Genomic DNA, 56,285 nt, shown 5'->3' on the forward strand with positions numbered 1-56,285 from the left:
TTGCCAAAGTGGTTTATTAGGTCTAAGAGTTTGGGAGTGGAATTTATTGGGTCTTTTGGTATAGGATCATGTCATCTGTGAATAGACATAGTTTAATTTCTTCTTTCCCTACGTGGATTCCTTTGATATCCTTTTCTTGCCTTATTGCTCTGGATAAGGGTAAAACATTTATAATCTTAAAGCTCTCTGTCTAATCCTTATTTATGAAGGTATTTGTCCATATATACTGCTGTGGAGTAAAATAAAGTACTAAATGGACTTCCTCATGTGCAGAGGCCATTAATATCTCTTCTGTGTACCTAAAGCATCTACTATACAGAGGCACAGCTGTAAGACATAGATATCTAGTTTGTCTCCCTACTCTGGAACCATTAGAACTGCCTAATCTGTCCAGCTGTCAGCTTTGAAGGTGAAAACAGGTTTTTGTTTGTTTGATTAGTTAGGTTTTTTTAGTTGTAGTGTTGAGATTCTTGTTGAGTTTTGCCTTGGTATGTCCTTGGTGATATTTGGATATTCAAGTTTCCAAATTCTGTTGTGTTTGTTTGGCAGTTTTTTTCTTTCACCCTAAGGCAGTGTTTCTTTTTGTCCTATTGGAGATGTTTCTTGTAGTCAGCAGCTAGTTGGGGTCTTACCTTTTGATCCAATTTCTCATTCTGTGTTTTTTGAACATCAGTCCATTGCTATATCAATAGTTAGAATTGACAAGTATGTAGTAGTTATTGAAATTTTTCCACCACTGCTTTTGTATCTTCCTCTTTCCCTGATGTTTATATATTCATCTTTTGAGATACATTTTTCCACTTATTTATCTTTTGTATAGGGGATGATTTTATATATATTCTATAATTTATATATATATCCTATGATTCTTGTTTAGTGATAAGTTGCTTTTATTGATTAGCTAATATTTTTACTTGCCTCAAATTTATTTGTGAAAGCCTTGCTGTGTAGAGTATTCTGACTGTTCAGTTGTTTATTTTCGGGACTCAAAATTTATCATTCCAAGCTTTGCTTGCTTTTATGGTTTCTTCTTGCTTTTATATGCTTTTTTCTGGTGATCTTTTCTCTTTATAAGGTTATTTTCTTTGCTTTTAGCTATGTCATAGAGATGTTATTTTCTGGTCTAGTCAGATATTTTAAACTCTTCTTGAACAGAAATGGATTTCTCTTTTTAAGATTTGGGAAACTTTCTGTCATTACTGTCTTATATATTTCCTGTGACATTAGCTATCCTCTCTTTTCCTTCTACCACACCTAAAGGTTATAGATATGATTTTGAGTCTTGAAGTTCTTAAAAATACCTATCATATTTTTTTCTCTTTAAATTGTTCTTGTACTCTCTCTAGTATATCTATTCTGTCTTCTAGCCCAGCAATTTTATCTTCCATATCATCTACTCTAGAGAGGCTAGACAGGCTTCTCACCTTTTTTTTTGTCTCCCTGCCTTCAATATGATTGTTTTTCTCTTCATTGTACGTCATTTTTATGTTTTGCAATGACTTCCTTCCCTTATCAGTTTATCTGTGTATTAATTGATTTATTTGCTTAGTTATAGTGCCCCTGAACTCATTAAGCTCTTTTTCATTCCATTGGAGTTCATTTAGCTTTTTCTCTTTAAGTACTCTTATTTCTTTCTTTATATGCTCTATATTTTTGTAGTTGCCTCTGCAGGTCCTCTTTGACTTCATTGAACATTCTTATCTCCACTCCTTTGAGCTTAGTGTATAGGGTTTCTCTGCTTTGTTGTCACTCTTATCCTTTGTTTAATAGTTGTTTTGTGGAGGTATTATATTTTTCTGCTTTCTGATATTTCATTTATTTCTATGTTAGATGTTACTCATTTGAGGACCCTTTGTTTGGGCTTTTAGTTACAGGTGTGAGCCACCAGTATCTGACCTGTTTTCACTTGTTTAAAAATGTCAGCAGGTCCTATCTCCATACATTACTATAAAGTACTTCAATCACATTCACCCTCACTCTTATTTCATAGTTGTATATGTCATGCATTGTGCATATATTTCTTATCTTTCCCACCTCACCTATTATTTAGAATGGAGGAGGCTATGTGGGTTATGTGACATTCCCGTTTATATTGTCCTTGTCAGTTATAAGTGAGCACTCTCAATCTGAAAATGCTAACCTCAGAATGCTCCAAAATCTGAATTTTTTGAATGCCACACATGGAAATTTATATACATGAGGCTTTATTGTATGCAGATAACTATTTAAAATGCTATATAATCACAGCCAGGAACCCCATGGCTTACATCTGTAATCCTAGCTACTCAGGAGGCTGAGATTTGAGGATCATGGTTAAAGTCAGCCAGGGCAGGCCATGAGATTTTTATCTTCAATACACTACTCAGAAAGAGCTACAAGTGGCACTGGGCTCAAGTGGTAGACACCAGCGGTGAGCCAAAGAAGCTCAGGAATAGTGCCTAGGCCCAGAGTTCAGGCCCTAGGAACAACAATATATATTTTTTTAAAGTTACATAATCACAATGAAATCCCTTTGTACAATTAATTATTATTATACTTGAGAAATGTTCTGTAAGTTTCTCTTAACCTCTGTGGGATTATTGAAAATCTACATGAGTTTTATATTGTACTTAAATTATAGCCCCGAGACAACTCCTATGTATAAGCAGGTATTTTGGCATTCAGAAATATTTCCCTCTAAAAAGGCCATTTCAGTGTTTAGGCTCATGGCACTCACTTTCCAGGAGGACTGGAATTTAATGGAGCTCTGAGTAGATATGGGATGATGACAGTGGTTATATTGCTGCTTCTTCAGCACTGTGTCAAATTATTGTCTTGGTATCAGCAGGGACATGGGTGTGATTTTGTGGCCACAGACTACAGAATGGAATATGAGTAAACAGATCTCTGCTGTTGCCACACCATTGACATTGGGATTGAGTTGGTCACTCTGAAGGGGTGGGGAGAGAAAATGAAGTTGCTCTGGTTGACCTGAGAAGACTGTCTTGTATGAATGTTTTCTCAGCATTATTTTTGCAACAGTTTCATCAAGAAGACCATGTGTGATCCACCGAGACTCCTGGAGCTTGCTGAGCAGAGCCTGTTGAAGAATGAGGCATTAGCCATTGCTGCTCTGGATGAGCTGCCTGTGGAGCTCTTTCCACCTCTGTTCACAGCAGCCTATGCTGGGAGACACAGTGAGGTCCTGAAAGCAATCGTGCAGGCTTGGCCCTTTGCCTGCCTCCCTCTGGGGACCCTCATGAAAGAATGGCAGCCTCACCAGGAGACCTTCCAAGCTGTGCTCAGAGGGCTGGATGCACTCCTTGCTCAAGAGGTTCGCCCTAGGTGAGGAAGACTCAGCAGCCTAGGAATAAGAGAATGAGGCAGCTCTATCAGATATGGAGAGCAGGGCCTTTGGGTGCTGCTGATAAGGAAGCAATTACTGATGTCTCTAAGAATAAGCCACCAGTTACCTGCACAGGAGACTGAAGGAATATGTCTGCTCTCCCTCCCAGTGGCACATAAAGTTATGAGAGGCAGAGGCTGGGGATATAGTTCAGTGTGGTAGAACCCTTGCCTGGTACTTATGAGGTTGGTTGTTCCTCCCATAGATGGATAGACAGACACCAGGAAGATCTAAGGGCAAAGTGATCTTTTTAGAAGAAAGATTCAGGGGAAAAGGCAGAATCCAAGTAGAGAAGTGCACCTAATGACTAGGTTTTTGAGTTGAAGTTCAAGTTAGACATTTTCTCTTTGCCTTATTTCTGAGCCTTGTGCTTTAAAAAAATTAATCACCTGTTTTCCCCATAGGCAGTGGAAACTGCAAGTGCTTGATTTACGCCAGAAAACTCATCAGGACTTAGAGACTGTATGGACTGGAACCAGGGATGGTTTGTGCTTATTATCAGATGCTGCCCAACCAATGATGAAGAAGCAAAAAGTGGGTGATTCTGGGATGGGAGTAAAACAACACTTGGCTCCTGTGCAGGTGCTCATAGACCTGTACCTCAATAAAGGAAGCCATGATGAGCTGCTCACTTCCCTCATTGAGAAGGTCAAGCAAAGGAAGGGTTTACTCTATCTAAGTTGCAAGAAGCTGAGGATTTTTGAAGTTCCCTTGCAGAATATTAAGATGATCCTGAAAATGGTACAGTTAGAGTCTGTCCAAGATTTGGAAGTGACCTTTACCTGGAAGCCATCAACTTTGGGAAAATTTGCATCTCATCTGGGCCAGATGGGTAATCTGCGGAGACTCCTCCTGTCCCACATCCAGATATCTCCCTGTACTTCCTCAGAGGAGGAAGAACAATGTGTCAACCAATTAAGCACTCAGTTCCTCAGTCTGCATCACCTCCAGGAGCTGCATTTGGAATCTCTATTCTTCCTTCAAGGTCGCCTGTACTATGTGCTCAGGTGAGAGATAGCACAAATCTTATTTCAGGAATAATGAGTGTTCTATACTAGTTGTAATCCATATGTCTCTGAATGTCAACAAATTATCTTGTTTCTGTATATGATTTATGTCACCAAACTGCTCATAGAAAGGCTAGAGATTATCTTAGTCCCTTTCTTTTTCTGTTTGCTAATAATAGGAAAGGCTAGGTACATTATTTCTAAGTTGGTTTTTTTTCCCCTGTCAGTTGTGAGGGTTGAACTCAGAACCTGTGCACTGAGCTCTTTTGCTCAAGACTAGTGCTCTGCCACTTGAGCTTCAGAGCCATTTCCGCTTTCTGAGGGTTAATTGGAGATGAGTCTCATGGACTTCCCTGCATAGGCTGGCATCCAACTGTGATCCTCTGTTTTCAACCTCTTGAGTAGCTAGGATTGTAGGTGTGAATCACCAACTCCTGGCTCTGTTACTTTTGTTGTTGTTGGGCTTGAACTCTGGGCCTGGGCGCTGTCCCTGAGCTACTACCCTACCCCCTGAGCCACTGCACCACTTCCAGTTTTCTGGTGGTTAATTGGAGATAAGAGTCTCACAGACTTTAGTTCCTGGGCTGGCTTTGAACTTTGATCATCAGATCTCAGCCTCCTGAGTAGCTAGGATTACAGGCGTGAGCCACTGTGCCTGGCTAGCTCTGTTATTTTTGTAATGATTATTTTGTTTTCAGGTCTAGTTTAAGGCAAATGGACTATACCCATTGATAGTCTTTTATTTTTTCTGGAAGAATCTGAACTATAGAATGTCATGACTAAAGAGACTGTGTGTACTCAAGAGATATAACTATACTGGGTCTGATGCAAACTAAACCTGTAATTCCAGTTTTAGTGAGGCTTGGTAGAAGAGTGCTTTGAGGCCAGCTACATAGTAAGACTGTGACTAAGAAAGTAAAAAAGCAATAAAGAAAAGGGAGAGGCAGATAGAAAAGGATAGACATGGAGAGATAGTCATAGTTGTTTTTAACTAGAGAATTCACCCTTGAGATAGCTCATTGATCCATTAATTGAGTGTACTAATTCATTCCTGAAAGTACAGCGCTAATCATCTCTTTCAACATCCAATGAACTTCATCATTAGGATTCCATTTCAATATGAATTTTGGGGGAGGGATGGACCATCTTCAGTTTTAAACCAGGATAGATGCTATTGTTGGCAGTGACTGCCTGCTAGGAAACTGTTGGGGGTTTGGATTTGGGAGAGTTGGCTTTGGGAATTCTTTAATAAATGAGTCTAAGTTTAGATGATCATAACTAAGGTGGAGAGCACTGAAGAAAGTAAATTCCATCAAGCATTGAATTTTAGATGATATACTTCACTCAGCCAGCTTTGTCAGCACGAGCTTCCTCTTTCAAATCTGCCTCAGATTTCTTGTCTATAATGTTGTTTTGAACTTCATATAAGGGATTAGGTGGGAAACACATGATTGTGGAGGTGAAGGGGAGTGAGTAATTGTCAACAATGACAAGTGGTTTACCAATAACACAAGGACCTAAGGTTGATGCCCTTGGATGCCCTGGCAGGGCCCTTAGATGCTGGTGATATGTCCCAAGTTTGTCCTTTGTAAAAAATGCTTTGTGCAAAGACATATAGATAACTTGCTGACGCAGTGTCTGGAAGGAAGTTCGAGTTATGATGAGAAGATTTCCTTTTTTAAGGATCTCTAGGATATGGAAAGAAGGTATCTTGTGTGACTGTTGTTCTTAATGTACTACGTTATTTCTCATCTCTTTAGGTCTTCCCCACTACCACTAATTCCCAGCCCTTATCTATTTTGTCTCTCCTCAGGTGCCTGATGAGCCCCTTGAAGATTCTCTCAGTCACCAATTGCCTGCTTCTGGAATCAGACTTAATGAATCTGTCCCAGTGCTCCAACACCAAGCAGCTGAAGGAACTGAATCTAAATAGGGTTAGCCTGAGTAATGTAAGTTCTGAGACCTTTGAAACACTGCTGAAGAGTGTGTCTGCCACCCTCCAAAACCTGAGCTTAAATGAATGTGGCATCATAGACTCTCAGCTCACTGCCATGCTACCTGCCATGCGCCAATGCTCCCAGCTTACAATCTTCAGCTTTTCTGGGAATCCCGTCTCCATGTCCGTGCTAGAAAGCCTTCCATACCATACCATTGGACTCACCAAGCTAAGACGAGTGCGCTATCCTGCCCCAAGGGAGAGTTATGAGGATATTGATGGTATCAACCACCTGGGGATGCTTGCTCATCTACAAGCCAGGCTGATGCAGATGCTGCGTGAGTTAGGGCAGACCAACGTGGAGTGGCTCGGTGCCAATTCTTGTCCTCATTGTGACTGGCCTTTCTATGACCCATAGCCCAATCTGTGCCCTTGATACCTGATTGCTTAGCTGGGTGCATGCATCCACAGTTACATTTTTGGCACATGGAAACTGAAACTCTGAATATAAGTACATCTGAACAGAACACAGAAGCACAGTTTCAAACAATGACAAGAAAAGGAAAGATGATGAGTTGAAGGCAGGCATTAACTTGGGGAGTTGGGATCTTTGGGGAGATATATCCTATACAATTAGAAATGTGAATCTGGATTTGTAGAGTAAGATTTGGAGGAGGGAAGATATGTGGAAATGGTCCCTTCACGGATGGTTGTAAAGAAATGGCTATTTAATTAAAGACAAGAATCTTAATGTAAACTGTTTGGTATATTGTGTGATATATGAACCTGCTTTTGCTGATTAGGCCATGTGGATTTTCTGGAGTTGAGCATTCATAAAAGAATGTACCGAAACAAAAGATTAGGAGAAATAGGTTTATGAGGGCACTATTACAGGAAAGTGGAAGGCAGCTAGGCAGGGTATAGTGCTGCTGTTGTTGCTACTGTTGTCCCAGTGAGGAGGGAACAGGTTTCTATGGTTTTCTTAGAGGCCTGGCTTATTGGTCATTTTTTTTTCTTGGCTTCCATTGGAATCAATCTCAAAAGGAATCTCACCAACATTGGCTCTTACTTCTGCATTTCAGTTGGCCCATTTCATGAATTTGGCTTTCTTCAACATTTGATTTGACTGACATTTCTTAAGGGAAGCCTTTTCCCATTATTCTCACTGACAGTGGTGTGCATGTCTCCTCTGTAACTGCTTTAAGCTGGGTAGGGTCTTCGATGTCTTTGACCACCTGTTTATCGACTTGGAAGATCAGGGAGCAGCTCACAGAGCCATGGCAGAAGCTAACTGGATTTGTGGGAGTAGAATTTTATAGAAGTCTGGTCCACAGGACTAAGAGACACTGGAAGATCAGACAATTTTGAATACTGTAGCATAGTGTGTATCTTTATGAAGTAGAGACATGAAAAAAAATAGATCAGGTTAGAAGGTTAATAAAGTCAAAAAGGAGTAAAATAGATAACCCAAGAAGTGAAGTCAGGATAACCAAGACAAAGCATTTTCCTAGAAATATGTGGATCTCCTCAGTCTAGTTTACACAAGGGAAACTATTCTTGCTGTATGATGTTCCATTAATTAAATAAGAAACAAGGAGATTAGTCAAAGTCTTGTGAGCACATGGCTTCTGGGGATAAGTCACACTTCAATGAGGAAACTATGTACCCAAGTGTATGAAAACCAGTAGAGTATTTTCCCATGTATCCTGCCCAAAGAGGCTGCCCCATTTGCACGATGTCTCCCAGGACATGTAAAGGAAACATCTGCTTCCAAATTGGTATAGTGCTAACAAACCCAGGAATGTTTTATAAAAATCTAATTTAGTAATTTAACAGCATTTAATGAAGATACTAACTTTTAACAAACTCCAAGACCAATTCAGAATTGATGTATACCTAGATGTAGACTGCCACCCAGTGTTCAACTAGCAAGAACTGACTTACTACCCCCTAAAAGCACAGACAGATTGAGACTGGGAAAGTTGTATCTATGTACTCTATTCTACTAGCTTTATTCACCTGACCTCAACACCAACTGTCAGGTCATCAGAAGATTGGCGTCATTTTTCTGCTTTATGGAATATTCTCACATAGATCAGCTACATAGAGACTTTCTGTAAGGTTGAATTATTCTTTATTGTTGATGTTGTTGATTTAAGTTCAGGACATCAGTTTATGAATATAGCATATCTTGATCAATTTCATAATTCTTTCATAATTCTCAGTCTCTCAACCTCACCTATCCAGTGAGTTTTTCTGTTTACACACACACACACACACACACACACACACACACACACACACACACAGTATATAATGACTGTATTCTCCCACTCTTCCTCTCTTCGTTTGTCTAACCCCTCCTCTTACCTGCCTGAAGAACCAGGCTTCTTGGAATTCATGTTTTTTTCCAGTCATGGGACTTGAGCTCAGTGCCTGGGCACTGTCCTTGAGCTTTTGTGTTCAAGGTCAGTGCCCTACTACTTTGAGCCACAGCTCCACTTTGTATATTCTGGTGATTAATTGCAGATAAGAGTCTGACAGACTATTCTGCCCACGCTTGCTTCCAACCTTGATCCTTGGCTCTCAGCCTCCTGAGTAGCTAGGATTACAAGTACGAGCCACTAATGCCCAGTTTTGCTTTTCATTTTGTTAGACTATAAGTTATTCAAAGGAGGTGTACCACTGGATTTTTCCTCTTCATATACCATATTTTAGTTAATACATTTGTGTGTATATGCACATGACCTTATGTTTATATACATATTTATAAATTAGACTTTAAAAAACATGTAAGAGAAAACATATGTCATTTGTGTATCCCGTAATACTTATTTCATATGAGTTGACATACTACTACTTAACAATTTTCCTTAACATAATACTTAACATAATTTTCAGGTTTTATTTATTTGCAAATGATGTAATATCAGGAAGGATGGGTGAGGAATATTTCATTGTGTTTATTGTCTGTCTATCTTATCTATCTATGTCTGTCTATCTCATGCTTTCTTGATCCATTTGTCCATTGAGGGGTTCTGTTTCCTTCTTTGCCTATGATGAATACCGCAGCAACAGAACATAGTTGTACTTTACTATATCTTTTACTATATCCTCTTGCATCTTGTTGATAAATATTCAAGAGTGGTATCAGTAGATCATAGGGGAGTTGTATGTTTTTGAGGAGTCTACAAACTGTTCCCTACCGTGGTTCTCACTAAGATTCAGAAGACTAGGCACTTTGTCCTCTCAGGGCTAGATCAAGTAGCATACCTGCTGGGCTCATCCCCCCACATTGTACAAATCTCTTCAGAGTTCCCAACCATTTTCATCACACCCAGTGGAGAGGTTATGCCTTGTAACTAAATTCTCCATTGTACCATCTCTGTAGTCCTTAAATCCAGTCATCACTTTTCTGCTTCTATTGTTTTATATGTATTCTTGGTACTTCATTTAGCATTGTAGGTACATCCACATTATAGTGGCTGATGGCTGAATACCATCCATCATACATACAGTTTTCGTTTTGTTAAACACTTGGGTCCATGGTCCATTGCTGCTACATTATTACTACTATTTATTACTTTTACTGTTATAATGACCACTATACATGTCTCTGATCCTAGATAGTAAGAGAACTGAGATCTAGAGGATTGTGGCTAGAGGCCAGCCTGGGTTCACTGGACCCCTTCTCCAAATAAACCAGGAAAAAGCAGGGCTGGAGGTGAGATCAAAGGAGTCTTAAAGCAAACGTAGAGAAACCTCCTGTACCCTAAGGCCTACAGAAATGACTTTCTGTGGGTAGTTACAAAATACATATCCAAGGAGGGAGGGTATAGATTCTGAGGAAACTCCTACCATCTTCAACAACATCTCACATGTATGTGCACCGTTGGGTCAGACATCATTTGGTAATGGGAAACCTTCCAGCCTCCCAGGGGAATCATACCTGACCCACATAATGCACGTGACCAAAAGTTCTTACTTGGATTGAATTGCTAAATTAAAAAAAATCTATCAGAAAGTGAATAGCCTGGAACTCACTAGGAATACATTTTCCTGTCCCTCCATCAGGTCCTTGGGGGAGCTGGGAGGATACGGGAGCAGTGTGTGTTTCTCTAACCCACCTGTACAGGGGAATCACAAATGCACACCAAACTCCAAATTCATAGCAACTGGTGTCTATGTGGTGGAAGATATCTCAAGTTCCTGGGCAAAGAAGAGAAAACTCCCTCTGTAGACAGCAGGAGGCCCAGGAGGAGAGTCTGAGAAAGCGACTCCTGGCAATGAAGGACAGAAAAGCCATGAAAACAGATGTGTGGGCACCACCTACTACTTAGAGGGGTAGCACCAGAGGTGTTGACAGAGCAGGCTGCAAAACAGGGGCAACATGGCCCAGTGTTTCTATGTCTAGATTCTGAATCAGGAGGGAAAAACCTGATCTTTCTATACAGCTGGTGATTTAGGGAAGTGGACCGGCTGATGATCCAGGTGGATGAAATGCTGCAGCGGGACTCCACAGCTGGCCTCGCCTCTCTGTGAGCACCCAGGACCACCACTGCAGTCCCCAGGTTGAGGGCCCACTGCAGAGGACTGGACCAATTATCCTGCAGACACTGGGCACCCTGCCTCTGACCTAGGGCCTGGCAAGAGGAAGAGGTCACCAACAACATCTGAAAGGAAGAAGCTGTTTCTGTTCTAGGGCCACATATCAAGCAAAATTGTGGGAGAAAACATAAAGGCATGGAAAAATGCGCCAGTTAGGTGCTTGCATGCCACATGAGATTTCCCCAGCCACCCAGGACCCAGGACCTGCAATCATAAACTGGGAGAACTATGACAGCTACTTGGATCAAGTAGTTAGCCCTCCTACTTAGTGGCTGGCAGAGGTGGGCGACAGGGACTAGAGGGAGGTGAGGAGAATTTCAAAGGTGAGAGGACTTGTAATGGAATGTGGACTTGATCTAAATGACTTGACTTTGCTTCTGTGGGTTAAGGTCAGGTTTGGATGGAGTAAGGGGACCACAGGGCTCCTGGGGAGAGGTAACTTGCCAAAGACATTTCATTGTCTTTCTTCAAGAAAACCTTTGTTTTGCCATTGCTAGGATTCTTCCTTTTTCTGTGCTTCACTCTCCAGAACTTCTAATGCTGGGCTATTTTTGGCTACACCATCAGCTTTCTCAGAAATAGTCATGAACAACCTCCTGTCCTTAGGTCTAGTGTCTATGAAGGCCCTGGACTCCTTCCTGCTCCATGCTGGTCTCATGGACCCCAGCCTTTGTAGTTCACCTGCCAGCCATTCTTTGTGAGTGATACTGTTTTGAAAATGTGACTCTCCATCTGGTGCCAGTGGCTCATACCTGTAATCCTAGCTACTTAGGAGGCTGAGGTCTGAGGATCATGATTCAAAGACAGCCCAGGGAGGAAAGTCCATGAGGCTCTTTTCTCTAAGGCACCACTAGAAAACCAGAAGTGGTGCTATGGCTCAGTGTAGTAGAATGCTAGCTTTGAGCTGAAAAATTCAGACAGTGCTTTAGGCCCTGAGTTCAAGCCCCACAACTGATTGAAAAATAACTCTCCTAAACTTCTTGGCTTTACCTTTTCGAAACTTGATGGCACTTTAGTAAGGTTCTCCTCTTCCCCACCCAGTTTTAAGGTAGCTGAACTAGTTTTTTTTTTATTTTTAATAGTCTATGGCTTGTTCATCCTCCAGGTATATCTGTTGGCATACACTTCACCTTGGAGTGAAATTGTGGTGGCTCTTATTTAATTTCTTAATTAAAACATCTGCTGATTTAAGTATGGGTTTGGTTTTGGGGGAAAAATTAGGATATGGAAAAAAAGAGGTTTATCAGGGATAGGAGTTTGGCCTAATGGTAGAGTGCTTGCCTAGCATGTATGGAGACCTGGGTTTGATTCCTTGGTACTATATACATAGAAAAAAGCCAGAAGTGGTGCTGTGGCTCAAGTGGTAGAGCTCTAGCCTTGAGAAAGTCCAAGGACAGTGCTCAGGTCCTGAGCTCAAGCCCAGGACTGATAACAACAGAAAAGAGGTTTATCTCTGTGGTGGTTATTTTTAATGTACTATATGAAGTTATTTCTTTTTTCCCCTTCTTTTTTCTCTTATGGTTTAATCCCCTGTTGTTACTGTGTCTGACTTTGGTACCTGGTGTCTTGGATAAGACAAAGGACAAACTGAACCAATATAACAGGGATACTCACAAGACAATATGTTGGAAATGAACTCTACAACTTGGGAGGAGTTAGGGGAGGGAAAGTGGGAGAAAAACATGGGAAAGGTTAATAATGTTCAAGAAGAAATGTAAAAAATGAAATGTGCTTAAAAAACAAAAAAAGAAAACATCTGTGTTACTCAGCCTTAGATACTCTGTTACAGAAGCACAAACTGAGTTACCAAGGCCAGGAAGAAGATTCACAGTTCTCTTTGCAAATAATCTGGTTAACTGTGAATGCTGGCGTTCTCTGGTCATCCCAGCTAGTCAGAAGGTAGAGAGAGGAGGATGGGGGCTTCAGGCCAGGCTGAAGTGAGAGAAGCTGTCTGAAAAACAAAAAGCAAATAGCTAGGGGAATGGAGCAAGCAGCATAGCACTTGCTGAGTACTAAGGCCCTGCATTCAGTGCCTACTACTAGTAAAAAGCAAGTGGGAGAAATATCCAGACCATCATGAACATATTTTACAAAACAATTTATTAAAAATGGTGACCAAAACATATGTAATGACATCATTCATATTACACAATATTAAAGTAACACTTCCTTAGCATAATGGAAAAAATCATCAGATTTTTCTGGTTTATAAATGTACATTTGTCATTTAGGATAGGAAAATGAATGGTTTCATAGCTACAATTTACTTGATATACTGTAAGTAGCTTCAATCATTATGGGCAAACAATAATTTATGTTTTTGAAAAAAGATATTTTTTTAGATGCACATGCTCTAACAATATTTGAAACTAACATTTTCATGTCTACAGGTGATAATTCCTATGAAAAAGCTTTCTGCATAATTTTACTTTTTGTCGGCCACAAGACTTGAACTCTGGGCCCAGCTGTTGTCCCTGAGCTCTTCAGCTCAAGGCTATCACCATACCCCTTAAGCCACAGCGTTACTTCCAGTTCTCCAGTGCTTAATTGGAGATAAGAGTTTCACAGACTTTAGTGCCTGGGCTGGTTTTGAACCTCAGTCCTCAGATCTCAGCCTCCTGAGTAGCTAAAATTACAGGTGTTAAATCACTGTGCCTGGCCAATAATCTAACTTTTGAATTAAAAATCCTGAGTCTATATTTAACCTTTAAAAAGTTTTTTTAATGGAAGTTGACAATATTTTATGTAGATATATTTTTCCTGGTCACCTTGCTTTATTTTTTTATTAATGGATTCTATTTTCCCTGCAGTACATGTCTGAATTAGGAATCCAGAACTGAAAGAATGTTGGTAATCCCTATAGTTTATAAATGAAGACCTGAAGAAGATAAGATGGCTTCCTTGAGGGTGACAATACTTTATATTTTAAAGAGCACAGTATAATGTTTTATAGTCCTATTAAATTGTGATTATTCATTATGTCCCAATAACAAGCACACACATTTATGCTGTGTGTGTGCTATGAACCCGTAAGGGCCACTCTCACTAAGTACCAAGCACAATATACTGCACACCAACCTTTGCAGTATGTTACATCTTAGAACTTAATTTCATACACCATTAAAACCTAATGTCTTGGTCCATTAACTCCTAGTCCTGAAATCCCATGGTGACCACTTTGCTTTCCTGTCTTTTTGAGTTCACATGGTTTAGATTCTATAGGTTAGTAAGTATCCACTGTAAGTGAGATCCCTTTGTTCTGAGTCTGCCTATTTCTCACAGCATAATGCTGTCTAGCTCCATAAATGCTGAGCCCCAAGAGAAGTTTACTTATTATTAAAGTTATAATAACATTCACACATGATAACACTGACATATATTTGTATAGGACTATATATTTTTAAATCAGAGAAATTAGAGACCTTTAAAAATGTATTCATTAGTGTTTAAAGTGTAGATTAGGTACACATTTATAGGAAATCTTTAGGTTGCTTCTAGACAGGTAAGACATTGAAGTGTTATTATGTATGAACATAGCAAAAGCAATTTGCCAAGATTTGTATCACAGACCACGTTAATCCTATACTTGTCCAGAAGTCTAAAAGTTTTCAACTAAATAACAGCTTTCAGTAGCTATAAAAATTCTCTTATGTAAAATCAGACAGAGAAAATCAAGACAAAAAGTGAAATGTAAGCCCGGTGTGATGGCTCATGCCTGTAATCCTAGCTACTCAAGAGGCTGAGATCTGAGGACCATGGTTCAAAGCCAGCCCAGGCACTAAAGTCCAAAATCTACGAGACTTTTATCTCCAATTAACCATCAGAAAAACAGAAGTGGCACTGTGGTTCAAGAGATAGCCTTGAGCTGAAGAGCTCAGGAACAACACTCAGGCTCAGAGTTCAAGTTCCATGACCGACCCCCCCCCCAAAAAAAGGTGAAAGGTAATTCTCTAAATTCAAATGTTCTAAAAGAAATTTTGGAGAAAATGACTTCTGTAACTAAAATAACTGAGAAGAAATTAATAGTAATTATAAGATTGCAATATAATAAAAAGGAAAGAATAACTCAGCAAGAATATAATACATAGGTATATAGTAAGTAAATTATTGACATTATAGGAAATGTTTACTCTCTTAAAGTGAAAGGCTACAAGATTTGTCCTGCTTTGGCACTTTGTTCCCTTAAATAGATGCCTAATATAGAAGAGCAATAACCAGGGTGCAAAGACAAGATACTAGAAGGTAGAAGGATAAGGATAGGATACAAATTTTGATGAGAGACACATCTTACTTTAGAGTGGGGTTAAGTCCACAACCAGTTACTATAGACAAGACAGTGGGAAACAATGATCAGTGCATAGAAAAAAGAGAAGCTGTATTTATTTTCATCATGAAAAGCTCTGATGAACTTCATGTCTAAACAAGAACAGAAAAATACTGACATAGTTTCCATACAAAAGTACAGATGGAGAAAACATGTAAGCACAATGTAATGAGAGCTCTGAGACTTGATGGGAAGAAATTTCTAGGTAATGCTATTTTTCTAAAATAATAGAAACATACAGAAAATGAGACAAAGCATGAAAGGACTCCATCAAGCAAAATAAGAGAAACAGAATAAATGGACTGGTAACAGGAAATGACAAGTCCATATTTCAGTCAATACAGTAATAAAACTCAGAATTAGTGAAGGCTTGTGCCTTGGCAGAATAAGGAGAAGCCACTATTTCCAAACAAACTAGATGATAGATTTGATTCTGCTTTAACTTTAATTGTCTTGTCGTGCAATTATAAGAAATAATGCAAGTAAGTCTTGAGTAAATTTGAGTTTGTCTTTTCTGAATGATGAAAGTCATAAGAAACTCTCTCAATTCGTATACTGACTGTGATAAACTAAAAGAACAAGAAAACATACAAACAAAAAATCCCATTGTATCTCCAGTTTTACAGTTTTCCATTGGTGGTTTGTTTGTTGCTGATATTTTTTTGGAATATTTGTGTTATCTTTAGTTAATTGTACAAAGGAGTTTTTTTCATATATTTTTTATTGTAATTAATAGAAGGGTTACATGATATTTGCCAGGTAGATGGTGCATTAATTCACATACATTGATACCCTTTCACATGTCTTGGTCCCCATTTCCCTCCCCCCACCCCCACCCCTCATCTTGTTTTCCCCCTTCCCTATCCAATTTCAAATAACCAAATACAAATATATCTGATATATCAGATACTGTAACAATATGAGATAAGCAAGGGACAGCGAGTTTTAAATTTGATTGGGAACTGTTTCTACAAGACACAGTTCCTGTGCTGGGAATGAAGAATAACAAGTTATATTTTAGCAAGTCATAAGCTATTACAACTGTGGACTTTAAAGTGAACCCTTGGCACACCAGAACAGATCACAAGACAAGACAAAGTGACATTCAGAAAGAAACTGTACTGTAGAGAAGACATTGAAGACTCCAGAAAGGAGATTGGATACCAGCTAAGCTGGCTTCAGGTATTAAAGCTCTGAAATCCAAGGCATCATGTTCTTTGGTAATAATGATGCTGTGAAGATGTTCAGTGGAAAACAGACTGTAGTAAACAGAATACCTAGGGAAGCAGAACCTAAAGAGAGATGCAGTTATTATGTTCACTGAAGACAACAAAAGTTGGAGAAACTGGATGACTTTGGGGCCGTTAGGATGAATGCATAATGGTCAACACATTTCCACCCATTCAGAGTTTGTCCTATGATCCATTGTATATTGCAAAACAGATTTCAATAAGACCTCACATAAATGAATACTATTCAATATGTATGAACAAATAAAATGTAAAAAGAGAATTATTGATTGTATTACTTATTACTGTAGTATATTATTATAGTAATTCAATATTAATACTTTAATATTACTATTTCAATAAGAATCTTAGTGTTAATATTTTAATATTTAATTATACTCTAATACAGTTAACTATATTATTATAAATAGCAATATGTTATGTTTAATCATATAGTATAAAATTATATTCAATATTTACACATTAATATTAATATTTAACTTTACATCAATATTTAATGTTTTAATATATTTGATTATGTATTACTAAGTTATATTAAAGCATAGTCATATCTACTTTAATAATTTTAATATTTTATTATTTCAACTTATATGTTTAATTAGATATTATTGAATCACATTCAATTATATTTATATTGTATTAATAAATTATGTTTAATACATCTAATATATCAACTAAATACTTATTCTGTCTACTATGTATCTAACTATATCTAGTAAAAATAATACTATATTTAACAAAGCTAATATTAATATATCAAATTATGTTTAATTTAATATTAACATTATATAAATATTATAATATACTAATATTAATACATTCATATATATATATATATACTTTTTGAGCCACAGCCCCATTTCTGGTTTTCTGTTGATTAATTAGAGATAGGAGTCTCATAGACTTTTCTGCCTGGGCTGGCTTTGAACCATGATCCTCAGCCTCCTGAGTAGCTAGAGTTACAGGTGTGAGTCACCATCACCCAGTTTAATATTAATATGTTTAATATTATTATTTAATTCTGTTTAAATATTTAACCATTTATCATGTTAAACTATGTTATTAATTATATAACAACTAACTAAACAATTATAAACTAAAACTATTTAGGAGATGGGTAGGACAAGCGGGAACACAACTGCAAGTTCAAGAATTCAGGATTCTGTCTTAGATTTCTCTTCAGGGTCCTGCAACACAGAAAAATCAATAGGTGAGTGGGAGACAGATGAGGGAGGAGGGTGGTTAAGGATTGTGTGGAGGATCACAGGTTGCTCAGTCGGAAAGGTGGCCTTGGTCTCATGTAACTCTAGGGGTTAGAATTGGGGGCTCGTCCCAAAATAAGAATTGGGGGCTCGTCCCAAAATATCCTCCCAGAGCAAACTGCCTTGGAGTGCAACTGAGTATCCATTAACAGCTGTTGCTCTCATGGTAAACTTGAAGTATTGGAAAGTGTACTCTGGGTGTGTACAATGGAGACATGCTGAGAAGCATGATACATGCTGACACAGAATGGAGGCATGGTACAGCCCTGCCACCCCTACTCTGTAAAGGATTCATCCGGAGGCCTTCCAGTTAGCCAGGAACACTTTTCTTTAGTTTGATGATAATTATCTCTTTAACAGCACATCCACTGAAATGGAAGGAAAATCAGTAGGACCAGGTGTGTATTGGAAAGGCAGACCCATCATGTACTTGGGCTTGGGATCAAACTCCATTAGTAAAGAATCTCCAAAGGAACTCAAGTCATTGCTGACGAGAGGGAGTAAATGGCTGAAGATAGAACTCACAAACTCAAATCCAGCATATTAAGTGTTAGGAAAACTCATAAAAAAGGATGAAAGGACACAGAAGGAGGAAATGAATTCCATTTTCATTGGCAGTCTTTGTGCCCATCCTCACTGGAGGAATTGCTGGGAGAAGCTTCATCATGGTCCAGAGATAAACAGACTTGTCTGGGAAGATGAAGGCTAGGTCAATGTCTGCATGAGAACACTGACTCCTGGTTATCCTGGTGCCATGGAGACCAAACTCAGAACCCTTTTCTTCCTCATCTCTGTGCTCCTGTCTCCAGGCTGCAGTTAGGTTACACTGCATCGTCTGGGTTCTTTCCAGACCAGGCTCTCTGCCATGATAGCAGAACTGTGAGATTTTTTCCCCCTGAACTCAAAGAAGCAGACATTTGGAGATATGCCTTCACGTGATTGACTTCTATCACTCCCCACGCATATCTGCTCCTTTCCTCTCCTTCCTGACTAGTTCCCTTCTATAATCCTGAACCTTCCTAGGTTTACCTACATGGAACATAGCATGGAAAATGAAATGTCACCTTTTAAAATTACTCAGTTCTTAATGCTTAGTGCCCCAGGATAAATGCCATTGACTTGGGTTTCTGTTATGTTCTGTTGGAGGGAATTACACACACACACACAGTTTTCTAGGTAAGAGAGAGGTTAGTGACTTGAAGACATTAGTTCATCATACTTCCATAAGTGTCCTCAGGGTTACACCTAGTCTCAGAAGATGTGCTTTGGATGAAAAGAGGAAGTAACAAAGGGAGAACACACTTCTCACTGCTCCCCTCCAGAAGGACCCCAAAGCCACCAGGTGGTCCCTAGCATGATTCTCTTATCTCACTGCACCTGCTCAGTGTCCTTTCAATCAGAGTATGCCGAAAAGAATGGGATGCTCCAAGGCCTGAAGATGCAGAGGGTGAGAATAGACCTCACACCTGAGCTCCTGACAGAGGTGAGGAAAACTCCCTCTCTATGTGGTCCTACATGTGAGAGCCAGCCTGCTCCATTAGATGTATTCCATCCTGGGAAAACGCACCAACACACTGGTTAGTGTCTAAATGCTTTTATGTGTGCCAGCAGCAGAAGAAAGCTTGTGGAGAAGATTGTTTTTAAACACAAAAGAAACGAGACTGTATGTTGGATATCTCTAACCACCTGACAATAATTCCTATGTCTCCAGTTATAAAGGGGGCACCTACTTCTTGTTTTTTATTCCATTCTCTCTGCTTTAGTCTAATCTATACTTCCCAGGGATCTTGACCACTGGGTCTCAAGTCAAGGAATTTTCCTACCTGAAGAGTCTTCATCATTAATCCAGCGATATTCCTGCGTACTTCAAGCTTTGGAAGCACAAATATTGGGTAGAATCTTGTAAGAGAGACTCATTGCTTCTACATTAGACTAAATGTGTTCTATGTTGTGGTTTGTGCTCCAAGGTTCTCATTTTGGAGACTGTTTTCTGGGAGTTACAATCTGGGGAGCTGGAGAAACCTTTGAAAGGTAAGGTCTCACCATGATCATAGAGCCATGTGGGAAAGGAAAGGATTTGTGTCCTTTGACTGTTCCCCAGAGGAACAAGAAAGGATTCCTGTCTTTTGATGGTTCCCCAGAGTATGATACACACTGATTGCACAGCAAGCTTCTTAATCCATGAGGCTTCTATTTCAAATCATCTCTCTCCATAATTCATACATACATGTTTAAGATATCTGGGATCAGACTGCCTGAGCACACCAAGAGACAAGACACTTGGATCCCTCTCACCGTCCAGATCAGCCTCTTGCACATGATGCAGTCCATTCTCACAGTTGTTTCCACTTCCTCCTGCATCCTCCTGCAATGACAGAAAAGTCATTACTGCAAGGGTGAGGCTACACTGTGTCCTGTGCACAGGTGTGTTCAGTTGGTGGCATTAGACAGTGTGTGAAAAACAGATCAGGTCAGGGCAACTCAAAGGTCCATAAACTACCACTGCAGAGCAGCACAGGACCTTCTGGACCTGTGCATTGCTCCAGTATTTTTTTTATTTTTATTTTTTTATTTTTTTATTTTTTTATTTTTTTATTGTAATTAGTAAAAGGGTTACATGATATTTGCCAGATAGAAGGTGCATTAATTCACATACATTGATACCCTTTCACATGTCTTGGTACCCATTTCCCTCCCCCCCCACACCCCCCACCCGTCCTGGTTTTCCCCCCTTCCCTATCAAATTTCAAATATCCAAATACAAATAAATTCAATATATCAGATGACAAAGTGAGATACTATACCAATATGAGATAACCAAGGGACAGCAAAGGAGATGAGAGACAACATAGTACATTAAGGACAACAATCATTCATTATATGGCTTTTGTTTCACTATCCTGGAGGTCCTTTCAATTAGCTTCACATTATATGTCCTTATGTATCAAGATTTTGCTCTATTGCAAATCTCTGCTAGTAGAGCCCAAGGTTTCTACTGATTATGACAAATGAGGGAAACCATTGAGCCTAAGTTCCTTTGAGTCTGGCTTACTTCACTTAATATGATTTTTTCTAAGTCTTTCCATTTCCTAACAAATGGGGCAATGTCATTCTTTCTGACAGCAGCATAGAATTCCATTGTGTACAAATACCACAACTTGTTGATCCACTCATCAACTGAGGGACATCTAGGTTGGTTCCATATCTTTGCTATGGTGAATAGTGCTGCAATGAACATTGTTGTGCTAGTGGGTTTAGTATGTCCTTGTTTCTGGGTGGTTGGGTAAATGCCAAGTAGTGGAATTGCTGGGTCATAGGGGAGTTCTATGTTTAGCCTTTTGAGGCACTGCCACACTGCTTTCCATAGTGGTTGAACGAGTTTGCACTCCCACCAACAGTGTAGTAGTGATCCCTTCTGGCCACATCCCCTCCAGCATCTGTTGTCATTCGTTTTCCTGATCCTGGCCATTCTAGCTGGAGTGAGGTGGAATCTTAGAGTTGTTTTGATTTGCATTTCTTTTATGGCCAGAGATGTTGAGCATTTCTTCATGTGTCTATAGGCCATTTTTGTTTCTTCTTCAGAGAAGACTCTCTTTAAGTCTTTGGCCCATTTTTTAATGGGATGGTTGTTACTTTGGAGGTTAGTTTTGGAGTGGTTCAATTTTTTGAGTTGTTGATATATTTTAGATATGAGGCCTTTGTCCGTTGTTTGGTTGGTGAAGATCTTCTCCCACTCTGTAGGCTTCCTGATTAGTTTACTAGCTATGTCCTTTGCCTTACAAAAGCTCAGCAGTTTAATGCAGTCCCACTTATCCAGCCTTTCTCTGATTTGTTGTGATTCTTGGTCCTTATTAAGAAAGTTTCAACCTGTGCCAAGGAGGCCTAGTGTATCTCCTATTCCTTCCTGTAGAGTTTTCAGTGTGTCAGCTTTTACCTCCAGGTCTTTGATCCATTTGGAGTTAATTCTAGTGCAAGGTGACAAAGAAGGATCCAGCTTTAGTTTTCTGCAGGTGCTTAACCAGTTCTGCCAGCACAACTTGTTGAAGAGGCTGTCTTTTTTCCATTCTATTTTTTTGGCTCCCTTGTCAAAGATTAGGTGGCCATAGGTCTGTGGTTTAATATCTGGGTCCTCAGTTCTATTCCATTGGTCTTCAGGCCTGTTCCTGTGCCAGTACCAAGCTGTTTTGAGAATTATAGCTCTGTAATAGATTGCTCCAGTATTTTAGGGGATGGGTGGAGTGTTTCTACAAGGAGGAAAAAAATGGTTTCCTCATTAAAGTTCTTCGTGCCACACCTTGTAAACTACTGAGGGCAAGTTTAATTCTGTCTATAATCAGATCTAAGCTGGAAGATATTTCTCCATTTCTATTCCTTTGAGGAAAACAAATTTCATGCATAATATACATGCCCAACTGGACATACTGTAATAGACAAAGAAAAAATCAGAAAGCAAAGCTTGCTGTTTTTCACACTAAGACAGGCCTGCTTACTGCTGATTTTTCCCATTCCTCCTCATTCATCCTGGCTTGGGGAATAGAATCTTGCCTGGTCTCATGGGCAACCAGGAAGACACAGACCAATGGTCAGTAAAATGACACTGTTGCATGGGATTATTCAAGATCATTAGTTCGTGTTGATATGAGTCAAGAGTATTTGGCAAAGAAGTATGTAAGCAAGAAATAAAAGAGCATTAGAAGCTTTCAAATTTCTGCTGAAGGAATCTCATCAGTTTAAAGCTGGTTAAAACCTGTAAACACATTAGCTTGGCCCTAGTGGCTCATGCCTGCTATCCTAGCTACACAGAAGGCTGAAATCTCAGGATTATGTTGAAAGCCAGCCAGGGTAGGAAAGTCCCTGAGACTCTCATCTCCAATTAATTACCAGAAAGCAGTATTCTTTCACTTCTGTCTAGTGACTTTTTCAAGGGATAATTGGTAAATAAAGAAAATATGAGAACGCTAAACTGATATCTTAGCAAAAATTTACTAACATGTCATTTGGTTACTTGCTTATGTAGAAAATGTGTGTGTGTGTGTGTGTGTGTGTGTGCGTGCGCGCGTGCACACGCGTGCACACGCAGCCTTCAAGCAAGTGGCTTCCAAACTCACAAGCATCTCCATGAATGAGTCTTCCTTGGTTTGGCATGAGGTAGGTATGAGTGCCACCCAACCCACTTGTCCTGGAGATTGGAATCTTCAGGGCTGTACTGAGGGATTACAACCAGGTTGAACTTTGTGTTATTTGTCACTGTAACCAGTGTCAGTGTGCTATGGAGTTTGAGGGTTTTTAATGCTTTGAATGGTAACACTAAATCTGAACAGTAAAATAACTCCATGATGGCCATTCACTATGAGCAACTACTGAGAAATGCCAATAAGAACACGCTTACCTATATTATTCATGCAGATGCTTCATGGCTCTCATATGTAGGAGTTGGTCACCATCATAAACTCTATGAATTTCATACTAAGGATCAGGAATCTCTGTTCCTACTTGAACCCTGTATTTTGGGAGCACTGGGACCGACTCAGTGAGCTATCACAGTGACACACCCTGCTTTAGGAACAGGAATTCCTGCCATAATGACCAGGAAACTAATGGTGGAATGAGTGTAACCTAAAGCTAAGAGCATCAACAATGGATCCGTGCTTCATCTCAAATTGTCCTTCTCCAGAATCAAATGTCTAGAGCATTTTCCCTGCTTTATAACCACTTAGAACGGACAGAGTACTGTCTGTCATTTGTGGTTGACACAGTAGTTACATAACACTGGTTACACTTCATGGCAGATTTTCTTGTTAGTAACATTTTTCACATTAACCGTATGATTTGGTCACCCCTCGATATAAGAATGATGAGGTCCGTGTGAACTAAAGTAGATGGATTTGAAGCAGCGCTCACGGCCTTCAACAGAACTTGCTCGCAGTGATTATCATTGCTAACTGTACCCCAAGGCAGTGTACTGGGTAAAAAAAAAATAGAAAAGGCAGAGATAAATAAGAGATGAAAACAGTGGGGACCAGAGGTCCCCAGGCTTTCTGGCACTTGTGTCCCACATCCCCACAAACAAGCATCTTTGAGCTTACACAGGAATGATTGCCATGGATACATGCAAAACAGAAAGCATCTATATTAATATTATCATCAGAGCTAAAACACTTTGTGAGAGACACTGGTTTCCTTATTAAGTCCAGTCAGAATATGTACTTATGTAGTTCAAGGTTAAGCTGTGGAGGTCTTTGGTCCACTCTATAAGGTCCCCAGCATGCTGCTAGCCTAAGGAAAGAGGAGGAGGAGAAGCAGCACCCCTTACCTGCTCCACAGCTGTCTGCTTTAATCCTTCCATGGCCAGCTCAGCACTATAAGTACTGTCGAGCCAGTGTTCCAACCCCTCAAAATGTTTCCGGGTTTCACAGCTCAGCTTCAGTGTTCTCTACATTTTACTAATCACACTATAATTTTATTTAATACGATCTTCACAGGCTTTACAAATTCTCTAACGCATTCAAGCAGAGACACTAGGAACAGTGTGAGGGTGGCTCTATGCCTTTAATCATGATTATTCAAGCTTACAGTGTTACCTGTCATTTGAGGTGGCACAGTAGTTGCAGAACATACATTACACATAGTGGCAGACGGTCTTGTTGTCCGTGTGAAGTTCATAAACCGTACGACTGGGATCAGCCTCCAGCTATGACAGTGATGAGGCACAGGTAGGAGAGCGTGGGTGAACATGCACTAATGCAGGGGGCCTTCACAGCCCTTGCTCACAGCGCTTAGTAATCACACTGTTATTTTACTGTATTGAACATGGTCTTTACAAGCTTTACAAATTCTTAATGCCTTAGCACACTGATACGAGAGTGTGACAAATAACACAAGATTCAGCCTGCTATCCATCCAGGGAAACATCACCATTGGTTTCCATTTCCAGGACAGATAGCTAAGGGAACATCCATACCTACCTCATGGCAAACTCCAGGAAAACCGGTCGCTCTCTCGGAGGCTGTAGTGAACTGCTAGTCATTGCCTGGCAGTATTTTCCCGAAATAATGTGTAAGAGATCTGGGGTTGGGTATGAGCAGACCAGATGGGACAGGACTTGCTTACTCTCACAAAGTCAACTCTCAAGACTGGCGAGAAGTTGTCCCTCAGCCTCTTTCTTCTCTGCACTTGTAATAGCTCCTCCTTTTCTATCCTTCACACCACTGCTGGATTACAGGGCACTGCCAGAGCTGGTGGGTTCAAACTATGTTTTTTTTTGCTCTAGAATTACCATGTATGCTCAGCTCAACACCCTGGAGAAGTGAGGGAGCCATGGAACTTGGCTTTTGTCTCCCTTCACACCTTAGCCACAGCTGAGGTCTTCAATTTCCTTCCATTTGTGTGGCTTGGGCCCTGCAATGCCAATATGCCCTTCTGTGTCCACACAACAGTGCTAAAAGATTGTGGGAAGGGGCTGTGGGGCCCCGTTCCACTGATTGCTTGGAGAGTTGACCAGTTCCAGGAGGAGGAGCCTCTGTGCAGCAGACCCAGGTCACTGGTACTCTCAGATCCACACAGTAGGCAGGAAACACCAGTGTGTATTCCTACTCCAACTGGCCCTACATGTTCTGTTTCCTGTCTTTACAACAGCCCAGTGGTCTCATGTCTCAGTCTATCCATGGGAACCTTGGAAATCCTTTTTATTGACGGCTCCAACTCCTTGACCCACTTATTGATGAAGGGGATTTGGAAAAGTCATGTTATCTCTAAACTTGTTTGTCATCTGTAATGATTCAAACATATGGCATCAGTGTGAGGATTCCACTCAGTGTTTTCCAGAATTGCATAAAGTAATCCAAGGCTCAAATCATTCACAATTAAGAGTTCATGGTGGTTACCACATTGTCAAGATGGCTCCAGTTAGACTCAGTATCCTTCTTTCACTCATGGTGACGAGAATCTGGGAGCTCTTTAGAGGTTTCTGTCTTTCCCGTCTCGTGTAAGACCTCCCAGGACTTCATCTCTGGCAATCATCTGAAAATAGAGAAGAATCTCTGGATATCCCTCTAGGATTAGTCTGTGCAAACAGACTAATGAGAAAATCAAAGTTTCTGCACTCCAGGTCTGCTGTAGGCCGAGAAATTCTCTGAATCACTCAACATGCATACCCTGTCCATTCTGGAATTTCTCACACACATCAAAAGGGTCTCTTTGTAAATCAGGTGCTGCTGCAGAGCAAAGGAGCCAGGAACTACTGAGGTCCAGATTTGTGATGAACTCACAAGACTCCATCTGTGTCTGACTCAGATCCGAACTTCCCTGACAATACCAATGTTGTTATGCCAGGAACAAGATGGCCAACTACAACTTGGTGCTTCAGAATTGGAACTTGCCCCAGCAGATAGAAATGAAGCATGGCTCCAGGGCAACAATTTTTCACCTAAAGAAAAAGGGTGGATATTAAAAGGATGGGCCAAAGATTTAAAGAGAGTCTTCTCTGAAGAAGAAATAAAAATGGCCTATAGACACATGAAGAAATGCTCAACATCGCTGGCCATAAAAGAAATGCAAATCAAAACAACTCTAAGATTCCACCTCACTTCAGTTAGAATGGCCAGGATCAAGAAAACTAATAACAGATGCTGGAGGGGATGTGGCCAGGAGGGATCACTACTACACTGTTGGTGGGAGTGCAAACTCGTTCAACCCACTATGGAAAGCAGTATGGCAGTTCCTCAAAAGACTAAACATAGAGCTCCCCTATGACCCAGCAATTCCACTACTTGGCATTTACCCAATCGTCCAGAAACAAGGACATACTAAAGCCACTAGCACAACAATGTTCATTGTAGCACTATTTACCATAGCAAAGATATGGAACCAACTTAGATGTCCCTTAGTTGATGAGTGGATCAACAAGATGTGGTATTTATACACAATGGAATTCTATGCTGCTGTCAGAAAGAATGACATTGCCCCATTTGTAAGGAAACGGAAAGACTTAGAAAAAAATCATATTAAGTGAAGCCAGACTCAAAGGAACATAGGCTCAATGGTTTCCCTCATTTGTCATAATCAGTAGAAATCTTGGGCTCTCCTAGCAGAGATTTATAATAGAACAAAACCTAGATACATAAGGCCATATAGTATGATGCTAAATGAAAGGACCTCCAGGATATGGAAACAAAAGCCATATAATGAGTGATTGTTGTCCTTAATGTACTATGTTATCTCTCATCTCTTTTGCTGTCCCTTGCTTATCTCATATTGTTACATTTCACCTTGTTATCTGATATATTGTATATATGCTTGATTAGTTATTTGAAATCAGATAAAGAAGGGGGGAAAACAACATGAGCGGCTGGGGTGGGGGGAGGGAAATGGGGACCAAGACATGAGAAAGGGTGTCAATGTTTGTGAAGTAATGCACTTTCTATCTGGTAAATATAATGTAACCCTTCTATTAATTACAATAAAAATATATGAAAAGAAAAAGGATGGAAAAACATCCATGTAGTGATGCTTTTCATCTGGCTAGCCAGAATGGCCCAATGTGCCTTCCATTTACCGCATGTTTATTGGACATGGAATCACTGAGGCACACACTTATTCTGATGTCAAAGTGACAATGGCATTGGATCCAGTGATCTGCCCTTCAGTGTTACAGGTATTCTCCACCACCACAAAATTCAAGGGTCCAGAGACTGTGCAAAATGCTTCAGCTAAGTCCACTCTTCACTCCTCATTGCAGTCAGATTGGCTCAATATCATGCCAGTTAAAATACCAATCAAAATGGAATCACTCTCCTGGGATGCAGGAGGCCACGGAGTTTCACATTTGTGGGAGCATGGCCCTTTTGTTTATAGATTATAGTGAATGAATACCATGAATATGTGTATGAATAGAAAATCAAATGCTTAGAGACTAGTGTGGGGCTAATTTACTTTCTGAATGTAAGAAATATTAGACTTGAATATCAATATGAAAATTCTGTTCTTCCTATAAAATAAAAAAAGTTGATTTTAGTTATATCTGGGGAATCAACAACACATGAGAACAATGGAAAAGATCCTTGATTGAGGAAGGAGAGAGACTCCCCTTAAACGTCCCTCCAGTTGTACTGCAGATGAGTAGGACAGGAGAGTAAAACTAGGAGAAACAAAACTGGCATTATTCAGAGAAAGGAAGCAGGCAGTAGAGGGAGGGGGTGGGGAAATGTCATGGAGACAGTGACTGCCTCTTGGGGGAAGAGAATGGCACATATGTTCTCTCCTGGTCATATCGATGGGTCTGGAGGGCCAGGAAAGTACTCTGGAGATTGGCGTCTACCGCCCTCATTGCAGCACAGAAGCATCGTGGGCTTTGGGAAGGGAGTGTAGATGAAAACACAGAGGATGATGAGATGGGGGAGCCAGTCTGTGGAGGGGGAAGGGCTTGAGTTTTCACCTCAACTCTTTCCTATGTCACCTCCTTGTCATCATTGATTATGGTCACTGAGAAGATGTCGTCTCGGCAGCAAAGCAAAGCAGCTCCCACCTGTCAAAGCCACTGATTTCCCTTCTGTGTCATTGAAACATGAATTTCTCTCATGGTTATTTCTGAGCTTCTACTTTGAGCTCTTGCCATTGCCTCTCTCCATCTTATGATTCTTACCCCAAAGGTTCTGTTCTCATCGAGGCAATGCAAATCCTGTGATCCCATGGTCCAATCTCTTCCGCCTCTTTAGTTGTACCTCCGTTCCTGACACCAGGCTGAACCTCAGAATCACTCTGAGCATCCGCCAGTAGTGAGCTGGAGCCCTGGGCTGTGAGTCACCACAGCTGGGTCTGGCTTGCTGCAGGCCACTCCAGGTTCTGCTCTGAGCACCTCACATAAGGTTCTCCTGTCCCATTTATTCCCTTCCTTTCACAGGTCAAGGCATCCTTTTCTTTTGGAGTCCATAGAGAACACTGAGAATGTCAGTGGTTTTGAAGAAGAGGAAGAACAATGTGAGTGTTCAGGGGAGTCGAGAGAGGGCAAAGCCAGGAAGTTCATCCTTTAACCCTGTGTGTGGCAGACAATGTGGGGTGGGCTTGACCACTTTCTCACAGGCCACCTTGGAAACCCATGGGATGGATCTGGGCTCCCTGTCGTGCAGGCAGAGCAGCCACTTGCCTCAGCTTGACAGTCAGGTGGGCACTGAATGGATTGTGACATCCTGTAGAGGACAGTACACCACTTCAGACTTGTTTTGACCAGATGAGACTGCCCATGCCTGTAGGGAATCCTGGTGAGCTTCTATAGACTTTTCACAGGCATGGAAATGTCAAGCACATGTACAATAAAATCAGTGGAAAGTCAAGGCAATTCTAATGTGGAATATGGTTACTTGTGGATATATTGTGACTGTGGTTACTGTTTACTTGTGTATATTATCCCTTCCACATTGGTAAACAAATACCGTTGGATTGCCTATTGAATGGTAATGTTTCATTTATTCTTTTCATGCAAGCATGAGATACATTAAATCATGAAATCATTAAATACATTACATCATGAGTGTTAATTCTCATATTTTTTCATTATTATCAATAGTATCTCACAATGGTTTTGTTTTGATAGGCATAAACTGGTTGAGATTTGCACAAAATAGAGGGCTCTAAGATGTCATATTTGAGACATGGGGTTTGGTGCTGGTAGAGAATTCTTTGCACGCAGTAGGGAGCTCTAGGAATCTGTCATATTTATTTAACACAGGGGGTTTTCAAGGATCACATAGAGAATGGTGGCGAAAGGCAGGTTAGAGCTCCACCTTTCTCATCAGAGCTCCTATTTCTTCGAACGCACAGCTTTGTTGCACGTTTTCCTTTTTCTCTCAGAAACATAGAATTCCTCCATCGTCCCTCTCTGCTTCAGGAACACTGTCAGCAGAGCAGCTCTGAGGCTGCCTCGGTATGCTGGGACATTTGCTCCTGTCGGAGAGGAGCAAGGAGTCCCTCTGCAGACAATAAACACCCACTGCAGAGGGCAGCAGACAGGCCCAGTTCCCTCTGGAGCCAAGCCCTTGAGGAGGTCAAGACTCTAGGTTAGCTTTCAGTGCTGAGGACACTGGGCTTTGTCTGCCTCTCCATTGTCTTACCTCATTATCCACATCTATAAATGCTCCTGAATAATTCAGGAAGAAAGCCCTCTGTAACTTTATGCCTGTAAAAGTCCTGTGTGGACTTGCTGGAGTGATTTGATAAGGACAGCAAAGGGAAGAGGATGCATTGAATGCCCTGGCAGCTTCACTTATCTTTGTCCAAAATACAAGTGTTGCTATCTATCTTGGTATTTCCTTTCCTATTGGGTTAAAAGTCACCCCAGTGAGCCCTTGTGTGTCTTCCTCCCTCCACACCCCCCATGACAGTGTAGATTTCCAGAGTGAGGCCAGAGAGGATAGTGACCTGAGGTCCTGAGCCTCAGATGAGGGAAAATTTTCTAAAAATGAGAAGCTCAAACAAGGCTTCAAAGTCAAAGGACAGGAGCCTCCTCAGTGATTATTCCCCACTTTTTAAATTGGAAACAGTTCATTTTACATTGTGCATACTCAAGTTTCGTTTTCTATGTATATTCTATAATGACAGAAGCTTTTGACTTAAATCAAGCAAGTACACCTACTGCCTTTGAGAACTTGTATATAAACTAAAAAAAAAAGCACACACAAAGTTAGACCTTAGTGAACCTTTATTTCGTAGGAGATTTGTCAAGAACTGTCTCTTGGCCTATTCCCCTGCCCCGGCTTTCCTCTGAAGCAAAAAGTCCTGTGAAGTCTCTCTCTTGACTCTTCTTCCTGGGAGGGCGCTGCCATGCTCATTTGTGCTAATTATGTGTGATCACTGGGACTCAGACAACACATGGCACAAGTGATTTCACTCTCAGCACCCATTAGTCAAGCATTATTCTCTCCATTCACAGAAGGCAGCTTTAGAGACTGAGGTAGTTCAGTTATTGTCTGAGTAGCACCTTTTATATCCCATATTTACAATAATCCAGTGTTCATACAAATTCCACATTGTATGTAGTGTAATGGATATAGAAGTCCCTGGAAATGAGGCTGGAAGGTAAATTTTTCTGCAAAGCAAACTTCAAGCCTAGAGAGCTTCCTCTGGATATTTCCTCTGAATATTTCATCTGAATATTTGAAGAAGAAATGAGTTTTGCATCCTACCCACTCCTATGGAATATAGACCTGGCTGAAATACCACCATACTATCTCCCTTGCATCAGAATGATGTGATGCCACAAACACTATAGACAAGCAAATTATACAGCCAACGTTCCTGAACATACCTGTCCAAATTTGGCACAAACCAACAAAAACATGGAGTTCACCATTTTCAGGAGAGAAACTAGGATTTCAGGATGGATGCCAAAGGATATGATTCCCTTCCTTTGTGCACTGCTGAGAGAGCAGGAACATGGACTTTGCAGAGTCGGTTTTGGTGATAGTGGTATACTTGGAATAGCAGGGCCCGGATGGTCCTCAGAGAAGGTCATGTGGCAGGAGTCATAAGCATTGGCTCAGGAGGGGATGTCTCTAAGAGTAGATGCTGCCCCAGAGCCCTGCAGGTCTATGCAGAATGAGATGATGCCACTGAGTTTTGTTGAAGAAGGACATGAACAGGGATGCGCATGCCCAGAACAGGGAGTGGCCACTGCTCATTCTCAGCTCTGTCTTCCCTACGAGCTCAGTTGCGTAGATCAGTAGTCAGAAAACACTGGGACACATCGTTCTTCACTAAACCAAGTCACTGTGAATTGAACAGAACACCCTGTCCAATTCACAAGCTCTCTCCCAAGAGATGGTTGTTTGTTCAAGACTGAACTAATTCATGTGGTCACACCATTTAAGCAGGTTGTCTTGGAAAAATAGGGTTCTAAGAAAAGTGGGAGCCAAGAAGGCCCTGACGTCTGGGAGGCACACTTGTTGAATTTGCTCCGTGTGTGTGTGTGTGTGTGTGTGTGTGTGTGTGTGTGTGTGTGTGTGTGTGTACTTGGAGAGGAGGAGCCCAGGGTAAACTTTTCTGGGTCCTCAAGGGCTTTTTCATTGAGAACGTGACAGCTTTCAGACAGGGTTGAGACATGGAGGAAGTTGGGTCAGCTCTGTGTCCTCTTTCTTGGCTGGGGCCTGCTCTATGGCAGTTATGGTTCCCCCACAGCATCCTCAGTGTGAGAAATGCTGGGAAATAAGAGTGAAGAAAGTCCTTGCCTCTGGAGTCCATTGCATGATCTAAGGGATTCAATTGCTGAAATCCATCTCTCCAGAGAGCCAACTCCATTTCCTGTCAGCATTTTCCCTCAGTGTGTGACCCTGGGCAAGTCACTTCACTGACTGTAAAATAGAGGGCCCAGGACAACCCCACAGGCCTGATATGCAGTTATGCAGTATGGGTGAATACAGATCCTCTGTAACCTAAATTCACATGCCTTTTCCACCCAGTTTCCTTACATCTGGCTCACTCCTGAAGACAGCAATACTCTTGTACACTTAGCATCAGCCTCTTTCCCTCAGTTACTATATTAAGCTTCACATCACAAAATTGTTTTTTGCCCATCCTGGGCACTGTCCTTGGGCTTTTTCAAGGCTCTACCACTTGAGTCACAGTACCACTCCCAGTTTTTTCTGTGTATGTGGTACTTAGGAATCAAACCTAGGGCTTTATGCACGTTAGGCAAGCACTCCACTAGGTATACTCCTTGCCCCAACAACACCTATTATTTAGTAAGATACTATGAATATTTCCATAACACAGGGCCAGAATTTGAAATAACAAGGTGAAGTCTCACTCTCAGGCTGATGTGGCCCTAAGTGGGACCTGGCCTTCAACTAACAACATGTCAACCATTGTCTGATTCTTCCAGGCTGCTCTGACAGTGCCTCAGACAGGTGCATTAATGAGACCCAGGCGCTCATAGACTTTGAACTATCAGAGCCCCAGCCCAGCAGCCCCCTTCCCAGCTGATCTTGACTCATCCTCTAGATTTGACAGTTAAGGCGCTCGTGTTGGAATGTCGTGGAGCTCTGAGGCAGTTGACAGTTAAGCAGACCACAGGGACTCAGGGCTTGGAGGAGGGGAAATGTGAGCTCTAGGCTGTTCAGTAGGGCTTTATTTGGAACAAAGGTGTGGTCATTTGGACCAGGGAATAAAATTTAGAGCCAAAGTTAACCCAGCATCTGGACTGTTCTGTAGGGCGGGGTCCTGTTTGAGTACACTGAAGATCTAGTGCTACTTTAGGTCAGGAAGATTTGGGAAAATGAGAATCTAAGGATACCAGTCTAGGCCAGAATCTAGTGGTCCCAGGTATTCAGAGAGATCTCTGTCCACAAGGAACAAGCTAAATTCATAACTTTTCCTTCCTTCTTTCCTTTCCTCCATTCCTTCTTTTCAGTTGTGGGCTTGAATTCAGGGCCTGGGCAATGTCCCTAAGTTTTTTTATTCAAGGCTAGCACTTTACTACTATTTTTTTTATTATTGGTGTGTATAAAGGGGCTACAGTTACATTCATCAGGTACATTACTGTGTTCTACTACTTTGAGCTCAGTGCCACTTCCAGTTTTCTGGTGACTTATTGGAGATAAAAGTCTCATAGATTTTCCTTCTTGGACTGGCTTTTGAACCATGATCCTCTTAGCCTTTTGAGTAGCTAGGATTACAGGTGGGAGGCACCAGTGTTCGGCCCGGCTCTGTTTCTTACTTTGCATTTATTATTGTTCAGTGATGTGATTTTGAATAAGAGAGTTCCTAGACTGCCTATCTTACATAACAGAAAATAACAGATTTTCTCATGAACTGTAAAGAATAGTATTCATGCCAGTGAGGAAAAATAAGATTATGTCCTCCCTTGATTTGTCACCTTCTACATACCCTCTTCTCAAGACCATCACTGCTAATAAGTCCTGCTGGTTCTTCCAGATGCCTAATAATTGAAAACCCTTGGCCCAGAGTTTGGCTTAGTGATAGAGTGCTCGAATACCTAGGTTCGATTCCTTGGTACCACATACACAGAAAAAGCTGAAAGTGGTGCGGTGACTCAAGTGGTAGAGTTCTAACCTTGAGGAAAGCCCAAGGACAGTGCTCAGGCCCTGTGCTCAAGCCTGATTTTTCTTTAGTTGTTTTAGTATTATTTAACCTCATAACAATATGCATATGCAGGATTTACTAACCTTTTAACATCAAAGGCCAGGGAATTGAGAGACAAGGGATTTCCCTTCCCAGTTCTACTTAACTTTGATCTCAGGGCAGCAATTGAATCAATCACACAGTGTTGTGCTGGCTTTCTATTATTGGTGTTTGGGATAGTTTGAATGTAGATTGAGTTTTTTGAAGTCACAAAGTCACAGATGGGGTTTCAGTTTTACTCTTGTGCACCTGAATATACAGCTTCCCTACCACTCTTTATTGAAAAGATGGTTATTTTCAATGTATATTTTTGGTTTCCTAGTCAAATACTAGATGGCGATAGGTATATGGGTTGACTTTTGGGTCTTCTGGTCTATTCCACTGATCTTCAGGCATATCTTTGTGCTATTAACGAGCTGTTTTTGTTATAACAGAGTTGTAGGAATATTTGAAGTCTGGAAATGTGATACCTCTAGCATTGCCCATCCCTCCAGATTATTTTGTGATTCAGAGCATTTTGTAAAAGGTTTCGTATGAAATCTTGGATTCTTTTTTGTCAGTAAAGAATGAGGAATACAGAGCAGTGGAGACAGTGCTATATCTAAGAAAGACTTTTCACCACATCACAACACATTGGATCTATGCCTGGAAACATCAGACCTTGAATGTACTGGGAGGGAAAGGAGCTATCTGGTCCTGGATCGTATGTTCTTCTCAGCCCAGTAAGTCCTCTGAACTAGGGACCTCACAATCTGCCTTGCAGAAACCAATTGTGACAACCAACTTAAAAACAATTACATTTCGCCAGATGGCAGTGGCTCATGTCTGTAATCCTAGCCACTCACGAGGATCACGGTTCAAAGCCAACCTTGGCACTAGAGCCCACGAGACTCTTTATCTCCAATTAACCACCAGAAAACCAGAACTGGCACTGTGGCTCAAGTGGTAGAGCACCAACCTTGAGCTGAAGTGTTCAAGGACGGAGCCCAGACCCAAAGTTCAAGTCTCATGACTGACAAAATAAAAAAAAATCATTTCAATTTTGAAGTACTTGCACAAATGTTACTATTGAAATCAGTGTATAAATTCAGTGTATCTGGATCTATGTCTCTCTTTTCATCATTTTCCCCCATTCCTCCAACCCAGTATTTCCTAATGACCGCAAACTTGGATAACAATCTTTTAATTCATATTGACCCATAAAAAAAGACTGTTTGGTTCCAAGTTTTGCTCAGATTTTATATACAACTGAGGGAAAATAAAGTCAGCTATGGTTCACCCAGGTGGTGATTTTGTCAAAGCCTGAGCATCCTGTCATGTGGATTTCAAAACAAAAACAAAAATCAAAAACGAAACTGTAAATTCATAAAGGAGACATAAGTTAGAGCAAGATGTGGTACAAGGAAGCAAAATAAACATGGACTGGACACTTAGGGCTGTGATGAGTAGAAGGAGAAACCACCTAGATAGTGGACAAAGACAAGATATGAGAGTGCTCAAGGTAGTGGATGCAGGCCTTGAGCTGTCTCTGAAGGTCTAGGGAAAATCTCCTAAGAGCCTTGGTCAGGGCCCATAGGGCTCCATCCTAGCTTTTGTCCTTCCCAGAGGCTCTGGGATGTGTCATTCCAGGTTAATGTCACGAAGACACCAGAGTTCACTTCACCTACCTGCTCTTGAGGAACTGATGCTACTTAATTGACTGCTCAGATCTCTGCAGAATAGAATCTGGTGGTATTAATTGGGTGGTGTTAATTGGGTGGTATTAATGGCCCCTCAGGATGATGATAGACCCACCATAGGTGTCTAGTAACCTACTTGAAATTGTAACTAGAAAAATCTAGTCTAGAATTGAAATCTTCTATACAAAGGTAGAAATCTTCTAAAGCCTGACTTTCAAAATGACGAAGGAGGAATTTGGGGGTAGGATCTTTGACTTTCTGCAAAATTACGTAACTCATCCCACTGTTAGCGTTGGTGTGAAGAGTGTAGGGTGGGTATGTATCAAGGTTTTTATTCTCATTTTAGAGGAGCTTTTACAATGGGCTGACACTAAATATCCCTTCATTCTCCCCTCCAAGTGTTGTTGAATGAAGTGTAATCATAAAAAGGGGAATAATGTAACTGCTGCTACTGACTTGTGATCTTGCGTGTAAAGGAGTATTTCTACTAAATCCCTGGGCCCACACTAGAACATTGTCTCCAGGTTCAAATATATGTGTGAAAAAGACTTGTACCTAACAGATTCTATCACAGATTACTTCCCCAAACCGAACATGAAACTTCTTGTGCATCATTCCCAGCATCAGTTTTGAAGTTTGGCAACTGAAGAGACAGGGAGGAGCAGAAGTTTGGGGAAAAGAGCATCTTTCAACAACAGATTAAGACACAAAACACACTCAAAACCCACAGACACAGCCGATCCTATCATTTTGCCATGAAAATGTAACAAGAACCACATAGAAACCTCACACATATTTCCTTTTTGTTTCTGATTTCTTTCACCCTCCCTCGGTCTCCCAAGCAGAGGGTATAATCTCACTGCTCCTGAAACCCTCTCCTCTGATTGAATCTTACCTGAAATATAGTTACCTACCCTCAATTTCACCAGCACTAGAGACAACTTCTGATTCTAGTACCTCCGCCCAGGAACCCACATCTGGAAGAAAATCAGTAGAGTGGTTCCCTCCTCCCTCACTACACCAGGTGAGGGCAAATTGTTCACAGAAAATAAATCTTGTTTTTCCTCTGAGTCTCTGCATAACCGCCATAGGACACTACAGTGAGCCTCCATGGCAATCATTCTGTTCTAACAAATTCATTTCTTTTTATCAAAGACCCACTCCTACTTCCTAGCACAACCCCAAATCAGTTTTCCAGACTAAAGCCAGAGACATTCTTCTTTAGAAATTTGTGACTATGTAACACGTTCACAAGTTGTCTCTGAAACCTGTGACTATAGAAAACATTACAAGGATTATAACAGGTTTTATACTTTATGCAGGTTAGTTTTATGTAACTGGCTTAGCAAACCAGATAGAGAGCAGTATTCCAGTAAAAGGTCACAACCAAAGCTGGTCCAGAGGGCACCAATAGAAAAGGCAAGAGAGCGTTTCTCTTGAAGCATGCATTTCTCAAGCACAATTGGATTGTCAAGTACATTATCCTTAATTCAAAGAGAAAAATGAATGCTGAGGGAAATGCTTCTACTATGCATTTCATAATGTGTGTGGACTTTTATTGTCCTAGATAGTCTCTGTATGATTTTGCACGAGATTCTCATTCAACACCACTCCACTATAGAAGTGACATCTCTCGGAAGAATAATGCCCACGATCAATCATCCTTTCTAAAGTTGATTGAAAGTACAGCTTCGTTGCAATATAAGAAACAGAAAGGTGCTAATTGTGGTAATCCGTATTCAGTCCTTTTGTGGGATCTCGGAGGAAACAGGAAATGGCAGTGTATTGGCAGGTGGAGCTTTCTTGCTATGGCCTTGGGGCTGGAGTGTATGGCAGGGCGTGGACAGCAAACACGGACTGAGCTATTGAGGAAAAAGAGGAGTATCAAAGAAATGGCACATAGATGCCTTGAACTTTCAGGTAGTGTGCCAAAATAGTTGACCTGAAATGTGGTTAGAGGCATAATATGAACAGGCCCATCAGTCCTCTCTCGTGTTTGAAAACTCATATAAAATGCTATTGATTTCATGACATTTCTACAATTCATTTACAAGCACCAGATTATGGTGTTATAGGCAGGAGTAAGAAAGCTTTCTTTTGTCAAGAGCTATTTGGCAATTGATAACATCATTCTTGAGCCACAGAAAATTACCAATACACATAGATGGCAAGAAGTATACATGTCTGCACATGGACTAAATGATTTCCCAGATTTTATGTGGTCTTGAGTGCTGGATATTTCCCACTATTTCTGGCAGAGTTCTCATTTGATTAAAAAAACCTTACCCATAAAGTAGATTTCATCCCAGTAAATATATTTATCTAAATTGTTTATTACTAGTTGTTATGATCCAACAATTTAGTAACTGTCAACTATTACCTCTTTGTCAGTCATAGGGCTTGAGCTCTGGGCCTGGACACTGTCCCTGAGCTACTTTTGCTCAAGGTTAGTACTCTATCACATCGAACCATGACATTTCCACTTCCATTTTTCTGGTATTTAAATGGGAGATAAGAGTCTCGAAGATTTTCTCACCCTTTGAAACTCAGTGCTAAGATCTCTGCCTCCTAAATAGCTAGGTTTCTAGGCCTAAGTCATCAATAGCCAGGCTCATTTCCACTTTCAAGTCTGTCCTAGTGTCAGCAGAATATACATACTCTACTGTTTCTCTGTGGTTTTTATTTGCATTGAATGCTTTCAGACATGCAAAAAATGTATTTCTTGGTTATTTTTATTTGGACTCAGGCCAGTATTCTACCAGTTGTTCCATGTATCCCCAAACCCATTTGCTGTAGCTATTTTTTATGTATGGTCTGCACCTCTATACCCAGCATTTTTGTTGAAATGAAGCTTTGCTAAGTATTTTTTTTTTGGAGCAGTCTACTGTGATGAGTCTACCCCTGCCTCACAAGTAGGTGAGGAAATACATGAGCCACTATGCCTGACACAGAAAATAATCTTAAATCCTAACAGATTTTTCAATTAGGTGAGCTAATTCAAGGTGGTTTACCACATGTCAAAAAAGGCATAATTTCTTTTCTGTCACCACAAAAGGTAGCATATAGTTATTAAATAAAAGTAGGAAATGAGTCAGGTCAAAAAAACCCCACAGGCTATTGTTTTGATGACAAATTTTAATTTAGATGGAGCACTAATCAAAAGATTTGATTTTTGTTGGTTTTGCCCAGAATTAGTGTCAAACTGGGGGAAAGAAAGCCAATGGTAGATGACATACATGGTAATCTTGTTGAGGATTTCTGAGTTCCAGCAAACTGCAAAAAAAAAAATCAAAGAAAAAGTATAAACCTCAAAATTCATAGAGAGGACGGATAAGTTAGGGTAAGATGGAAGCAGAATAAACCCAGCCACTTAGGGTTGTGATGAGTAGAAGAAGAAACCACCTAGTTAGTCAATGGACAAAGACAAGATATGAGAGTGCTCAAGATAGTGCATGCAGGCCTTGAGCTGTCTCTGAAGTTCTAGGGAAAATCTCATTACAGCAGCCTTGGTCAGGGCCCACTGTGCTCCATTCTAGCTTCTGTCCCTCCCAGAGGCTCTGGGGTGTTTAGTATCATTCTAGGTTAATGTCAGGAAGACTCTAGGGTGGGATTTACCATCCTGCTCTTGGAAATACTTTATCCTACATAGTGGTTATCGCTTGTCAGGGAACAGAAGCTTCCAGGTTGAATCCTCAGATCTCTGGAGAACCAAATCAGAACTTCAGTGGTATTAGCTGCCCTGGTAGGGGTGGCCCTCCGAATATGTCAGTATCCTCTTGAACACAGACTCACCGTTGGTGTTCAGTAATGTACTTGATCCTGTCACTAGAATAATCTAGTGAAATCTTCAATACAAAGGTAGAAATTTTCTATGAAAATGACTATAGGCGGAATCTGGGGGTAGGACCTTTGACTTTGGGCAAAAATTATATATCTCATCCCAGTATTAGTGACTGCATGAAGAGTCTGGGGTAGATGTGTATTAAAGTCATGTTTCAGTTTCTTACTTCTCAGGACAGAGGAGCATTTACAATGAGCTGACACAAAATGTCTTCTCATTCACCCCTCCACGTGGCCTCTGAATGTATATTGAGAAAGGGGAGAATAATGAAAGTGCTGGTACAGGCTCTGTTCTTGAAGAGTATTTCTTTTTCCACTCTGGGACCACACTAGAAGAATATTGCCTCCAGGTTTAAATATATGTGGGAAAAAGACTTTCTCCAAGCAGGTTCTAGCACAAGATTACTTCCCCAAAACAAACTTGAAACTTCTTGTGCACAAACACCAAGGGTCATAAGCGGCATCACAAACTCTGAGATGTGGCAATGGAAGAGGAGAGAGAGCATGTGTTCTGGGAAAGAGCAAATGTGTAAATGACAGATCCAGACATAAAGCACACTTACAACCCACAGACACAGCAAATCATACCATTGTGCCACTGAAATGTGAAGAAAAAAAAAACCAACATAGAAGCCCACATAGTTTTTTCTTTCTGATTTCTTGTGTCCTTTCTCAGCCTCCTCAGCAGAGGTATAAAGAACCTCACCTCTTGGATCTTACTTAGCAAACAGTTACCTATCAATTTCAATTTCACCATCCCTGTAGACAATTTCTAAATTCCCCACAAGGAGCCTACAGCTGGAAGAAAATGAGTAGAGAGATCTATTGACTCTTCCCAGATTACACCAGATAAAGGCACACTGCTTACAGAAGGTCAACCTTGTTTTTCCTCTCACGCAGGCCATAGCCTAGAGCTTCTGTGGCAATCGTTTTGTACTAGCAAAACCACTTCTTTTTATCAAAGACCCATTCCTCCTTCCTAGCACAGTATCAGGGTTCTAGATCCAACTCAGAGGAATACTTCCTTAGAAATTTGTGAATACATAGTACTTTCAACAGTTGCCCCTGAAGCCTGGAATTATAGAAATCACCATGAGCATTAGAACAGGTATCACACAGGTCAGTTTTCTCCCACTGGCTTAGCAAACCAGACAGAGAACAGTGTTCCAGTCACTGATCATAATCAAAGCTGGTCCCGAGGATGCCAGTAGAAAAGGCAAGAGAGGCCTTGTCTTGAAGCATGTACTTCCAAAGGACAATTAGATTGTCAAGTACATTACCCTTAATTCAAGAAGGAAAATGGATGCTGAGGGAAATGCTTTCACTCTGCATTTTATAATGTGAGTGGGGACTTTTATTGTCCTAAACAGTCTCGGTATGGTTTTGCAGGAGATGCTCACTCAACATCACTCTACTATAGAAATGATCTCTTTCAAAAAATAATGTCTACAGACAATCATTCTTTCTAAAGTTGAGTGAAATCAGAGCTTCGTTGCTACTAGGTAAGACACAGAAGAGTTTTCTTGCAAAGCCCAGCAGGAGATACATGTAGTCCTATGTGGGATGTAGGAGAAAACAGGAAAAGTCAGTATATTGGCCATTGATGCTTTCTTGCTGTGGACTTGGGGCTGGAGTGTGTGGCAGTGGGTGAATAACAAACATGGACTGAGCTTCCTCAGCAGAGGAAGAGGAGCAGTAAAGAATTAAGACATAGCAGTCCTGAGTTTTTAAGTAGTGCGCCAAAACAGTCGACCTAAAATGTTAGAGGCATGCTGTGATCCAACGAAAAGGCTTATCATTGCTCTCACGTGTTCGAAAACGCACCTGAAGTTTTCATGACGTTTCTACAATTCATTTACAAGCACCAGATTATGGTGGTATAGGCAGAACCATTTGGTAGTTGATAATGCCATTCTTGAACCACAGAAAATTATCAATACATGTAGATGGCAAGAAGTATATGTGTCTGCACCTGTACCAAATTATTTCCCAGGCTTTCTATGGCCTTGAGGACTGGACATTACCCACTATTTCTGGCAGAGTTCTCATTTGGTTAAAAACCATTATCTATGAAGTTGACTTCATCCCAGTAAATATATTCTAAACCATTTGTCACTAAATTTTGTTATCAAGGTAATAAAATACTGCTGAAATACAATGATTTAATAACAATCGTTACCTATTTGTTTGTAGGTCTTGGGGCTTGAACTCTGGATCTGTATATTGTCCCTGAACTCTTTTTGCTCAAGGCTATTGCTCTACCATTTTGAACAACAATTTTATTTCCAGTTTTCTGGTGGTTAAGTTGAAGATAAGTGCCTCACAGATTTTCCAACCTGGATTGGCTTTGGACCTCAAAACTAACATCTCAGCCATCGAAGTAGCTAGGATTACAGTTGTGAGCCACCAGTGCCTGTATTATCACCTCTTAGAGTATGTCCTTGTTTCAGCTTTATACACATACTCACTTGCTTCTCTGTGGCTTTTATTTGAATTATATGCTTTCAGGCATATAAGAGAATTGTACCATTGTTGATCACTTTCGTTTGAACTCAGGCCAGAATTCTACCAGTTAAGTTACATATCCCAAACTCCTTTTGCTGTAGTTATTCCTTAGGTAGGCCTTGCACTACTATTCCCAACATTGTTGTTGAAATGAAGCCTTGCTCATACTTTTCCTGGGGTGGTCTAGAAGATGAATCTATCTCTGCCTCCCGAGTAGGAGAGAAAATACATTAGCTACACTGCCTGACACAAAAATTTCAAATCATCAGAGTGTTCTGTGGATCAAGTGAGATCAAGTTACTTTAGGTGATTTGGTGTCAAAAAAAAGGCATTTCTTTTGCCATCACCATGAAAGGTAACAGACAGTGAATAACCATAATAGTTATTAATGAAAAGTAGGAAAGAGGAGCCAGGCTTAAAAAAAAAACTAGTCTCTACTTTGGATAATAAACTTTTATTTTCCTCTAAACCATTTGGTTTGCTTAGAGTTCATATTGAACTCTGATAAAACTCAGCTATTGGTGACACGGACGGTGATGTTGTTAAAGGAGAACTTTTCGTAGGATTGCCTGCAAAAAAAAAAATTAAAACGAACTTCAAAATTCATGGAGGGGACAGCGAAGTTAGGGTAAGTGAGGTGTGTTACAAGGAAGCAGAATAAACATGGACACTTGCGGTTGTGATGAGTAGAGGAAGGAGAAACCACCTAGAATGTGGGGAAATGCCAGATATGATAGCGCTCAAGGCAGTTCTCGGAGGCCTTGGGCTGTCCCTGAAGGTGTAGAGAAAAATCCCATGACAACAACCTTGGTCAGGGCTCACTGTGCTCTGTCCTAGCTTCTGTCCCTCCCAGAGACTCTGGGATGTACAGTATCATTCCAGGATAATGTCAGGAAGACACCAGGGTTCACTTACCATCCTGGTCTCTTAAGATTTTTTATTTGTGCTTCTTAAGTGGAAGTTCTTGATTGAACCCTTAGTGCTCTGCAGAACACAATCAGGACTTCACCCACCTCGCCTGGCGAGGCCCCTCCACGTAGCTCTGTACCCCAGACCCACTCTAGTGTCGATGAACGAACACACTTGCTCCTGTCACGAGAGCAATCTAGAATTGAAATCCTTGATACAACGGTAGAAATTTTCCAAAGCCTGACTTAGGAAATGATTACAGGAGGAATTTTAGAGTAGGACCTCTGACTTTCTACAAATTACATAACTCATCCCACCGTTTGTGATGGTGTGAAGAGTGTTGCGTAGATATGTATCAAAGTCATGTTTTCCTCCCTCTCTTCTCAGGAAACAGGAGCTTTTACAATGGGCTGAAACAAAATGTCCTCTCATCCAGCCTTGGAGGTAGCCTTTAAATGAGGTATATCAGAAAGGGGAGAATAATGTAAGTGCTGCTACTAGCTCTAATTTTGACTGAAAAAGATTGTTCCTGCATCTCTGTGCCCACACTAGAAGGATACTGTCTCCATGTTCAAATATATGTGTGACTTGTGCCCAGAAGATTCTATCACAGTTCAATTCCCCAAAATGAACTTTCTGTGCATAATCGCCAACAGCGCTCATAATTTGCAGCATAAAAATTTGAAGTACGACAATGGCAGAGGCAGAGAAGAACAGGTGTTCTGGGAAAGATCTTTAGACAACAGATGAAGTCACAAAGTACACTCAAAACCAACAGTCACCGAAAATCATACCATTTTACTATTCAAATGTAAAAAGAACAAATGACATAAACCACCCAGGTTTCCTATTTGTTTCTGATTTCTTTTGTCCTGTGTCTCAGCTTTCCAAGTAGAGGGATTACGCTCACTGCTCTTTAAAACCTCTTATCGGATCTTACTTGGAATATAGTTACCTACCTTCAGTTTCACCAAGAAATCTTCCAATTTTAGCAGCTCCCCCCAGGAGCCCACATGTGAGGAAATCAGTAGACAGAGTGGTTTTCTCCTCCCTGACTTCACCAGGTGAAGGTATAGTGCTTACACAAGACTGACCTTGGTTTTTTTCTCTTGCCTAGGACACTGCCTACAGCCTGAGTAGCAATAGAAATTTCTTTTTTGCCAGTCCTGAGGCTTGAATTCAGCACCTGAGCACTGTCCTTGGGATTTCTCAAAGCTAGGGTCAGAGCTCTACCACTTGAGCCACAGCACCACTTCCAGCTTTTTCTATGTTTGTGGCACCAAGGAATTGGATCTGGGTCTTTGTGCATGGGAGGCAAGCACCCTACCACTAAGCCAAACTCCCAGCCCCAAACCTAATTTCTTTTCCTCAAAGACCCTTTCCTCCCTCATAGCACAACCCAGAATGAGACTTTTCTAAATGGAAGCCAAGGGGCTACTTCCTAAGAATTTTGTGAATACATACCACTTCCACAAGTTGTACCTGGTGCCTGTAATTATACAAACAAAAATAGAGTGAGCATTAGACAGGTCTGTTTTCTCACACTGGCTTAGAAAACCAGATAGAGAACAGTGTGTCAAGGGTCACAACCAACGCTGGTCCAGAAGACACCAATAGAAAAGGCCAGAGAGCACTTCTCTTGAAGGATATCCTTCCCAAGTACATTGTGATTGTCCAGTACATTTATCCTTAATTCAAGGAAGAAAACCAGTGCTGATGGAAATACTTCTACTATGCATTCTCTAATTGGCACAAGCACTTTGACTGTCTTAGATAGTGCCTGTATGATTTTGTAAGAGATTCTAACTCAATGTCACCCCACTACAGAAATTACATCTTTTAAAGGATGTTTATGGTCAATCTTTCTTTCTAAAGTGAAGTGAAAGTAGAGCTTCATGGCTACTATGTAAGACACAGAAAAGTGCTCTTGTAAAATCCAAGGGCTGATAGAGATTTCCCTCCTGTGTGGGACCTAGGAGGAAACAGAGAAATGTCCGTATGTTGACATTTGGAGCGTTCTTGCCGTGGACTTGGGCTGAAGTGAATGGCAATGGGTGAATAACAAACATGGACTGAGCTGTTGCTAAAGGAGAGGAGCAGCAAAGAAATGAGACAGAGGCCTTGAACTTGCAAGGAGTGCACCAAAATGTGGTTAGGGACACAATAGAAGCCAATGAAGAGGACATCATTACTCTCACATGTTTGAAAACACATCTCAAGTGCCAATGTTTTCATGATGTTTCTAAAATTCATTTACAAGCACTAAGTTCGGTTGTTATAGGCAGGAGTGGGGATGCTCTTTTCTGTCAAGAGCCATCTAGCAATTGATAATGCCATTCTTGCGCCACAAAAATGATGGCCATGCATGTACCAAATAATTTCTCAGACTTGGTATGGCCCGAGGGCTGGATAGACACTACCATTCCTGGCAGATTTCTCATTGGTGAAAAGCCATTAGCCATGAAGCAGACTTCATCCCAGGAAATACATTTATTTAAACCACTTATCACTGATTATTAGCAAAATAATCAGATACTGTTTTGACAAGGTTGAAACGTATCAGTCAAGCATTGCCTCATTGTTTAGTCGTCAGTCACGGGGCTTGAACTCAGAGCCTGAGGACTGTCACTGAACGTTTTTTGCTCAAGGCCAGTGTTCCACCACTTTGAGTCCTCGTTCCACTTCCACTATTCTGGTGGTTAGATTGAAGATAAGAGTCTCAAAGTATTTCCTGCCTGGGTTGTCTTTGAACTATAGTCCCCACGTCTCAGCCACCTAAGTAGCTAGGACATGTGTGAGCATGTGTGAGCATGTGTGAGTGCCCAGTGCCCAGATTATTTCCTCTGTGTGTGTCTCTGTCTCAGCATTATACATATACTCTATTGTTTCTCTGTGGTTTTTATTTGCATTTTATGTTTTCAGATATACAAAATAATTGTGCTTTCTTGGTTACTCCGTTTGAACTCAGGCAAGCGTTCTACCACTTTAGTTATATATCCTAACCCTCTTTGCCATAGTTATTTTTTAGGTACAGTCCATAACACAATGTCCATTTTTGTTGAAATGAAGACTTACTAATATTTTCCACTAGATTTATTTTCCTGCTTGGACCGTATTCTCCCTTCCTTGTGCAAGAAGCTAAGAGGAAATGAAAATGAAACTTGGATTTCTTGAGTTCATAGCAAACATACAGTACCACGCTACCTGATATGATCAAGTCATGGAGAAGCCTGCAGTGTTTACTCAGATCCAGTGAAGAGTTCCTTCTTCCCTTCTGACCATTTTAAATCCTCCATTTTGCCTTATTTTGTCTACAAAGACCAACTAGTTCTGCCTAAATTGTGACTCCATATATCACTTGATAGGATTCACATTTCATTGAATTTTATTTCAGTAAAGACTTAAGTCTAGGAAAAAGCATTCTATTAAGTCTTAATTTATGTAAAAATGATACATTAAATATTTTAAATACAGATGCCTTACCAACTAAAAATGACCATACATCAAAAAGTACATGTCCTTCAATCTTCAGGTTCCTCCAGGATATAGAAACAAAAGCCATATAATGAGTGATTGTTGTCCTTAATGTACTATGTTATCTCTCATCTCTTTTGCTGTTCCTTGGTTATCTCATATTGTTACAATAGTTCACCTTGTTATCTGATATATTTTATATATGCTTAATTGGGTATTTGAAATAGGATAGGGAAGGGGGGAAATCAAGATGAGCTAAGGGGGAGGGGAGGGGAGGGAAATGGGGACCATGTCATGAGAAAAGGTATCAATATTTGTGAAGTAATGTACCTTCTATCTAGTGAATATAATGTAACCCTTGTATTAATTATAATAAAAATATATTTAAAAAAAGTATATGTCCTTCAATCTTCAGGTTGAAACTTTTTAAATAAAGACCTGGAAACACAACAAATTAGGGCTGGGATGTAGCTCAGTGGCAAAGCGCTTGCCTAGTAAGTGCAACGTCCTGGGTTCGATCCCCAGTGCCAAAAAAGAAAAGACAAAAAAATACAGTTAAAAAAAAACCCCAACAAAAAAACCACAAGAAATTAAAGAAAGTTTGGACAAATGGGAGCATCTGTATGGCAAAGGACATAGCTAGGAAGTTAAACAGAAAGCCCACAGAGTGGGAGAAAATCTTCACTAGGTATACAACAGACAAAGGCCTCATATCTAAAATATATCAAAAAATTGAATCTCTCCAAAACAAATCTTCAAAGAAACAACCACCCCATTAAAAGATGGGTTAAAGACTTAAAGACTTAAAGAGAATTCTCTGAAGAAGAAATAAGAACGGCCTATAGACACATGAAGAAATGCTCAACATCGCTGGCCATAAATGAAATGCAAATCAAAACAACTTTGAGATTCCACCTTACTCTGGTTAGAATGGCCATGATCAAGAAATCAAATAACAGATGCTGGCAGGGATGTAGCCAGGAGGGATTGCTACTACATTTGTTGGTGGGAGTGTAAACTTGTTCAACAACTATGGAAAGCAGTATGGCATTTCTCCAAAAGACTAAACATAGAACTCCCCTATGACCCAGAAATTCCACTACTTGGCATTTACCCAATCGTCCAGAACAAGGACATACTAAATCCACCAGCACAACGATGTTCATTGCAGCACTATGGAACCAACCCAGAGGCCTCTCAGTAGATGATTGGATCAAGAAGATGTGGTATTTATACACAATGGAACTCTATGCTGCCATCAAAAAGAATGACATTGCCCCATTTGTAAGGAAATGGAAAGACTTGGGGAAAAATCATATTAAGTGAAGTAAGCCAGACCCAAGGAACATAGGCTCAATGGTTTCCCTCATTTGTAATAATTAGTACACATCTAGGACTCTCCTAGCAGAGAATTACAATAGCTCAAAACCTAGGCACATAAGGTCATATAGGATGAGACCAAATGAAAGGATCTCTAGGATACGGAAACAAGAGCTTTATCTTGTGTGATTGTTGTTCTTAATGTACTATGTTATTTCTCTTCTCTTTTGTTGCCCTTTGGCTGATCTCATATTGTTACTGCATCTGGCTTTGTTACCTTGTATATTATGTATAGGTTTATTTGATTATTTGAGATAGGAAAAGGAATTGGGAAAAACAAAATGATTGGTAGGGGGTGGGGGAGGGAAATGGGGACAAAAACATGAGAAGGGGTATCAATGTGTGAGAAGTAATGCATCTAGTATCTGGCGAATGTAACTGTAACCCCTCTATCCATTACCCCAACAATAAATTTTTTTTTTTAAATGTGTGTCCTTCATTCCATTTCTATGTCATTTTGAATCCACTGAGTTGGTGAGTATGTCAAATCACAGTGACATAGTTCACAAGGAGAGGCTTGGGTTAGGACGGGAACTAATGTTCTTTACCCAGATGTTTGAGGCTTACAAAAGTAATAAGGATATCATTCTATGACCAAAGAACTAGTCAGAACCGGATCCTATATATATTTAAATTTTTACCCTATATTTTTGATTTGGATAAGTCTTCCAGCATATTATCCTACAGAGTCACTTGTACCTCCCAAAGATCTATGAATTGGTCAGAAACATCAGGGTATATTTTTTGCATTTTTATATGAATGAAGTCCGTGCAAAAATCTATTATACTGGCTTATGGAATAATACAAAGCAATTTAAATTCACAGCTAGTCACTCTTTAGGATAGTACATTTCATGGCTCATCTAGGAATGGTAAACGCTCTGCAGTGGGGCTAGTGACCTCATTGGTGAGTTCTAAATACATCGCAGGAGCTGATAGCAACAGCACAGACAACTCGAAAGGGCCCGTGTTTTGTTCTTCAATGTACTGATTCAGGATCTTGGGTCATTCATATTGGTTGTGAGCCTCAGCAACTGGAGAAATGAGGAAACAAACCAAACTCCAGATACAACTCTGGTATGGTCTAGATGTTATAATGTAGATTGAATCTGACATTTGATAATGAAATTGTTGATCACTGTGTATTTCGATGATAGTCTTACTGAACAAATAACAAGTGAAAAGATTCTCCCAAGAACATTCTTAATATGGGGTACTTGTTTTAAACAAAACATATAATTATTAAAATTTAAGTACAGATGTTTACTTTAGCTCATTTTAATGGGCACTCAGTTACATAGATTCTGAGGATCTGCTTGTGGAAAAAAAAAGCTATTAAAAAATGTGATCTGCCCTAAAATACATGGATCAAGTAAAGCTTATAGGGTTAAAAAAGAGGTGTAAATGGGTTTTTCCCTTTATAGAGATCATAGCTGTCTCCACAGAGCATCTCCTTAGCATTTCACAAGAAGAGCAGCAGGAGCAGCAGACATGGCCCAAATCATAAGCATGTCTCTGGGACCACAAACAAAAGGAACCCTGTGGAATTGTGCACATCACAGGTAGAGGGCCTGTGCAAAAGGAAGAAGACATAGGAAGGTGTGACCCTAAGGAAGTCTCAGAGCAAGCAGACCAGGCTGCTGGGTCTCCGTAGCCAGAGGTGGGTGTTGGGTATACCAAGGCCTACTGAGTGACCAATGTCTGATGTTTTCTCCAGCTATGATTGGGGCTGAAAGCAACCACAAAGCGAAGAACATGAGATACAGAGACCAACATAGGATTTCTCTCTCCACCAGTGAGTACCACAGGAATTACAAGTTTGGGATATATGTGTCAGATGAAGTAACCCTTTCCTTCTATGTGGACCTAGATACCAAATCTGAAGCTTCCCTGTTTAAGAATGTGAAATCCCGGGGCCGGGAGCATGGCCTAGTAGCAGAATGCTTGCCTAGCATGCAGGAAAACCCAGGTTCGATTCCTTGGTACCACATACATAGAAAAGGCCAGAAGTGGTGCTGTGGCTCAAGTGGTAGAGGGCTAGCCTTGAGAAAGCCCAAGGACAGCACCTAGGCCCTGAGTTCAAGCCCCAGGACTGGCCAAAAGAAATGTGAAATCTCCTACATCTGTGGATGTGAGATATACTGATGGATCTAGCCAGTGCAGAGGACTGCACTGTTTACAGAGTCCAGATATTATCTAGCATGGTACCATACAGGGACAGAAGAGCTCGTAGACTGAGTTACACGCCGATTGACTACTTGTCATAAATCTGCCAGTCCCTTGGACTCTAAATTATTTTTGCCAGTCCTGGGCCTTGAACTCAGGGCCTGGGCACTCTTCTTGGCTTTCTCAAGAGTAGAGCTCTACCACTTGAGCCACAGCACCACTTCCTGCTTTTTTTCTATGTATGTGATACCGAGGAATCAAACCTGGGTCTTCATGCATGGTAGGCAAGCACTCTACCACTAGGCCAAACTCCTGGCCCCTCTAAATTTTAATCCCCGGACCAAATGACCACATCTTTGTTCCAGATAAAGCCCTGCTGAACAGCCTAGAGCCCACATTTGTCCTCCTCCAAGCACTGAGTCCCTGTGGTCTGCTTACTGTCAACTGCCTCATAGCTCATGACATTCCAACACGAGTGCCTTAACTGTCAATCTAGAGCATGAGTCAAGATCAGCTGGGGAGGGAGCTGCTGGGCTGGGGCTCTGATAGTTTAGAGTCTATGGCTGCCTGGGTCTTGTTAATGCATTTGTCTGAGGCACTGACAAATTCATGTTTCAATGACATGGAAGGGAAATCAGTGGCTTTGGCAGGTGGGAGCTGCTTTGCTTTGCTGCCGAGAGGACATCTTCTCAGTGACCATAATCAATGATGACAAGGAGGTGACATAGGAAAGAGTTGAGGTGAAAACTCAAGCCCTTCCCCCTCCACAGACTGGCTCCCCCATCTCATCATCCTCTGTGTTTTCATCTACACTCCCTTCCCAAAGCCCACGATGCTTCTGTGCTGCAATGAGGGCGGTAGATGCCAATCTCCAGAATACGTCCCTGGCCCTCCAGTCCCATCGATATGACCAGGAGAGAACATATGTACCATTCTCTTCCCCCAAGAGGCAGTCACTGTCTCCTGCCTGCTTCCTTTTTCTGAATAATGCCAGTTTTGTTTCTCTCCTGCCCTATTCATCTGCAGTACAACTGGACGATCGTGAAAAGGTAGTCTCTCCCCAAAACAGTGAGGTCCTTCCTAACTCAGGTGTCCATTCCATTGTTCTGGGACTGTGTGGATTCCCTGAATATAACCACAACCAACTCTTTTCTTTTTTTCTCTTTACAGGAACAATAGCATTTTAATATTAATATTCAAATCTAACATTTCCTAAACTTGCCCACCTTAGTCTCTAATCGCTTTTTTCTTTTCATGTTAATATTCATTCACTATAATATGTAACACACTGGGTTTATCAAAAAACATTTTTGCATGGTCTCTGGAACCCTGGGTTTTGGTGATGGGAGATACCCTCTCTAGCTGGACCCTGAGTAGAGGGCAGGTCACTGGATCTAATGCTAGTGTTACTTTGGCATGATGATAGATGTTGGCCTCAATGATTCTCAGTAGCCTTACACTTGAGGAAAATGGAATGTACACTGTGGCCTGAGTCTGTAACTGCTTATCCTCTGGCCAGCCAGATCCAGGAAAAACATCCCTACATGGAATGTTCAGGTTTTTTGCCTCTTTTCCTTCAGGTGAAAATGGTAGACCTGGCCTTACACTTTATCTTTGTCTGCAGGCGGAAGTTCCACTTCTGAAGCACAAAGTTGTAGTTAGCTATATTGTTTATGGCACAATAACATTAGCATTGTCAGGGATGTTCACATCCTAGTCAGACCCTGTTTTTTTATTATTAAATAATTTATTAATGTCGATTTTTACATCATATTTTAAATGACAAGTTTAACAAACAAGTGTTCAAGAAGGGAATCTCTATTTACAGTCACTGGGACTTAGTATTTAGAACTTAATCAAAATTAGGCTAAGGGTTTGTATGTCATAGAAACATATTAATTTATGAAATAAAACATTATGTCTATAGAGTCATAGATTTTTATGCCTATGTAGTAGTGTTTATATTTCCAGTACCATGTCCATAGCATTGGGTACACAAGTATTGAGTCCTCCCTCACTCTTGTACTGTTTGGATCTAATAGCCACATATTTAGGATACCATGTGCCTTTTGTTCCTTTGGTCTTGACTTGTCTCACTCAATATGATTTACTCTAGATTCATCCACTTCCCTGCAAATGCCATTATTTTATCTTGTCTGTTGGCTATGTAGAATTCCATTGTGTATATGTACCACATTTTCTGTATCCATTCATCTGCAGTAGGGCATCTGGATTGTTTCCTGGCTATTGTGAATAGTGCAGAGATGAACATAGCTGAGCAGGTGTCCTTATAATATCTTGGGTCATGATGTTCAGGATAGATGCCCAGAAGTGGCATCAGACTAGGTTGTGTTACGTGCTCTGGGTTGTTTGGATGTGGTTTGCCTCAGAGTTTCATACTCTGGAGGCTTCCTTCTGAGTGTGACAACGTTGAGAGATAGTGAAACCTTTCAAAGGTAGGGCCTTCCAAAGAGAAAAGTGTACTTTGGTATACCAGTCTAAGAATTTAAGTACAGGTAATCAGGTCCTGTGTTGCCACATGAAGTTTTATTTATTTTATATGTAAATCAAGCCTTAAATCCTTAGGTTTTTCTCTCATATTATGTAATCTCTCTCCTTAATATTCACATACAGGTATTGTGAAGGAATCTGGGATCAGACTGGCTGTCCACAAGAAAAGACAGGATACGTCTTCCTTTCTCACCATCCATAATCCATTCTGGTCATTTCCACGTCTTCCTGCATCCCCCTGTAAAGACATAAAATGAATTATTGTGAGAATGATACGGTCCTGTGTCCTATGCACAGATCTGTTCGTTTGGTAACATTAGAAAGTAGATGAGAAATTGATCAAGTCAAGAGAATACACAAGTTAGGGCATTTTTATGCAAATATAGAATTTTTATTAGGGAGGAAAAAATGATATCCTGGACAAGAGTCACTGTGATGTGTTTTGTAATCTACTAACGGTAGTTCTTATTGTAGTCTAGACTCAGATCTCAGTTGGAAAATAATTCTTCACATTCATGTATGTTATGAATGACATGCATGTTTATGTGATCATATTGTAACTCACTGGGAAAATTAGGAAATAAAAAAGCAATGCTATATTTCAAACCCAGACAGGCCATCTTACTTCTGCTTTTGTTTGGTCTTCCTCATTTGTCTAGCGCTGAGGAAGAGAATTGATCAAGGTCCTCGAGACAACTAAGATGACACAGATGACTGTCACTAAAATGACAATGTTGTTTGAGATTATTGAGGATTGTTAGCGTGGATGTGGTTCAAGAATAGAGAAGAAAGGAGAGGGGCAAAAATGTTGGTAAGTCTGAGAAGCGTTAGCTTCCCGGCTAAAATAAATGTCAACAGTTTGCAATGGTTAAATCCTTTCTGAACACCAAGGTACATGCTTGGCTTCAATGACTAAGTCCAACTCCTCCCCTGCTCTGTCATCAACGGAACTAGATTTCTACAAGCTCATGGATCACTTTCGAGATCTTTTCTTTCCTCGAACATGCCCAGATCCTCTCATATATTGCCACTGGTTTCTTACTTGACTAAAAGCAACCCCCCTTTAGAAGATAGGAATTTAAGGCTGGATATTGTCTTCTAATTCCCAAATCCCCCTTTAAAGGGTAATTTGTATGTCAAAAGAAGGTTTGAAACAAATGCCATATAATGAGTGATTGTTGTCCTTAATGTACTATGTTATCTCTCAGCTCTTTTGCTGTCCCTTGGTTATCTCATATTGTTACAGTATTTCACTTTGTTGTCTGATATATGGATATATGTGTATTTGGTTATTTGAAATTGGATAGGAAAGAGGGGAAAACAAGATGAGGATGGAGGTGGGGGGGGGGAGGGAAATGGGGACCAAGACATGAGAAATGGTATCAATGTATGTGAAGCAATGCACCTTCCATCTGGCGAGTGTAATGTAACCCTTCTATTAATTACAATAAAAATATATGGAAAAAAGGTTTGAAAACTCTGCAAACAATTAACTACTTACGTAGGACCTTTTCTTTCATGAAACTTACAGATATCATATGTGTGTGTTCCCAGAGGCAATGCCTTTCGGCTCACAACAGCCTCCACAAGAGAGACCTGTCTTCCTGGAGTTTGGCACGAGGTAGGTATGGATGCTCCCTAACTTAACTGTTCTGGAAACTGGAACCAACAGGGATATATCCAAGGATGGTAACCAGGCTGAACCCTGTGTTATTTGTCACTGTACCTAGTGTCATTTGAGAATTGTAAAGCTTGTCAAGGTCGTGTTAAATATAATAAGTTAACTAAGCTCTGTGAGCAAGGGCTGTGAAGGCCACCTGCATTAGTGCATGTTCACCCGCGCTCTCCTACCTGTACCGCAGCACTGTCATAGCTGGGGGCTGATCCCGGTCGTACGGTTTATGAACTTCACACGAACAACAAGACAGTCTGCCACTAAGTGTAATGTATGTTCTGTAACTACTGTGCCACCTCAAATGACAGGTAACACTGTGTAAGCTTTACTAGTGACAGGCATGTGTAGAACTCCTTAACATGGCGACTAGGCAGACCGTGAGAAAAAGATGAACGCAAATCTGTAGCTTCAATGAGCAACTATATGCCCTTGGCTCGCTTCCCTTTACAGAGCGAAATTCCCTGACCATTTTTATCTGCTAGGTAAGGGGTGTGGATATTAATCTAACTCTACTCTTAGCTTTAGCTATGCTAAGAAAATCATGTGTATGTTAGTAGTGGGTTATTTTCCAAAACTTCATACAAATACCGTGATATGCACTTTCTAAAACGTTTTTTGAGGAAAAGAGAAAAACTGTCCCAATTACACTGACACACACGCCACATCGACACACTTACAGATACCCCGCAGCCTTCAGCCCCAGAAATGCACACACACCACCAACATGACATGGCTGCTCCCAGTGGAGAAAAATGACACTGGTAAACATGATGGTGGTATCGCCATTCTTGCTGAGCCAGCCCTCCTTCCTCTTTGTCTACACAAAATTGGAATCAATGAGGATGTTTAACAAAAATTGGCAAGAAAGTCCAATCTTTCCCAGCACATCGGCATTTTCTAAGCCTGTGAGTGAACTGAGAATACATACAATTTCCATGGGTTGTGGAGTCCACCTGCAAGAAGAGAAGAAAAGATACTATGAGGAGCTGGTCATGTTTGGCCTTATATGGACAGGTCAAGTCTTTAATAGGCGACATTAGCAAATGACATGGGATGAGCTGGTGTTTCAGCACTCATCTAAAGATAAAAGCCTACAAAGGAGACATGTGTATGAGGGTGAAGGACTGAGGCAGGCTTGGGCAAAAGTATAAGGTAATAGAGGGAAAAGCCATGCCATCTACAAAACATCTACTAATGTGACTGAAACAGTGTAGTACTTTTCCTAAGGAAATATCAATCTTCAGTTGAAACCCATGTTACAAAGAGAAAGAACGTTTAAGAAAGCCTTTAAAAATAAAAAAATAATATGAGTTAGGAGAATAACATAAATTCAACCTTCGATGGTATTTTCAGGAAAGGCATAATGTTTAGCATTCAGACTCCCTCAAGTCAGTGTCGTGTGGCTCATGCAAAACATTTCTAAAGTCATTGAGTGACAAAATTGTTGGCTGCCCAGCAGTTGCTAAATGATGTGATCACATATCAGCAACATCTGGACACTGGCTTCACAATCATGAAATTGATCACTCAATCTGTTCCCATACTGGAAATTAATATGATTTGCATATTAATTAAGCTTTCTTGAATATACATGGTAAGTTTCACATCTGAAAATCATTGAAGACAAGAAGTATAAAATAACATTTGTGTTTCTGATTAAAAGAAATAACTTTACCTCATCAGCACAATTGTTCTTCTTCTTCTGAGTAGTCACATGGCACTATCACCATGGTGGCCTTCATGGAATCTGGTAAGAAACAGTGACTGTCAGTACCTTGGCTTTCATGGTATAAACGCACCTTTGTGAGTTCTTGTGAGACTTTCATAAAGAATCTAAGGAAGACTAGAGTAGAACTGAACAGCTAATGTTATGCTTCAAATACATTCCTTAAAATACGCAATAAACTGAAAATGCAATGTCAGAACCTCTACAGTGAATATTATGGATTTATTGCACTTGAGATTAGTTAACCTCTAGTATTTGCGCAGTACTTCACATAACAATGTGACAATTCGAGTACTGTTTCCTCTCCAGATGATAAATCACATTCATCAAGATAGACCCATTGTGCTCTGTATAACGTACTTGGACAACTTTCAAAGGAAAAAAATCCTATGTTATAGAAATATGAGAAACATAAAATCTTGAAGAAACCAAAGAAGATGCCAGAAGATAGAAAGGCATCCTGGCTGAATTTGTACCATGCAAACTGTCATCCTACGAAAAGGGAAGCTACAGAGTCAAT

General features: G+C 40.6%; 1 protein-coding gene and 2 long non-coding RNA genes across 7 annotated transcripts in view; 2 read left to right on the forward strand and 1 right to left on the reverse strand.

Annotated features, from left to right (window-relative positions):
* LOC150045245 (melanoma antigen preferentially expressed in tumors-like) overlaps positions 1-7,085 on the forward strand; it is a 15,119-nt gene extending 8,034 nt beyond the window's left edge. The window contains exons 4-6 of the mRNA XM_090320535.1: positions 3,005-3,324; positions 3,790-4,392; positions 6,206-7,085. Of these exons, the coding sequence (XP_090176661.1) occupies positions 3,038-3,324; positions 3,790-4,392; positions 6,206-6,746 (1,431 nt within the window). The 5' untranslated portion in view covers positions 3,005-3,037 and the 3' untranslated portion in view covers positions 6,747-7,085. The remainder of the gene's footprint in view (positions 1-3,004; positions 3,325-3,789; positions 4,393-6,205) is intronic.
* A 10,277-nt stretch (positions 7,086-17,362) lies between these two features.
* On the reverse strand, positions 17,363-25,687 carry LOC150045246 (uncharacterized). Its single transcript, XR_016532984.1, has 3 exons — positions 24,738-25,687; positions 19,239-20,137; positions 17,363-17,697 (listed from the first exon to the last, which is right to left on the reverse strand). It is a non-coding gene; the product is annotated as an uncharacterized LOC150045246 (long non-coding RNA).
* Positions 25,688-32,829: 7,142 nt separating this feature from the next.
* LOC150045247 (uncharacterized) lies at positions 32,830-52,563 on the forward strand. Of its 5 annotated transcripts, none has more exons than XR_016532987.1 (4): positions 32,830-32,901; positions 34,461-34,622; positions 49,405-49,482; positions 52,488-52,563. It is a non-coding gene; the product is annotated as an uncharacterized LOC150045247 (long non-coding RNA). The 5 variants fall into 5 exon arrangements; XR_016532986.1 differs by having other exon boundaries at positions 32,842-33,289; XR_016532988.1 differs by having other exon boundaries at positions 32,842-33,015.
* Positions 52,564-56,285: the final 3,722 nt, after the last annotated feature.

Source organism: Megascapheus bottae, chromosome 28, assembly GCF_031878675.1.
Source record: "Megascapheus bottae isolate mThoBot1 chromosome 28, mThoBot2.hap1, whole genome shotgun sequence".
NCBI lineage: Eukaryota > Metazoa > Chordata > Mammalia > Rodentia > Geomyidae > Megascapheus > Megascapheus bottae.